This window comes from Mesocricetus auratus, unplaced genomic scaffold (genome assembly GCF_017639785.1).
Source record: "Mesocricetus auratus isolate SY011 unplaced genomic scaffold, BCM_Maur_2.0 Super-Scaffold_4256, whole genome shotgun sequence".
Lineage (NCBI taxonomy): Eukaryota > Metazoa > Chordata > Mammalia > Rodentia > Cricetidae > Mesocricetus > Mesocricetus auratus.
In genome coordinates this window covers 92262180-92326300 of record NW_024429182.1, presented here as the reverse complement: position 1 = coordinate 92326300, position 64121 = coordinate 92262180, and the positions used below count along the sequence as shown (strand labels likewise).

General features: G+C 39.6%; 1 protein-coding gene across 1 annotated transcript; it reads right to left on the bottom strand.

The window, feature by feature from the left end:
* Window positions 1-10868: 10868 nt before the first annotated feature.
* LOC101833568 (interferon-induced very large GTPase 1-like) lies at window positions 10869-32774 on the bottom strand. Its single transcript, XM_040756871.1, has 3 exons — window positions 32636-32774; window positions 28388-28458; window positions 10869-19048 (listed from the first exon to the last, which is right to left on the bottom strand). The coding sequence occupies exons 2-3, from the start codon at window positions 28435-28437 to the stop codon at window positions 11779-11781; spliced, it is 7320 nt and encodes a 2439-aa protein (XP_040612805.1). The 5' UTR covers window positions 28438-28458; window positions 32636-32774; the 3' UTR covers window positions 10869-11778.
* Window positions 32775-64121: the final 31347 nt, after the last annotated feature.

Below are 64121 nucleotides of genomic sequence, written 5' to 3'. Positions count from 1 at the left end.
AAATTAATGGAAGACACGATTCCTTAGAAAAATCTCCAGCTTTCTGACTTTTACAATATTTCTAATTTCTCTTCCACAGTGTTCCTTGAGATTCAGGTATGAAAGTGCTCTGAAGATGAATCAGTTAGGACATGGCTTCACTACTCTGTGTTGTGTTTTCTCTGTACTTATTTTGGTCTATTGCAAATAGATGTTTCCTTGATAAAGGGTGGGGACTACACTTATCTCTTGTTATAAAGACAAATGTATAAATTATTGCTAGGGATTATGTTGGTTTAGTAAAATAGTGGTTATTGGGTCTTCTCAAATAACCATGAATTCACTAACTCTGAGAGTCATTAGCTAGATTTCTAGTACCAGTTATGGTTTCCCTATTGTTGAAAAGGTATTAAGTCCACTTAGGGAGCTGTTGGCTATTACCGAGTTACAATTGCCACTACTGTACATATAGGGTTGTAAAGAGAAGCTTTTTCCTTGAGAGAAACCTTCCTGCCAGCCTGGTTCTAGAGCCACATCAGTCCCAAATAAACATACAGGTGGCTATATTAATTATGAAGCTGTTGGCCTTGCTTGTTTCTTACTGGCTAGCTCTGACTTAAGTAATTAGCCCATGATTGTTAATCTAAGTATTTCTCTTAGAGAATAGTTCCAGGCTTCCTATCCCATGGTTTACATCTTGACTCTCTTGTGTTTCTCCTTCCCAGAGTTCTCCTGAACTCCTAGTTCCACCTATCTAGATTCCTATTGGCCCAACAGTGCTTTATTGACATAATCACAGGACTTCCCACATCATCTCCTATTTTCTGTCTAAACAAAAAGAAAGGTCTTAACTTTAACATAGTCAAATTATATATAAAAGAACAGTTATCAAGTAAGAACATAGTTACAATACTTTGTCTATCAACATTTAGCAAGATTTATAGAAAATATCATCTATCTCATTCTTGTGAGTCCAAAGTCCTATATGCAGCTTATCTTTTATCATAACTAAGGAAAACTATAATTATAACTATCTGTCTTCAACTCCATCAAAGACCACAGAAGGATAATATATAAACACTAGGATTGACAGAGACATCTTACTGTCTGGACAGTCACCCAAGTTCCTCTGTAACGTTGGGGTATCCATATTCAGCCCATAGGCCACAATGTGTCCAGAAAATTTCTCAGCAAAGCAGGAAATTTCAAACTGTCCATCTGTGTTGGCAGTATGTCAGTCATTTTTCTTTGTCCTGCAGAAAGTCTCGAAGACTCTTCCATGAAGCAGGAACCCTATAAGACTGAGTTCAGAAGTCACTTTCCTGTGGGTCCTGCATGTCCAGATTATACAACAACAGTCAAGCAGTCCAGGCAAAAGCAGTTTCTTGCCCAAATGGCTAATCTTGCCATGTTGAAAGCAAACTCCATAACGAGTTTCTTCGATGCCCATCTTTCCCTCAGATGTAATTGGTGCTGCCAGGACATTTCTCATTGTCAAGAAAAACCCTAAACCATTTTAAATGCCATTTTCTGAAGGTCTTTGAAAGGTTCGAAGACTGTATATCAAAAAAAAAAAAAAGAGCCGGGCGGTGGTGGCACACGCCTTTAATCCCAGCACTCGGGAAGCAGAGGCAGGCGGATCTCTGTGAGTTCGAGGCCAGGCTGGACCGATAGCCTCCAAAACAATACAGAGAAACCCTGTCTCGTAAAAACCAAAAAAAAAAAAAAAAAAAAAGAATTTGCTCAACATTCTTAGCCAACAGGGAAATGTAATCCAAACAAATCTGAGATACTATCATATTCCTGTCAGAATGGTTAAAATCAAAATGACCTAAGAAAGTTTATGCAGGAGAGGTTGTGGAGAAAGGGGAACACTCCTTCATTACTGGTGAGGATGCAAACTTATACAAACACTTTAGAAACCAGTATGGCAGTTCTCAGGAAAATGGCATCTAGTTTACCTCAAGATCTAGCAATTGTAATCACATGCATATACCCAAAGGATGCACATTGATACCACAAGGATTTCTGTTCAACTATATTCATAGCAGGATTATTTGTAATAGCCAGAACTGGAAGCAACCTAGATGCCCCTCAATTGAAGATCTGATAAAGAAAATGTAGTGCATTTACACAACAAAATACTACTCATCAGGGGGAAAACATGAAAATTTGAAATTCCAAGGCAATTGGATGGAACTAAAACAAACCATTCTGAGTGAGGTAACCCAACGTAGAAAGAAAAATATTGTATTGATTCACCCTAAGTGGATATTAGACATATAACAAAGGATAGTCAGCCTATAATCCACAAACCCAGAGAAGCTAAGAAACAAAGAGAAACCTAAGTGAGACATACATGGACCTCCCAAGAAAAGGAAAATGAAAAGATCTCCTGAGTAAATTAGGAGCATAGGTGGGAGGGGATAGGAGGTATCAGAAAGAGGAGGGGAGAAGGAAAGGGGGAGGAGAACATGAGGAATCAGGAAGGTGAAGTTGGGGGAAGAACAGAGAAGGAGAAGAAGGAAAAAGATACCTTAGTAGAAGGAGTCATTATTGACTTAAAAAGAAATCTGGAACTAGGGAATTCTCCAGTGATCCACAAGCATGACCCTATCTAAGAAGCTAAGCAATGGTAGAGAGGCAGCCTTAAATGTCCTTCCCATATAAATAGATTAATGACTACCTCAAATGCCACCGTAGACCCCTCATCCTATAACTGATGGAAGCAGAAGCAGAGATTCACAGCTAGACACTGAGTCAAACTCTTGGAATCCAGTTGTGGAGAGGGAGGAGTGATGGGCAAAGGAATCAAGACCATGCTGGAGAAACCCACAGAAATAGCTGACCTGAGCAAGTTTGAGTTCACAGATCCCAGCTTAAGACTGAACCAGGCCCCTTGAATGTGCATGTCAGTCTATGGGGCCTCTGTCAGGGGAACCAGTGTTTATCCCTAGTTACTGAGGGGACTTTGGGAGCCCAGTCTCTATGGAGGAATAACCTCTCAGCCTAGATACATGAGGGAGGGCCTAGGACTTGCCCCAAATGATGTGACAGACTTTGGTGATCTCCCTTAGGAGGCCTCATCTCCCGTGAGGAATGGATGGGTGGTGGGATTGGGAAGACTGGAGGAAACAGGACCTGGGATTGGTATGTAAAATATAATAGTTTTAATTTAAACAAAAATTAATTAAAAAAGAAAAAAACATAAACAAAACAAAAAGTAAAAAAAAAACCCACAAAACACAATAAAGCTAATGATTTTCTAAATACTAAGAAAAGCCAAGAAAAAGTGTTTAACCAAAAGATATATGAAAAATGAATTATTAGGTAAGTACAAAAATTTGTTTTAAAAATAGAATTGAGCGATGAAAAATTGTATAAAATAGTCAACCAATTTTGGACAAAATGCAACTGCAGGAGACAGGCAAGAACCATCTCTCATGGTCACAGAACCTAATATTGATTTGGATTCTGAGAACATCTTTCTGGTGTGTTTAGAAAAGGAATGAAACACAGGATAAAACTATAGGGTAGGTAAGCTTCAAGTTCCATGACAGCAATAACAGCCTCAGGAGGCACAGATAACGCCTGCACCAACTGGACAAAGTTGTAAGTGATTGGTCTCCCAGCTGGACAGTCCCATTCTTGGGCCCTAGGCCCAGGGGGACACAACCCAGGCCCCCTTCCTGCCCATAGCAGCTGCACTAGCAGGTCAGCAGGCAAGACTCCAGCAAGCAGGCCATTCCATCTCTCCCCATTTGACCCTGGAATCTACAGCCCCAGGACAGCATTAGTGTCCCAAAATGCACAGGCACAGTCTGCACCAATTGGAGAAAGAGCAGCCCACAGAGGCAAAGGCACCACCTGCAGTACGTAAAGGAAAAGATTGGTAGACACTGGTATAAGAATACAGTCAGCACAATCCATATATATATATATATGTATATATATATATATATATATGGATTCTTGTAATGGCTTAGAGGTTATGGCTAGATGAGATTAGGAACTTTAAGAATTTTGTAGTTGCTCAGTTCCACAAAACTGGATGTCTCAGCTGGTATTCTGTATGTTCTGGAATCCCAAAGTAGTAGACTTCAATTGCAGTGGAAGTGCAAGTGGGAGGCAAGCAGGCAAAGAATAAGAGAACCTTTCTTTTTTCATGTCCTTAGATCGACTTCCAGCAGATGCTATGGTCCATATTAAATATATGTCTTCCTTCTTCAAGATATGGATTAAAGGCATATGTCTTCCTACCTCAAAAGTCTAGATTTGAAGTGGATTCACCCATTTCAAACCAAGTAAAAAATCTCTCAGAGGTGTACACTCCATTTCTGGAAGTAGTTGATTTCAGATATAGTCAAGTTGATAAATAGGAATAGCCATCAAAAGTCCACCCCTTGACAAGTTGACACACACACTCATTTCCCCTTATGTAATGATTAATTTTAAATTAAATCAATAAACATGTCATAACAATGCCTAAACAAAGCAAAACTATCCCATATCTAATCACAAGTACATTATATAGTTACCTTAGCCATAATTAGCCCAACGTGAATCCTTCAGACTATTGCAAACACATTGTAATTTTAGAGTAAATGGCAATGTCCTTTAGGGGATATCCTTTTAGTACATCAAACTGAAACATGATAATCATTGATAGTCTCTTATTTTATAACATATGATAAAGATATGAGAAGAAAACATGAATATTTGTGTTTTAGGGTTTCTATTTCTGTGAAGAAACCCTTGATGCAGGCAACTCTTATAGAAAAAAAATGTTTAATTGGAGTTGGTTTAAGTACCAGAGGTTTAGTCCATTATCATCATTGTAGCTAGCAGTCAGGCATGGTGCATGGGAGTTGGCTTAAGGTTCTACATCTGGATCAGCAGGCAGGAGAGAGAGAGAGAGAGAGAGAGAGAGAGAGAGAGAGAGAGAGAGAGAGAGAGAGAGAGAGACAGAGACAGAGACAGAGACAGAGACAGAGAGACAGAGAGAGACAGATACAGAGACAGAGAGACAGAGACAGAGAGACATAGAGAGACAGAGAGACAGAGAAAGACAGAGAGAGACAGAGAGAGAGAGATAGAGAGAGAGAGAGAAAGAGAGAGTGAGAGAGAGAGACTGGCTTGAGCATTTGAAACCTCAAAGCCACACTTTCCAACAATGTCACACCCACTCCAATTCAGCTATGCCCCTAATAGCCTAATAGTACCATTCCCTATGGGCCTATGTTGTCCATTTTCATTCAAACCATCAAATCTGTACAAATACAAGAACAAAATACATCAAAATCAATTATGTCAACTCAAGTCTTCATTTTTTTCAACTGGTTCTGAACCATAGCTGATATTTGAAACTACCTTCTTTGGCTACCCATTCTGTATTTCGTCTACTCTTAGCGAGCAACTTTGTAGGTCTTGGCTCTTTTTCTGGAGGAGTGATCAATATCTTAATTCCTGATGGTTCTGTGCCATTCCATTTGTCATCCTGCCTGGATTAGGTTGGTGTACTTTCCCATTGACTTTAGTCACAGGATGTGGTAGCACCAAGAGATGCCATAAAGCATCTTCTGGATTCCAACATAATCTTACTTACCTGCATTGTGAAGAAGCAATCCAATTTCCCTATGGTAAATTGGTTTAAAGGCATCAGAGGTTCAAAGTGACCAAGAAGAAGTCTGAGCTTCCAGTTCAATGGAATGTTGGTTGTGACTCCTCACAGGAGCCCCTCTGGAACCAAAACTTCTAGGCCCAAAGAACTTTGTGTCATGGCAACAGCAAGCAAAAATTTCCTAGTGGATCAATATGGGTGATAGTGAATAAAAATATGCCCTTAGATACCTCTTGATTTCTCGACCTGGGGATATAGGCTATGGAAGAAATTTTACCATATACTGGACACTAATTCAAATATACACTGTCTTTTGGAGAACCCTGAAACAGTCCTCTAAACTGATGCCACCTAATTGACATTGTATCTGTGTCCTCAAGAGGCCATTCCATCTTTCTATCAGGCCAACTGCTTCAGAATAGTAGGGAGTATGGTAAGACCAGCAGATTTCATGATTGTGGGCCCACTGTCACACTTCTCTGGCTGTGAGGCAAGTTCCTTGGTCAGAAGCAATACTGTGTGGAATACCAGGATGGTGGATATAGCACTTTGTAAGTTCTCAAATGGTTATTTAGACAGAATCATTATGTGCAGGAAAGGCAAATCCATAACCAGAACAAGTGTCAACTCCAGTAAGGAAAAGTGTTGTCCTTTCCATGGAGAAAGTGATCCAATATAATCAATCTGCTGCCGGGTTTTTGGCTATTCACCCATAGGAATGGTGCAATATCTATTGGTCCAAGTTTATCTCTGGTATTGTCAGAACTAGCACTCAGCAGCAGTTGTAGACAGGTCAGCCTTGGTGAGCATCAATCCATGTTGATGAGCCCATGCATACATTCCATCTCCTCTGTTATGGCCACTTGGTCATGGGCCCAATGGAAATGCAAGAAAGCCTGGGGAAAAGAGGCAGACTCTCTACAGACTGGGTCATCCTTTCTAATTCATTATTAAATTCCTCCTGAACTGCAGTCACTTTTGATGAGCATTGGCATGGGACACAAATATCTTTATATCCTTTGCCCATTTGGATAGATTTATCCACATACTTCTTCCCCAGATATGTTTCTCACCTATTTCTCAGTCATGTTACTTTCAAGTCCATGACCATCCTGCAAACCTGTTAGCTAATGCCCATGAATCAATGAATAATTGTGAATCTGGCCATTCCGCCTTCCAAACAAAATGTACGACTATGTGTACCACCTGAAGTTCTGCTCCCTGTGAAGGTTTTTCTTCTCTGATATTTTTCAGGGTTGTCCCAGAAATTGATTGTAATGTTGCAGATGCCTACTTCAAGGTGGTTGTCTTAGTGCTGTGATGAAACAACATAACCAAAAAACAAGTTGTCAAGGAAAGGGTTTAATTGGACTTACACTTCAGCATTGCTATTCATCACTGATGGAAGTAAGGACAGGAACTCAAACAGGCCAGATTCTTGGAGACAGGAGCTGGTGCAGAGACCACAGAGGGGAGTTGATCACTGTCTTGCTTCCTACGGCTTGCTCAGCCCACCTACTTATAGAACCCAGGGTCAGTAACCCTGTGATGGTACCATTCACCCTGGACTGAGCCCTCCTCCATTGGTCACTAAATGCTAAAATGCTGGGAGAGTGAGAACTTGTTTTCTCTAAAGATATGGACCTTGGTAGGCAGACCACGGTGCAATGGATAGCCACACACCTGTGACTACAGGGGTAACACAGATGCACAAATTTATAGAAGACACATGGGTCAGTCAATAGGGAAGGAATGCGTAACAGGAAACATTTGGTGGGAGTAGATAAATATGATCAAAATACATTATATGAAATTATCAAGAAAATCTAACATATATGTATAAAAACAAAATGAAACAAAAGTTCAAATGGAGTATGGATTTAAATATAAAACATAAAATTACAGTCTGTTCCAAAGAAAAATAGAAGTCTTAGATGAAATCTTGGTATGATTATATTATTTTAGACATAAAACAAATGGATTAAAGCACCAATTGGTCAGTGTAACAATTTTTTAAACTGCTACCCCAAAGTGACATGTTAAAGCAGCGCCTCTCCATGGCTTTTGCATAAAATCTATGTCTTAGTTTGGTTCTCTGTTACAGTGATAAAACACTGAATGAATCCAACTTGGAGAAGAACAAGGTTATTTGGCTTATAACTTCTGATCATTGTCCATCACTGAGCAAATTAAAGCAGTAATCTAGAGTCAGGAACTGAAGCAGAACCATGTAGGAGTGCTGCTTATTGGTTTGGTTCTCATGGCTACTCAGCTTATTTTCTTATACATCCTAGATTCACAAGGTCCAGTGGCATTGGCAATATTGGGATGTTTCCTACTGTATCAATCATTATTCAAGAAAATGCCTCATTGATACACAGTCACAGGCTAATTTGGTAGAGACAAGGATATTCATTCCTTCCATATATCCCTAGTTTTTGTTAAGTGAACAATATTTAACTAACAATCCCTGATACTCTGAGTCCAGTTGAGGGGAAAACAGGAAATACACTCTGACTTGTAGGCACAAGAGAGACTTTCTGATAGAACCAAACATGGCTGGCATAAAACAAAATAAAGTCAATGAAATCCTTTCTAATGATATTCTGATATACTCATAGATAGGTGCCTATCCCAATGATCATCAGAGAGGATTCACCCAGCAACTGGTTGAAACAGATGCAGAGATCCACAGCCAAGCATTAGGTGGAGCTAGGGTAATCCTACAGAAGAGGAGGGTAATGATTGTAGGAGCTAGGTGGGTTCAAGATACCACAAGAAAACCCACTGAATCAACTAATCTGGGCTCATAGGGGTTTAGAGAGACAACCTGCAACCAGGGAGCCTCCATGGGACTGACATAGGCCCCTGGCACATATATTGCCATTGTGTAGTTTGATCTTCTAGTGGGTAGAAGAGGAGGCACCTAATCTCACTGCAACTTGATATACCATGGCTGATTGATATTCATTGGAGATTTTCCCTGTGCTGCATAGAAATGGAGTAGGAGTGGATAGGGAAAGGGGAGGGGAAGAGAGGGGAACTGGGATTAGAGGAGGGAGGGAAATCTGTGGTCAAGAAATAACAAGCACACACACACACACACACACACACACACACACACACACACACTATAAAGAAAAAAAATCCAACAAAGGTAAAACCAGATGTCTGCACCTAGAATTACAGTCTTCCCAAATCCAGTTGCCCAGATAAGAGCTTGAAAACACAATAAAAAGAAAGGAAGAAAGAAGGATAGGAGAGGAGAAGGAGGAGGAGAGAGAGAAAGAAAAAGAGGAGAAGGAGAAGAAGAGAGTTCCAGCCAGATAGTCTTTCTACAACTCCAGTCAACAAGTGGAGAGCTGTGAACGCTCTGTGCTCAGGTAACTTTCTCTTTTTATACAGTCTAGCACTGCAGCTCAGGAAATGGGGCTGCAGTTAAATACTTCTCACCTTGTTTAAGGTCTTCCTACCTCCATGAACCTAATCCTTGTCATCTCTCCTAGGCATAGACTGATCTAATATAAAATCTGGTGACCTGGGGCCTTGTCTCTTGGGTGTTTCAAGACCCTGTCAAATTAGCAATCATTGCTAAACATCATAGTCCTTTTTTATATGATCACCAAATATAATTCTAGGAATAATTCCTTCTTGTACCTATATGCAACACCAGGATTTAATTTTTATGCTCATTTTATTGAAAAACTTCAAATACTATATTTTAATTGTTTTTTCCCTTCTTCAGTTATTTCTCAGGTCCTCTTCAACTCCATATGCACAAAACTCCATTATTTCTCTTTCTTTGAAAAAATACACTCACAATCAAACAAAATAAACCACCACCAACAAAAATAATATAACACCTCTCCAAATACCCAAAACAAATAAAATTAAAATAAACAAGCAAAAAACCCAGTAAAACAAAAAATGCCTAGATAAAACAAAATGAGGTAAAAATTCTACCTAAGTATCATTCAGTTTGGTTTATATTCATCAAATGATCCTGGGTATGAACCCTGCTTGCAGTGTAGATAATGCACCAAATGGGACTCCACTGGAGAAAAGTGATTTTCTTTAGTCAACAAGTATCAATTGCAGATAGCTTCTTCATTATGCTTGGGATACTGTGTTCACTTTTCCCTCTCAGTGCTGGGACCCTGTCAGGCTTGGACCTGTACCCTGTGTGTACTGCCAGAGTCTCTGTGAGTTTATAACTACATCAGTTCTGTTATGTTTCTCAGATACTTTTTTCCTTGGAGTTATACACCAACTCTGGCTTTTACCAACTCTGGTCTCAGCCTCCTCTTCAGCATAATTCTGAGTCTCAATGAGAACACATACCATTTGATGAATGTTAAGAGAAGCTTTCCTTGAGAGAAGCCGTCCTGCCAGCCTGGTTCCAGAGCCGCTTTCCCTCCAGCCTGGTTCTAGAGCCGTGTCAGTCCCAAATAAACACACAGGAGGCTATATGAATTATGAAGCTGTTGGCCTTGTTTGTCTCTTACTGGCTAGCTCTGCTTTAAGTAATTACCCCATAATTGTTAATCTAAGTATGTCTCTTACCGGAGAATAGTTCTGGGCTCCTACCCCAATGGCATTACATGTTGACTCTCAGTGTTTCTCCTTCCCAGAATCCTCCTGGACTCCTAGCCCCACCTATCTAGATTCCTATAGGCTCAACAGTACTTTATTGACAAATAACAGGCAAATAACAGGACTTCCCCAACAGATGAACATACACCATTTAGAACTGAGTGCTCCTAAGGTCTTTCACTCTCAATACATTGTCTACTTGTGGGTCTCTGTGTTAGCTCCCATATACTATAAGAGATTCTCTGCTGCAGATCAAGCAAATCACTGATATATGGGTGTAGCAATCGTTGTACTGCTATGTTGCTTTACCAAAACAATAATAATAGGTATTCCACTAGGCCTAAAACCAATCTAATATCAGATTAATGACCTTTTTATAACAATGTCAGAAGTGGATCCACTCATGGAAATGGTCTTAAATCCAATCAGAAGGTGTTTGGTTAATCCTACAACATTTGTGATACCATTGAAAGAATATAACTTGCAAGGCCTGTCACTGTTACAGGATGCAGTGTTTGTAGCTATGTAACACCAGGTTTGAATACTAATATTTGTGGTTTGTATGTGTTTTCAATGATTAACAGAAAAACACCAAGATATAATGGACAAAAGAGTAATAACATAATCTGAAAAATAGTATTTATTTATTTTTTGTTTGTTTATTTATTTTTCTTTATTTCCTTGAAAATATGTACTGACCAAGTCTGGTTTATTTGTTTTTCCAGAAGAGACATTACTAAAATTCTTTATTTTGGCATCATCAATAAACAATGAATGTTGATACAATGAAAGTCAGAAGTGTTTTTTCACGACTGGAGTGGGTGAAAACATCCATTTAAACTAATTTAAGGCAAATTGTAGCATTTCCCCAGATGTATACGTTGGTTGAACTTACCATTCATTTGCTGTAAAGGAATCAACAATAGCCAGAAATGACTCAACTTTCCCTCAGTCACTAAACATTTAAACAAATAGCTGGGAATCCAGCATGGGACTGTTCCAGACCCCCTGAATTTGGATGTCACTTTGGAGGTCTGGTTAATCTATGGGTCTGGTATGCGAATGAACTTTGGGTGTCCACTCCACATAAAGAGATACTCTCTCAACCTAGACACATGGGGAAGGGTCTAGGCCCTGTTCCAAATGGTATGATAGATTTTGAAGACCAGCCATGGAAGGCCTCACCCTCCCTGGGGAGCAGAAAAGGGATGGGATAGAGGGTTGTTGGGGGGCAGGGGAGGGGGGGAGGAGAGGGACAGGGAACTGGTATTGACACATAAAAGAAGGTTGTTTCTAATTTCAATTTCAAAAAAAGGAAAAAAAGAAATAATGAAGTTTGAAATAGGCTTGTGAATGGATACTAATTTTTACTATATATTCACATATTTAGTACATTATATTTAAGCAGAAGATCAAGAGAAAAAATCTTTCTAGAAGAAAATCTTCAAATACTGAAATATTAACTAATTTGATTTTACTTATTTCATTTATAAAGTATAATCTTGAAGGGGCTACCTAAATTGATATGACGTTTCCTATGTTAATTTGAAATTTTGTGGCAGTGCTAGTGTTGATTTTGGCAATCATTATTTTTTCAAGTCATCAAGAATTTCTTGCTTTCTTATTCTGTTCCAAGAATCTGGAATAGCACCTAAATTTGTAAATTTTCTTCCATATTTCTCTTCAAGCTTCGATCTGAAGTGACAGATAAACCATTTCCAATACGGCTGGGTAGATAAGTCTGGAGTGATGCTCCATGTGGCATAATCACCTCCTGCTTCTCGATATTTCTTGTATAGGAATGTACGGATATCATTTAAAATAAATGAACGATCACTTGCTACAGAAGTAGTACAGATGTCAGTGACAAAGTAGTCTGTTTTATGATAATGGACTCCACTGACAGCCTGAGGGCGGTGGAAAGGCACACTGTGGTCTCCTTCATGTGAGGGAATAGTGTTTGTACAAATTGCTTTACAAAAAGGACACTGTTTCCAGCAGCCACAGAGATGCTCAGAGAGAATTTTCTCAATGTCAGGAACTATTTCATCTATGGGCCTCCCTGAGCAGTCCTCTTCTACTTTCCTCATTGCAGGATCCAAAGCTGCACTCATGGCTTCTTTGAGAAACTCAGTATCCTTAATCTCCTGGTGCTCGATGCTTATCAGGTCTCTTCTTGGAAAGATCAAGTTGCTCCCTAGATGATCACAGAACAAATCCAACCAGCGAGAAGCGGTGCTGCTATTATCATAAGCGACTTCTGTGGTCTTGTGAATAGCAGTGAGGATGGCATTCTTGATGTCACCTAAACTTATTTTTAAAAAAGTTTTTACTTTTTCACCTTCTTTTTCTGAACAGTATGTTCTAATGTGGTCTCTAATGTAATCCCTGAAAAAGGAATGTGGCTGATGAATGTATTGCCAATACTTATCAAAGTTTTCTTCTTCTGCCAGAGAAATGAGAATATGATTCTCCAAGTTAGCCCTGTTTCCATTGAATTCAGGGCAGGTAGCTCTCATGTCCCCAGCTACTTTAAGACCTATTTTGTCCCATATGGTGGTAGAGATAGCAGGAGTGAGCTTGAGCCACAGGAAGTCAACAAAGGATGTAATGGAGGTAGCACCTTGGCAGGAGATCTTAAAACTCATGAAGAAATCATCTTTCTTGATCTCCAGATAGTTCACAGGGTCATTTGATCTCTTGAATGCCTCATGCATTTCTTTGAAACTCTTAGATGCTTTTTGGAATAAAAATAAGGCTAAGTCAATGGTGTAGTCTCTGGTAAATGTGTAATCTTCCTCAGGGGAAACAGACGTTTCTAATATCCTCAGGATTTTATGAAAATCGTTCTGATTGTAATCACGCTTTTGCTTCCAAATGCTTGTAATTGTATCATTAAATATTAAAAAAATGTTCTTAGTAGTTTTATTAATGGACTCTTTATGGCAAGTTTCTAAAGTCCTTGGAATTATATGATATTTTTTTTTCATTTGGACATGCTTCTCATAATCAATGTCAAATATTTCTCCATCCTTTCTTTTTAGTTTTTCTGCAATATTTCTTTCCTTTTTGAAATAACCTAGAAAAATGCTTTCAGCATCCCCATCTATGTTGGGCTCTGTAACAGGAGGTGCAGTAGAAGACACATTGTAAATCCAATTTGTCCAAACTTGATTGAATTTCTCACGCAACTCTTCATCATTCAATTCTTTACCTTTCAGACGTAAAGCCAACTTTCGACTCCTCTCTAACAATTCGTTTTCATATTGTGACTTTTGGTTATCTAGTGTTTCTTGGCTTTTTTTAAGACTGATGAGTTCATTGCCTTTGCTTCTGGTGTCTGAAATAAGTGCATCTTTAAGAATTAGTAGCTTATGTTCAAAATTTGCTTTCCATTGTATCAATGTATCACTCTCCGGGTCTTCTTCAAAATACTTGTCAAATTCTTGCTTGATAGTTTCATACTTGTTGTTAAGTGGACCTTCTAGTACATCGGTTGTGAGTGTCGGGATTTTTCCATTTTGAATCTGATTGTTCAACTGATTCTGTAATTCCAGCACATGATTCCTCAGTTCCCAGGTCCAGCGGTTATACATGGTTTCCAGTTTACTCATGGCTATGACCTCTTGTGTGTTCCTAAAACTGAAAATGAAATTCTCACTGACCAGGGCCTTCCACAAATCTTGAACTCTAAATTTGACATCTGAGATCTTCATGATTCTTCCCCTGGATTCCTGCTGGGCAATCCTAAGAATCCCACTCTTCAGTTCCTGGACATTATGACTATAGCGAGGATTAGGAGGAGCCATTGGTGGATTGCCATCCCAGAGGTGGGCAAAGTAGTAGACATGACTATTGACATCAAATTTAATTACATCATTAAAGTGGGTTATGTTTGAGCACTCTTCCTGTTCAGCTGCTAATGCGGTCATTTCATCCAGTCTCTGCTCCAGTCTCCTTCGTCCTTCCATAGTTTGGTCTTTTGCTGTTACTTCTCCTACATTCTGATGGACAAAGATGCAACTGGGGGAGATTTTCACTTGTTTCATTCTCAGAAAGGCCTGAACAACTATCTGGAGGATGTCCTGCATCTCTGATGGATTCTCCCCAAAAATATTGATCAGAGTCAAGTTCCCAAGGCCAATAACAAATGTAGCCAACTCATTGTCCCAATTCTGGGATTTATTGTTGAGTTCTGGAGCCCGGAGTCCTTCTGTGTCTACAACAAGCATAAAATCAAAGCCAACCTCTTCTGCAAATTTCTCATCCACCTCCAAGATCTGCATGTAGGCTCCCTTGGTACATCTGCCTGCACTAACTGTGAACTCTAACCCAAACAGTGCATTCAGTAGGGTAGACTTCCCTGAGCTCTGCAGACCAAGGATAGAGAGAACAAACAGTCTTTTATCTCCAAGTTTCTCTGAGACCTTGTCAAAAACAGCTGCCACCCACTTTAGAGGCACATATGAAGCATCCCCATCCATGAGCTCAATGGGAACACCAGCTACCAACAGATCTGCAGCTATTTGGGGGAGGCAGAGAAAAAGGCTATCTCTAGAGGAGGAAGTTTCTTCCAGAGCTTCATAGATCTGGCCAACTTCTCGGAGAAGGTGCTCAATTCCAAAAGTGCAGTTAAGAATCTCCGTAGAGATGGCTTCTATCTGTTTCTGCCACAGTGTAAGCAAGTTGCTTTTCTCTGCCTTTTTCTTTTCTACCTGTACCTGTGACCATAAAATTTGCTGATTTTCATGTAAAATCTCCAAATGTTCCTTGGTTAGGTTTTCCAAAACTACACTTAACCAGTATAAGAAGTAAAGTTTGAGATCATTTTCTGAGTCTTCTTTGAGAATTTTTAAGACAGATTGCATTAAATCATTGAGGGGGAAGGCCTTTTTAAACTGCTGCCATCGTATTTTTTGTTTTTCTGTCTCAATGTCATTCTTGTGTTGTTCAATGCTCCGATGCCCCTTTTCTTGCAGATGATAGAGTTCTTTGTCTTTCTTACACCAAAGGTGCCACAGTTGTCCCTGAAGAGGTACCAAATTTTCTTTTACCTGAGACAACTTGGTTTGTTTCAGGAGTTCCATATTTGTCTGGGCTTTTTCTTTGGCTTCCTTCAATTTTCTTTGGTCTTCATCAATCTTGAATCCTTGTTTTCGAGCCACCTGTGAACAGTCTTCTATACTGAGAGCAGTGCCAGAGATCTCCAGTAAATTTTTGATGGTGGTCATGAGTTCTTCTGTTAATTCTGCCTCGTTTCTATTCCTAATGCCAATTCTTACCTTTTTTCCAGAATTATTAGTCATTACTTTTTCTTTGTCATCAATTAAACAGACCAGAGATTTTGATGACTGCCACAGGTGTCTGACAAGTTTTTGGTTTTCTTTATTGTTATCAGAAGCTGACATGAGGATCACGATGAGAGAAGAGACATCCTGCAGGAAGCTGAGTTGTTGCCTATGTTCTTTGGCATCTCCATGAAGGTTTGTGAAAGCCACACACTTGTCAAATATGTCCTCACCTTGGCTTCCTGGGCAGAACCAGCATATCTCCACCACTCCCTCCATCAGGAGACAGTGTTTGCTGCTTCCTCTGCTGTGTCTGTGAAAAAACACATCATGTTTATGTCTGCTGAGGAGAGAGTTCATGATCTGAGATTTAGAAGCAGAAAGGATATTTCCAACTCTAATGAAGGACACAATGGGACTAGAGACACAGCACATCTGCTCTTTCTTGTGACTGTAACTTTTGTCCTGTGGTGATTTACTTGACTCTTGCCAACTTTTCCTAACTTGCCTGAGAGACCAGAGAGAAAATTCCATGTGAGAATTATTGGGATTTGGCACTACAAGGGGTAGTGCAAATTGACAAATGGAAAGTTTGGACAAAATATATTGCCTGGCAAGATCATCTGCACAATGAAAAATGGCCATCTGGATGTCCATTGGGTGAATGTGGTACTGGGACTCAGTGCCTAAAGATTTAGTGACTTCCTCTCTGTCATCAAACAACTCTTCATATGGATCAATAACATCATCTTCCTGGTCAGAGGCACCTTTAAAGTCTCCAGTTTCTGCATTTCCAGCTTTTTTGAAGATCAGATGTCTGAACCCACAATCTAGCATCAGTAGCTTTTGTAGGAAATAAAAGGGAAGTTCCTCTTCACATCTTGGCTGTGTGTTGTACACAGAAGTCTTGTAAATCATATGGAAGTCAGCTCTGCTCATGCTTTTTGGGTAGTAATGTTGTAGGCCTAGACGCTGGAGTAAGTCTAGGAAAGGTCCTTTTTCTATCACCTCTTTTTCTTCTTGTTCATAAGATTCTTTCTTTTTATTCAGGAGACTTTGCAATTGTTTTCTCACCTCATCCATCTGCAAAGAAGAGATGATGTCTTCATATTTCCCATCAATGAGTAATCTCAAATTACTCTCTAAATTTTCCCAATAATGATCTGTTCCAAATTTTGTGAGGGCATGCACAACTTTAGTAGACAATAAGTGCTCCATGTGTTGCCTTGTTAATGCCAAGCGTTGTGCTTTTTCTTCTGGAGAAATGGCTGAGACCCCAACAGTTGTCGTCAGAGCTTTGAGCACCAGGAATGCCTGTGCCCTGTCAATGCAGATAGTTTTGAGTTCCTGATATCTGTGTTGGACAGTTTGTATTTCATCAAGAAGGTAGGTTAACTCAGCGCACCCCAGGAGAGGCTGGAAAATCCTGCTTTCCAGCTGATAGCCTGCACCAGCTGCAATGGAGAGTAGTAGCAGCTGCATGTCTGGCTGCTCTGCTTCTCTGAGGTAGATCAAGAAGGAGTCAAGAGCTGTGGTGACATCACAGGTGGCCTTCCTTTGAGCCCCTTCCACTGTTTCTGGGAACTCAGATTTGATGTTTGCTTCTGTGAGAGATTTTTGGATTTCTTTCAAATGTCTAAGGAACTCAGACAATTCAGTGATTTTGACTTGCTGTTCCTCTGACTCTGTGTGGTAGATCCACTGAATGACTGACCTTACCTGAGGAAAGTTTTTCACTTTGTAGACATGAGGTTCTAGAAGGCTGCGGAACTGAGATTTAATAAACTGTGTTTTTTCGATGGATGAGGTCTTGCAAAAGTTGACAGTCCTCATGAGAAAATTTTGTAGATCCCAGTTTGTGAGGCATGTATTAATCCAAATGTCATACCCTTTTGTTTTGTGAGCCAATGCTTGCATGAATCCTATCATGTTGTTAAGCTGTTCTTCTGGGTCAGAGACCTCCCAGGATTTCACATCATCCAGGAATTTTCCTGCTTCCTTTATGGAACTCAGCATCTCTTCTCCAGCCTGGATGTGGGCAGCAAGGCCTGTCAGAGCAGAGTAGTTGTCTGCTAGGCAACTAGCCACCAGAAAGGGGTCCTTAAAATTGTTTCTGTGGTTAGACAGGATGATGTCCCAAATGGGCACCAGCTGAAGTTCTCGGTCAATGACAGACCACGTTTTATTGCTGGCAAGAAGTCCAGTTGTCCACTGAGAAATTCCATTAGCTTCTGGTGGTCCACCTATCTGAGCCACAGATAATTTCACTTTTAATTGAATCTGCTGGTTAGTTGAATTTTTGTAGGATCTTACTGAATGTGAGTCTGATGCTGTTATCTCTCCCCCAACTTTAATCCCAAAGCCACTGTAGCTTGCCCTTATGTAGGCATTCAAAGCTTCTGCTGTCTGCTGCTTCACCTGATCCAGATGGTCACTTATGAAACCCTCTGAAATGGCCTTCCAGCAATAGATTCCCCCAAGGTGTAGAGGGCCTTGATTAGCATGAGAGCCAAATCTGTTGAAGAAGTTTTCAGTCCTATTCCTCAGTGAGAGGAATCTGTCTGGTCCATCAGTGTGTTCCAGTTGCTCTTCAATGATTTTCAGTTCCTTGAGAGCAGCGGTGGAGAGCTGGAGCTGATCATTGCTGAAGTGGAAGGAGGCTAGTGGGTTGTAGCTGAACATTGATGAGCAGAAATAAGAGTGTTTAGAATGTGACTGGTGGGCATCTGTGGATTCTGAATGCTTGACTTTGTCCATCCCACCTTCTGAACTAAATCCCCAGCCTCCACCCTTTGCTGACAGTGTTAATCTGAAACCGAGTTTTTCCACAGTTTCTGTGAATTGGGATTCTTCTTTGGAAGATGCAAACTCTTTTGTTTCCATCTGTTTTCCTTGCTCAGATCCAAAGAGGATGAATTCCTGAGGGACCCTGAGTAGTTCTTCTCTCCTTGCTACCAGGTCCTTTTGGTGGGAGGCCTTATAAATTCCCTGCAGAGCCAGCCCTCCAGATGTGAATCTTAGCAGGTCTCTATCTGAGAAGTTTTCACTGTTTGCCAGTGTCTGTTCTATGTGACTGAGATGTCTCTCCATTGTTTCAGTGACGTCTTTTAGGGGCACTTCAAGTCCAGGCCAGCACTCTTCAGGGATCTCCATTGCCTGTCTCAGCTCTGCTTCTTTCCTCCTCACTGCCTCTTCCTGTCTGTGCTTCCCTTGTGACTGCAAGGCCCTCAGTTCCTGCAGTGCCTGTCCTGCCTGCCTTTGCCTGTTCTTTATCATCTGTCCTGGAGTCTCTTGGAAGTGTGCAACATTGTTTGGCTGTGAGAAGTCAATCAGCTTCTCTAGGGCCTTTTTCTCCCATGTGTGTTGTGTCTGGGACTTCAGCTTCTGGAGGTCTTTTTCTTCTAAGTGTTGTAAGGCCTGGGCACAGGTCACACCCAGGTCTTCCTGAAGCTTAGGCAGCCAGTAGTCAATAGACAGCCCCAATTCTGTCAGCACCTCCTGGAGATTTTGCTGTCTTCTGCTTCTGGACTGAGGCTCATCATGGATGCACTTTTCTGTTTCCATGGCTCTGTGAAGAAAAGGTACATATTCAGTCAGTTTCTCAAGTGTAAGAATTCTTGTCCACATTAATGTGTGAGGGTTCTTAAGAGCCTAGTCTGCAAATCTCTTCATGCCTTCATCTAATTATCTTAATTACAGTTGTTTAAAATGTTTCTTATATCCATTTCTATTTGCTGAATATAGTTTATGTGTCTGGCTATCATTAATAGCTATAATGTACCAGATTTCTCTTTAAATATATAATGGCTCCCTCTCTTAAGGTATATCTTTTCGTTATCTCTGTCTCTATTTTTCCCTCCACTAGATCTTTCTGATCCCTCATGTTCTCCTTCTCTATTCCCTTTCTACTACTTCCCTCTCCTCTACTCTCCCCCCTCCCATAAGTTTAAAGAGCAATATGGCACTAGGGAAATGTCCAGAGCTCCCCAAGGATAACCCCAACTAAGAATATAAGCCATAGTTGAAAGGCCACCTTAAATGCCCTTCCTATAATGAGAATGATAACTATCTTATATGCCATCCTAGAGCCTACATCCAGTTGGTGATAGAAGCAGAAGCAGAGATGTACAGCTCAGCACTGAGCCTGACTCTTGGAATCCAGTTGTAAAGAGGGAGGAGTGATGGGCAAAGGGATTGAGACCATGCTAGGGAAATTCACAGAAACAACTGACCTGAGCAAGTGGGAGCTCACAGACCCCAGTCTGACAGCTGGGAAACCAGCATAGGACAAAACCAGGCTCCCTGAATGTGGGTGTTAGCTGGAAGGCCAGGGCAGTCTATGGGGCCTCTGACAGTGTAATCAGTATTTATCCCTAGGGCATGAATGGACTTTGGGAGCCCATTACCCCATGGAGGGATATTCTCTCAGCCTAGATACATGGAGGAGGGCATAGGTCCTGCCCAAAATGATGTGACAAACTTTGATGATCCCGCAAAGGAGACCTCACCCTCCCTGGGGAGTGGATGCAGGGTGGGATGGGGTGGCTATTGGTGGACAACATGGGAGGACAGGAAGGAGAGGAAACTGGGATTGGTATGTAAAGTAAGATTGTTTTTAATTTTAATTTAAAAAATTAAAAAATGAGCTTCAATGTAATAAATTAGTTTTAAGCATTTCTTCCTACATTGACTCAACATCAGAACCATTAAATTAATGGTTAAGATTGAATACACAGTTAGGTGATAACCTAGTTCTTATCTTAAATAAAAGCTGATTAAATTTTCTATATTTGTTTCTATGAGACCTATGTTGACTGTTTCCCATGAAAATTTCTTGAATACACCTTAAGTTATGTAGTATTTATTTGACCTGCCATCATAAATAAATTCTACTTTGTGCATGTCTGTCACTCATTTCTAACTTTCAAATTTTGTCCTAGGATGCTGTCTTAGTGTCCTTTCTATTGTGATCATACATTGTGACTAAGGCATCTTATAAAAGAATTGGTTTCATTTGGGGCTTATGGTGTCAGATGTCTGTGACCATGATGTCTGGGGCATGGCAGGGGTTAGGCAGGAATGGTAATGAAGCAGTAACTGAGAGCTCACAATACAGACAGAAATTGAGAGAGTTGTATGTTTTTCTCTGTGTGTATGTGTTTGTGCGTGTGTGTGTGTGTGTGTGTGTGTGTGTGAGAGAGAGAGAGAGAGAGAGAGAGACAGACAGACAGACAGACAGACAGACAGTCAGACAGACAGAGACACAGACATGGAGACACAGAGAAAGACGGATATCGAGAGAGGGGAGGGAAATGTAAGGAGAGATTAGGAAGATAGATAATAGATAGATAGATAGATAGATAGATAGATAGATAGATAGATAGATAGACAGATATTGGGAATGTCTTGAATCTTTTGAATCTTCAAAACCCACCTCTGGTGACATATCTCCTCCAACATGGCCACACCTGTTAATCCTTCAAAAGGAGTTCCACCAACTGGGGACTAAGCACCCATATAAATGAGACTATGGATATTCGCATTTGAACCACCCCCCCAAATCCAAGAATGTTTAAGTGCACTTTGAAAACCTGTACTCCACAAAATCAGAAAATCTAAAAGAAATGGGTAAATTTCTCTTTATACCATTTACCAAAGTTAAATTAAGATTATAATAACAATTTAAATAGATCTATAATCCCTAAGGAAATAGAAGCAGCCATTAAAATCTCCCCAAATAACAACTACAAAAAAAAAGCCCAGTGCCAGATGGTTTTAGTGCAGAATTCTTCTAGACCTTGAAAGAAGAGCTAACATAAACACTACTCAAATTATTCCATCAAGTAGAAACAGAAGGAACATTGCCAAATTCATTTTATGAGGCCACAGTCATCCTGATATACAACCCATACAAATCACACAAAGATTCAATAGAGATAGAAAATTATAAAACCATTTACCTAATGAATATAAATGCAAAAATACTCAATAAAATATCCACAAACTGAATCACATATCATATATATCAAGTATCTTCATCCCATGAATGCATGGATGGTTCTCCATATGAAAATCAGTCACTATCAGTTTATGCTGGAAAGGATGTGGAGAAAGGGGAACACTCCTCTGCTTCTGGTGGGAGTGAAAACTCGTACAGCCTCTTTGGAAATCAGTATTCCTGGTTCCTCAGGAAAATGAGAATCAGTCTTCGATGCTTAGGTATATCCCCAAAAGACCCACGTTCATACAACAAGGACATGGGTTCAACCATGTTCAAAGCAGCATTATTTGTAGTAGCCAGAACCTGGAAGCAACCTAGATGTCCTTCAGCTGAAGAATGGATGAAGGAAATGTAGTACATTTACACAGTGGAGTACTATTCAGTGGGGGAAAAAAGCAACAAAATATAAACAATGGAATCTTGAAATTTGTAGACAAGTAAATGGAACTAGGGGAAACCATCCTGAGTGACATGTTCCAGTCACAAAAAGACAAACATCAATTTTAGACTAGAGCAAAGGATTACTAGCCTACAGTTCACACAGCCAGAGAATTTAGAAAGCAAGGAGTACCCTAAGAGAGACATACATGGTCCCAAAGAGAAGGGGAAAGGGACAACATTTCCTGAGCTAATTGGGAGAATAGGGGGAGGGGAGAGTAAGTTAGGAGAAAGAGAAAGGGAGAAGAGGGAAGAGGAGGACATGAGCGAGTAAGAAGATCGAGTCAAGGGAAAAATAGAGGAGAGCAAGACAAGAGATATCATAATAGAGGGAGCCATTATAGGTTTAAAGAGAAATCTGACTCTAGGGATATGTCCAGAGATCTACAATGTTGACCCCAAATAACAATCTAAGCAATAGTCGAGAGGCTACCTTAAATACCTTTCTCTGCTAGTGAGATTGATGACTACCTTATATGTCATCCTAGAGCCTTCATCCAGTAGCTGATGGAAGCAGAAGCAGACACTCACAGCTAAACACAGAGCTGAACTCTGGAACCCAGTTTCAGAGAGGGAGGAGTGATGAGCAAAGGGGTCAAAACCAGGCTGGAGAAACCCACAGAAACAGCTGGCCTGAAGAAGGGCGAGCTCATGGCTGGGAAACCAGAATAGGACTGTTCCAGAGCCCCTGAACATGGATGTCAGTTTGGATGTCTGGTTAATCTATGAGGCCTCTGGTAGTGAATCAGTATTTATTCCTAGTACATGAATGGACTTTGGGAGCCCACTCCACATAGAAGGACACTCTCTTAGCCTAGACACATGGGAGGGGTTCTAGGCACTGCTCCAAATGATATGACAGACTTTGAAGATCCCCCATGGAAGGCTTCACCCTCCTTGGGGAGCAGAAATGGGATGGGATAGGAGGTTGGTAGGGGGAAGAGGAGGATGGGAGGGAGAGGGAACAAGGATTGACATGTAAAATAAGCTTGTTTCTAATTTAAATAAAGAAAAGAAAAAAGAGAAAATCAGTCACTGTAATCAACCATGTGAGCAAACCGAAAGAAAAAAAATTCATGATTGTCTCACTAGGTGCTGAAAAGCCTTTGACAAAATCCAGTAAGTCTTCATAATAAAACTCTTGGAGAGATCAGGAATACAAGGAACAAAACTAAGCATAATAAAGGCAATTTACAGCGAGCAGACAGGGAACATCAAATTAAATGCAGAGAAACTCAAAGCAATTCTACCAAAATCAGGAATTAAAAAATCTGTCATCTCTTTCCGTATCTTTTTCACTATCATACCTGAAAGAGCAATAAGACAACTGGAAGAGATCAAGGAGATTCTGATATCAGTAGTATAGTGGTTATCACTTTTGCCTCACAAATTGGAAAGGAAGAAGTCAGAGTATAGTGGATTTGCAGATATTATGATAGAATACAAAAGAGACCCAAAAATTCTACCAGGGAACTCCTTTAGCTGATAAACTCCTTCAATAAAGTGGCTATAGATACAAGACTAACTAAAAAAAAAACAAAAAACAAAAACAAAAACAAAAAACAAACAAACAAAAACAGTAGCTCTCCTGTACACAAAAGACAAGGTGGTTGAGAAAGAAATTTGGAAAACAAAACCCTTTTCTGCTTTAATTTTGTGACTTTTTCTTTTTTATTTAAATTAGAAACAATTGTGTATCAATCCCAGTTCTCTCTCCCTTCCATCCTCCCATGCCATCCATTGATTGATTCCTCCATTCCACCCTTCCTATCCACTCCCCAGGAAGAGTGAGGGCATCATCAAAGTCTGTATATCATTTGAGACAGGGCCTAGCCCCTCTCCCCCACCATGTATCTAGGCTGAGACACTATCCCTCCACAGAGGAATGGGCTCCCAAAGTCCATTCATGCACTAGGGATAAATACTGTTTCCAGCCCCAGAGACCCCATAGACTGACCGCCAGGCCTCCTGACACCTACATTCATGGGGCCTAGTTCAGTCATGTGCTAGTTCACTAGCTGTCAGATTGGGGTCCGTGAGCTCTCACTTGCTCAGGTCAGCTGTTTCTGTGGGTTTCCTCATCATGGTTTTGATCCCTTTGCTCACCTCTCCTCCCTCTCTACAACTGGATTACAGAAGGGCTTGACTGGGGATCTCTGCTTTTGCTTACATCAGCTACTGGGTGAAGGCTCTAAGATGACATTTGAGGTAGTCATCAATCTTATTATAGGGGAAGGGCATTTAACGTGGCTTCTCCCTGTTGCTTAGATTCTTATTTGGGGTCATTTTTGTGGATCCCTGGACAATTCCTTAGTGCCAGATTTCTCTTTAAACCTATAATGGTTCCCTCTATTAAGGCATCTTTTTTCTTGCTCTCCTCTATTCTTCCCATGACCTTTTCAACAGCCACAAATTATATAAACTATCTTGAGGTAACTGTAAAAAAAACTGTATTATAAAACTTGAAGACTTTGAAGAAAGAAATTGAGGAAGATATCAGCAGATGAAAAGATCTCCCATGCTCATGAATTGGTAAGATTAACATAGTAAAAGCAGTCATCTTACCAAAAATAATCTACAAATTCAATTTACTTCCCATTGAAATTCTAATGCAATTCATTATACACCTTGAAACCACAATACTCAAGCAAACCCAGGGCAGCTAAAGCAATCCTGGAAAATAGAAAAACTGAAGATTTCAAGCTCTACTACAGAGTTATAGAAAGAAAAATTGCATGGTATTGACATAAAAACAGCCACATTGATTAATGGAATTGATTGAAGACACAGCCATATGTTTGTATGCTGAATGATACCTGATTTTTGATAATGAATATAAAAATACACAATGGAAAAAAGAAAGCATTTTCTATCAATGATACTGCTCTAACTGGTTGTCTGCATGTAGAAGACTGCAAAGAGATCCATATCTATGACTCTGCACAGACCTCAAGTCCAAGTGGATCAAAATTCAACATAATAAAACCAGATACACTGAACATTATAGAAGAGGCAGTGGAGAATATCCTCGAACTCCCTGGTACAGGATACAAGTTTGAGTACAGAATACTGATAGCACACGCACTAACATAAACCATCAATAAATGGGACCTAATGAAACTGAAAATCTTCTGTAAGGTGAAGGACACTGTCACTAGGACAAAAGAGCAGCCAAAAGAATGAGAAAAGATTTTCACCAGCTCTGTATCTGACAGAGAGCTAGTATCCAAAGTATGTAAAGAACTCAAGAAACTTGATATCAAAAATTCAAATTGAAACTGGGGTACAGATCTAAGCACTGAATCTGAAGAAAGAAAACTCCCATGGCTGAGAAACACTTAAAGAATGTTCAACATTCTTAGCCATCAGGGAAATGCAGATCAAAACTACTTTGAGATTCCATCTTAGAACTGTCAGAATAGCTACAGTGAAAAACACAAGAGAAAGTATGTACTTGAGAGGATGTGGAGCAAGGCGAACACTCCTCCATTACTGGTGGGAGGGAAAACTTGTACAGCCACTATGGAAATTCACATGACATTTCCTCAGAAAACTGTGAGTCAATCTACCTCAAAACATAGCATTTCCACTATTTTGCACCAAAGACATTCCATTCTACCTCAAGTACACTTGCTCAACTATGTTTGTAGTAGTTTTATTTACAGTATCAAGAAACTGGAAACAACCTAGGTGTCCCTAAACTGAAGAATGGAATATTACTTGGATAAAAAAGTGACATCATTAAACTTGCAGGCCAGAGGATGGAGCTAGAAAAAAAATCATCCAGAGTGAGGTAACGCAGGCCCAGGAAGACAAACATGGTATATACTCACTTATAAATGGACATTAGCATTTTAAAACTTCTTTATTGAATCTTTTGGGGTTTCACACCATGCACCCAAATTCTGTTTACCTCCAAGCTCCCACCATATCCCTCATCATCCCTGCTGTGACCCCCCCCATAAAGAAAATAAAACAAAGTAAGCGAGCAAACAAACAAACGAAATAATAACCCCAATGAACCAAAATAGAACAAAAACTACACCAGGAATATAAATATATCTGCTTATCCTTCTCTCCTGTCCTCTGTCACCTCTTCATCTGTCCTGGTGACATTGGAGGCTTCAGTGTGTCATATCATATGCCCTTTGCCCCATCAGCTTGACTGGCAAGTGCTCATTGCAATGTGTCATTGGTCTGATTCAAGGCCAATGGGTGTGGGTGTTAGCCAGGCATGTCAGATTGAGCCACTAGAGACACCCACCTCAGGTGTGGTGGTGGAGTCAGCTCCCCTATATGCATGCCCTCAGGGTGGGTTCATTCCTGCCTGTGGTGAGGGGTAGGGGCCCCTCTCTCCTGAGTGCAGGGGCCAGTTCACTCACTGTAGGGCCAGAGACAGGCAAGGCCAGCTTTCCTAGGGCAGTGAAGGGTGGGGCCAACTCAGCATAGCCCTCTGATTTAATCTTGCATGGTTCCTAAGGTCTCCTTTGTTAACACTAGCCACAGCATCAGCATAGACACCAGTCACAGGTGGACCATGGACCCAGACATGGTCCTTGGAAGTAGCCTGGACCCAGATGAATCCTAGCTCTGGGTAGGAGGAATGACCACTCAGGTGGAATGGTTCCGGCAGCTGTGTGTCCACTGGACATAATCAAGGCCTCAGGTACCGGCCCAAACTCTGGCCCTTTATGTAACCATGGATGACAATGCAGGATCTGGACTTCTGTTCAGACTCCAGCCATGGTAGGACCATCAACTCCAACATGGTCCTCAGAAGCAGTTGGTTATGGATGTCTCCACTGCCTCCAGTGGTAGTATAACTCTGAAACACTTACTTGGCCACTGATTTGGCCAGGGACATTGGTCCAAATAGACCATGGTTGCAGTAGGGCCACAGATCCTGACATGGCCCTCAGCTACAACTCGGGCCCAGACATAGCCATGTCATTGTATAGCAGCGCAGGCCATTCAGACGTGGTTGCATCCTGGTCTTCAGATTCCAATAGTGCATGTATATGCATATTATAAAAATGAATTGTTAGACTGACTTATGTGACAGAAGGTGGATAGTTCCCCATGGTCATCTGCATACTAGAAAAGTACAGACACTTATTTCTGATCTAGGAAGATGGATGCTTTCTTAGCAGTCAAATCAGTGCTGAAAGCCTGAAGGTCTCCTGGACTGTTTCTGGCATTGAGTACATTCTAAATGTATGAATAAACTGGAATCTGTGTCTTCGGAGAACAATGAAAGTGGGATTTTAGAGAGGAAATAGGAAGAAGAAAAAAATTAAATATCAGTAATGAAAAGATCAATAATTGTCCTTTAAATTTAGAGGAAACCATAAGAATTAGTGAATGACAAAATACTATATTAACCCTTATAGGGAAGATAGATGGAAAATTTGAAGCATACATTAATGGGGGAAGTCCTTTTGTGTACGTGCTTATCTTTTGAGTTGTTGAATAAAGCACTGTTGGTCAATAGGGAAACAAGATAGGTGGGACTAGGATTTGAGGAGGATTTTGGGAAAGAGAGGCACAGTCAATCACGATATAGGACACCAGAGGAGTAACAGATCCGGACCCTTTCTCTGGTAAGAGAAGACCACGTGGAAATACTTAGATTAGCAGTTATGGGTTAATAATTAAGTCAGAGTTAGCCAATAAGAAACCAAGCAAATGTCTAATAGCTTCATATTTAATATACTGTTTCATGTGTTATTTAGGGGCTGAGACTGCTGCAGGACCCAGGCAGCTGACGAGAAGAGCACACATTACTATACATGAACATATAAAAGACCACATCTGAGAAATATGTAGTCAACAGTATGGTAAAAGAGGACAAAATAAAAGTATTTGCTTTAAAATCAGGATTGAGACAAGTGTGTTCATTTTTCTACCTGTGTATCAATGTAGTCCCTGGAATCTTATCAGAGTAATAAGGCAAGATAAATTAAATCAGTGAACAGAAAGAAAGGAAGGAATTCATGTTGCGATATCTACAGATGATATGATCCTGTACTTCATAAACTCTAAAGCTTCCACCATAAAACTTTTAGCATTGACAAACAGTTTCAGCAGAGTATTATGGCAGTATATGAACATTAAAATCATCAGTAACTTTCCAAATACTAACAATGAACTTGAGGAGAATGAAATAAAGAAAAAATGTCTTATTCACAAAAAATGAATAGATAATAAAAATATGACATCTATATACAATATGGTTTTATTTGGTCATAAAGAATGAAATTATGTTGTTTTCTGGAAAATGAATAATGAAGGAAATCATATTCAGTAGAATGAGCTCATCAAAGGGAAAAAAACCTATATTTTCTTTATTAGGGTCAAGATTTTACATAGATAAATGAGATAATTTATATATGCATATATAATTTACATGATGTAAAAGTGGAAGCAAAACTGTGTGGAGGGGCACAGAGATTAATTAAGAGCACTTACTGTTCTTGCAGAGGACCTGGTTTCAGTTCCCAGCACCCACATGGCAGCATGCAATCATCTGTAATTCCATCCTGTGTGAAATTCCAGAGTCAAATGAGTCCATGGCATATGCCTGCACCTACAAATCTCTCAGAGGTTTTTAGTAGGATTCAGGTGTTCATACCCCACTTGTGTTGAAAAACCAGGATCCACTTCATAGGAATAAGAGGTGTCATTAAAAAAGCCAGCAAATGGTTCCCCCAACCCCCCACTCCTAGCAAAAACTGGTGCCAGCATGTTATTTTGCTGACAGCTGTGATGTCTGTTCCCTCTGCACATGTCCTCCTGCACAGGGATGATTTGGTATGTGATAATGCCAACTTGCCTCCAGTATGACCCGAGTAGGCAAATTAGGTAATTTCCCCTGTTTCTTTGTCTTCAAGCTATATATAAACTAGCTTGTTACCCCAATAAACAAGCTACCCTGGACATAGACTGACAAGCCTTTCTTTGTTCCTATGTACTTAAAGCCATGGATATCCTAGCTTCTGTTCTTCCCTGGGTCCTAAGACCATGGTGATGTTTAAAGGGAGGAGACATGCAACACATTGATCTAAAATGATTCAAAGATAGTGGAGTCGGGGGGCATGTATGGTGGGAAATGAGAGGGAAGGGTAGAGAAGAGAATATATGGAGGGATAACTAACATTGAAGACCTTTTAAAAATGTCATTAGGAGACCTACTACTGTAGATGCTTTCTCAAATGTATACGTGTACATATTTAAAAAGAATTAAAATGGAGTTATCTTACAAATGGGTGATCATTGTCCTACTAGACACTACAGGCTGATAGAAAATTGAACAGTGAAAACGCTGCATTGCCCTTTTTGCAGCTGTTGACTAGTTGTTAGCAAACATTACAAATTATGGTCAATTCTCCTGTTTTTAATCTAGAAATTGATAGTAAGACCTTATTGCTGAAGACACTCCATACTGGAGTCTGGGAACACGGGTAGATCCAGCTGGTACTTGCTTGGGAGCTTCATCTCTACTGGCTAGCTTCACAGTGCTGTGATGGGGGAAGTCCTGTGTATTTGTCAATAAAGCGCTGTTGAGCCAATAGGGAGCAAAGATAGGAGGGACTAGGAGTCCAGGAGGACTCTGGGAAGGGAAAACACAGTAGAGTCAAGATGTAACGCCATGGGGTAGGAAGCCTGGAAACTTCTCCGGTAAGAGATATACTTAGATTAACAATTATGGGGTAATTACTTAAGTCAGAGATAGCCAGTAAGAAACAAGCAAGGCCAACAGCTTCATAATGAATATAGCCTCCTGTGTGTTTATTTGGGACTGATGCGGCTCTGGAACCAGGATGGTGGGAAGGCTTCCCTTTACAGTGCTGGAAGGTGCAATAAAGCTGCTTGACTCTGTGCTTTGTGTGGCTTCAGTACCTAAATAAGCTGACCACTGTAAAGAGAAGCTTTTTCCTTTGAGGGCAGCCTTCCCGCTATTTAAAATTAAAATAAAAAAGTTTTCCTCCTTTAAGTTGATTTTCTCAGATATTTAGTCACAGTGTTAGAAAACTAATACCATTCTTTCAATATAAAAAATCTCTGCTCTATAAGAAACAAAATGAAGACAACAGAAGCTGTTTCTTGAGAAAATATCTAATAAAGTACTATCAATCAGAACACAACCTTTAAAAACCAATAGCATGAAATTGAACAACACAATAAAAGACTGGGTCAAATACTTTAGCAAGCTACTCACAAAGAAGATTTACAGATTATTTATAGGTTTAGGAAACATTTATTTTTACATGATATATCATTTTGGAAATGCAAGTGAAAGCAATCATGAACTATTACTCAATGTTTTTGTTGAGTGGGAGTGGACCAAGTCATGTGAATTCAAATAGGCGAACATCAATTATGAAGACTGTTTGGGTTTTTGCAAAACTTAACATTAATCATAGAATGAAGCAATCATATCCCTTGGTATTTTCACAAAGAAGTTGAGAACTTATGTTCACAGAAACATCTGCATACAGATGTCATTGAAGCTTTATTTATAGTTGCTAACTAAGATGGAGGTAGCCAAGGTGCCTATTGTGTGCTTGAATCTGAAATGTCCTTAATGGGCTCATGTGTTGAACACTTGTGTCCTAGTTGGTGGCGCTGGTGGATGTAGAAATAGGACATAGACTCATTAGTTTCACCTACAGTCTCTGAAGCAGGATTAAAGCCTGACATCTCTGCCTTCATTGTGTGTCTGTATTAGGGCTAAAGACACAGAGATAAATTACTGTCCTTAACATTTCCTCTTGAGGGACACTGACTCCCAGAAGAGGAAAAGTTAGAGGAATAATATATCTCTTAGATGAGATTTTTTTTCATTAGGGCTGGGCTCTGCTCTCTGTGGCAAGTGAATAGATGAACAGTTTAACAATTATGGGACCACCTTGCAGGAGTGACCACCTTCTAATTGCTGAGGCATTGATAGATTCATGATGTATAGAACCACAACCAAACCAGGACTGCTCAATTGGGCATACATTTCTCTCTTTAAATCTAAATCTCCCATGCCAATACGCTGATGATAGATTTAGGGACCACTGATTCCCCTGTATGTGTTCATCCCAGAACGGCTAAATAGAATAAATACTCTGTATCATTTTTACCAGTATATGTTTATTTAACTAGATGCCAAGCCAAGATTTTTGGAATTATTGCACTCATGATTTCATCCTAAAAGCTTTGATAAGATTCTTAGTGTAAAGTTTTATTCTAGACAGAATGACCTTCCTTCCTAAATGAATTAAAAATATAAAAGATTAGACAAAGAATTATGCAAGAGTTAGATGAGACATGTGTCTGTTCTACTACATTTTTACTGAAGTCAGGCCAGACATAGCCCATTAAAATTCAGTTCATTGTCTCAGAAAAGAGTAGTGTAAATATTTACTCATTATGATTTGTTAAAAACCAAATACTAAATGAAAGTTTTTCCTGCTTCACAGCTCCTGATCTCTATCTGACCCTCTACCAAAGACAGACTATAACTAACTCTTCTTTCTCTATCCTAGATCATTTAAGGGAAAGCAACCTCTAATTGATTGGCTCACATTAGCCTCTTCCTAGTCATGTTCATCTTCCCATAAAAGAAAGATCCTGTTCTGGGCCAGCCATATGGTTCAGAAAGTATTTGCCACATAAACCTGACAACCTGATTTGATTCCTAGGACCCACATAAATGTTAAATAGAGAAGACAGTCCACAGAGGAGTCCTCTGTTTTCCACTTGTATGTTTGGCAAGTATGCTTTCCCCATCATGCAAAAACCACACAATAACAGCAAAACATTAAAAACATAAGAAAATATCTCTTTCTCCATGGCTTTTGAGATGTTTATATTATAGACCTTACAATGTAGTTTTCCTGATGGAAACGTTCCATTCCATTGTCTGCAATAAAATTTTAAACGGTCTCTCTCCTTATTTACAGTCTTTGATTTATTTGCTCATAAAAATAATCAAGGTATTTTTGGTTTCTGTTATTCTCCCATAATTTTAGACTTATTACTAGTATATAAAATTTAAGACTATTCAGAAATTTGGACTTAATTTGTCTCATTAATGTTTGCAAGCTTTCTGAAATTGAGAAGTCATTGGGATAGTCCTCACCTTCCCTGTCCTCCAAATGAAACCACTGTGTGTCTGCTTTGTCAAACCTTGACAGAAGGAGTAGAAATATTGCTTTGCCTTCTATCTCAAGTTATTTCCCCCAACTTTTATGGTGTGTTAAGGTATAAAGAGAGGCATGTGTATCACACCCTTCACTTCAGCTTGCCTTGTCACTTGGAAAATTGCAATGTTTGTCTGAAAAGAAAATGCAACTTCAAGAGGAAAAGGTCTTAGGTCCAACTTGTGAGAAAACAAGAAACTCTGCTTGAAGAGGAAGACTGCCCAGTGAGAGGTTTTCTTGTTTATCCTAGGGTTACACAATAAGTATGACACTAATTCTTGAAAGATGGGGCAGTGAAGTCTGTTTTTCTCAGAGTTGGCTTCATTTCATGTTTTCAGTGGAACAGCTTGCAATGTGAACTTTAGGTTCACTGCCAAATAATGTTTCTGGTGTCAGTATGTCATAATCGCTGTGTCTCCAATGGCTCTCTTGAGTTTTCTATAAATTCCTATTTTGCATCGTCTATTCTGTTTATTCTATTTACACTTATATGTCCACCCCTCTTCCCTCCTACTTTTCCACTTACTTGTCTCCTTGAGGTCAGGTTCTGCACTGGAGAGACATGCAGGCAGAGTGTGATCCTTCCTGGAGGAGGCAAGACTGCAGTCTGTCATTTACAGTACAGACAGGGTGCCTTATCGGAGGGTAGAGTCTGAATTTACTTTAACCAGGGCAAACCTCCAAATTCTTCTTCTGGAAGGTGTTTCATGTTACTCCTCTTTATATAATTAGTTGTGTCATTAAGGAGTGCAGAGTCCAGTTTATAAGTAACTAATCTAAAATAAAGAGATTAAGAATCCAGTTTTATTGTGATCTGAGAGAAAAGGTAACAAGGGCATGCAAGCTGGAGATATTATTAGTAGCTGTGAGGAGGAGGGGGTTAGATGAGAAAAGAAAGTCATACTCTTTGAATCAGAGAGCAGATAATTAGACAGGTGCCGGGGGAATGACTCACTGGATAAAGTGCTAACTATACAAGAATTAGGACTAGAGTACACACCTCCAGAACAAACATAAATGCTTTGCAAGCACAGTGGATATCTCTGATACCAGCACTCAGGGACAGAGATAGGAGCAAGCTAGCTAGATAAATTAGCCAGAATTAGTTAGCACCAGCTTCAGTGAGAAACCCTTCTTACCTAGCCACACTCTATCAGAAGGAAGTTTCCTGTTGTATTGGGCTTCAACAAAGCCTTGCCTCCTCACCTGTCCCCTCTGTCACGATGTTCTACAGCTAAGGGGAGGCAGGTGTGTGGGGCTTCCTCCCTCCTTTAGCACATTTCAATTCTAAGGAGGGGCAGGGGTGTACTAATTCTTTACATCAGTGCTGTCAGGGACATGGGAGGGTACCAAGCTGATCACAGCAGTGTAGTCCATCCTAAATGACATCTCAGCCTGCCAATGTCTGACTGACCACCTAACAGTTACAGAGAATGCACATGAGCTATATGGATATTCAAGAGTTCTGTGACAGTCAGACAGGAAGTGAGCTTATCTGGCTTACTCAAGTGTATGTTCTAATGGTGACAGTTATGTTTGGGAATGTTAGAACAAATGAATAAGATAAAAATGCCTATATTTTGAGTTCATTTTTAAGAAAAGAAGATGTAGGCATTTTAGACCAGAATGGTCTACTACTACTACTACTGCTGCTGCATTTAATTAGGGCTCTTTGCAGGACTATTGGTGTGGGTTATTTCTAAGACTAAAGGCAATTGTCTGTCTAGTGGCTATACCACTGAAGAAATATGACTCTCTTTTCCTAAGGTACAGGTAGGTACTCATGAGCCCTATTTTGTGCAACTAAACAGTTCTGTAGTTGAGTTCATGAGTTCAACTGCAGTGTCATATCAGGAACTCTTTCCTAACTTCTAGCTCTAATATTTTTTTTCTTTTCTTACCTTGGTACTGCTTTCCTCCTGGTATTTATTTTTTGAGATTTATATAAATATAAATACATACATATGCTTTTGAGAATATAGACACACACACATATGCGTATATATTCTACATGTATATTTAGAATCCTGACCACAATATCTCCACCTTTCTCTCCTTCCAGTGCCCCCACATCTTCCATCTCTACCAAATCCACTCCTTCTTGATTTCTCTTCAGAAAAGTACAGGCCTTTAATGGATAGCAACCAAACATGGCAGATGCAACCGGGCTCCCCAATTGTCAGTTCAGTTGCTATAAACCCCCGTGAACCCTGCTTATGTGATTTTGTAGGCTATTTTCTTGTGTCATTGAACCCTCTGACAGTCCTTCCTCTCCTCTTCCACAGGATTCTCTGAACTCCTCTAAATGTTTGGCTGTGGGTCTAGGCATTTGCTCCCATTAGTTACTGGATAGAGTCTCTGTGATAACAACTGGTCTAGGCACCAGTATATAAGTGAAGCAGATTATTCTTAGGAATCATTTCACACACTTTTTAAAATTTTAATTGTATTCTATTCATTTGCTTGTTATTTGTTGGGGGAAGTCCTGTTATTTGTCAATAAAGTCCTGTTGAGCCAATAGGGAACAAAGATAGGAGGGACTAGGAGTCCCGAAGGACTCTGGGAAGGAGAAACACAGTAGAGTCGACATGTAACGCCATGGGGGTAGGAAGCCCAGAACTTCTCCGGTAAGAAACATACTTAGATTAACAATTATGGGGTAATTACTTACGTCAGAGCTAGCCAGTAAGAAACAAGCAAGGCCAACAGCTTCATAATGAATATAGCCTCCTGTGTGTTTATTTGGGCCTGATGCGGCTCTAGAACCAGGCTGGCGGGAAGGCATCCTCACTCAAGGAAAAAGCCTCTCTTAACAGAATGGTGTCAGAGCGGGATTGAATTTCCACGTATAATGACAAAAGCTTTAAAGGAATTTTAGAAACAGAAGAACGGAGAGAAGCACAGATTTTTGGTAGCAGCATTTTTCTCAGGTGGGCTCTGTTTTGCTAGCGACAAGCTGAGATTTACGCAGCTAGCTTACCGGAGTCTTCCTGACTCTGCATAAAAAGAAAAAAAAACTAGCAAGGTTCTTTTAAGAGACTCTGCTAACAATTGAAAAGTTATACGTACAGCTGGAAGTGGCAGTGACCACATCTCTGAGCTGGCAGCTTTTGCTGGATGTCAGACTGAGACAGTAAGCTGGAGTCACACTTACGCCTGCCATCTTGAAAAAAAACATCAGTTTAAAACAGCCGCGGTTTTACAGATAAGACATGTGGCCAGAAAAACGTAATGATTTACAAGTCAGACTTGGATGAACAAAACCTCTAAAGGTTTACAGTGTGTTTAAAAATATACGTAAGATTGAGAGACAATATGAAATGGCAAAGTGTTACATAAGTAGAGAAGCCAGCTGTTGTGGCACACGCTGGTAGGATTTGCTTCAGAGGCAGAGGCAAGCAGATTTCCAAACAGAAACCCTGTCTCAGAGAAAAATAAATAAAAGTAAAAGAAACAAAGTAATAATAGATAAATAAATAAGCCACGTAAAGATGGAAAATACACAGAGAGTCTGGATATGTTATTATGTTTTTCAGTTTTTTGATTGCTCAGGAAGGAACAGCTACTAAAGTACACTTGATTATAAATGCTGCTGAATTAATCCAACTTCTATCTTTTAAAAATGCCTTGACTTCAAAATTTAAGTAAAAGGAATTAATCCAACTTCTATCTTTTAAAAATGCCTTGACTTCAAAATTTAAGTACAAGGATATGTTACTTGGGAAAGGAGATTTTGCTTATGTTTCTACAGAAAATGAAAAGCTGAGGATTCCTTCCAGGCTTCTGTGGTTTGACGGACCAAGACCCCTGGAAGCAGTGGACCAGGTGTACCAACAATTGAAACAGCTAAGATGATGGAGCTTTACAGACCCTAAAAGTAAGGACTTATACAGGTTTCTGAGTTTTGTCATGATCCCCATGGTATGAACAGCGCCCCCTTCCAGTATGAAGCAGTTTGGAATGAGCAACGTCCTAATTCCCATCTTGTTTATAAATCTTTGTTTTCATTTAAATGGGATTGTTTATAATTGGTTAATGATCACAATCAATCTCTTTCTAATGGTAAAAAGGGGAATTATGGTATGGGTATGGTTTTTCGTTTATTGAGACAAATTCAAGGTCAATTTTGTGATGTGTATATTTCTCTTCTTGATTAAGTATTGTGCTTATACTGATCTTTTACAACGTAATGCATAATTGAATACAGATTATAGATAGTTACTTATAATAGTCAGAATTTATAGTTAGGTGAGTTAGGTTTTTTAGATATACAGAAATACATTTGAGATAGATAAACAGTCTTCAAACCTCTCAAAGACCTTCAGAAAATGGCATTTAAAATGGTTTTGGGTTTTTCTTGACAATGAGAAATGTCTGCTCCTGGCAGCACCAATTACGTCTTAGAGGAAGATGGGCATCGAAGAAACTTGTTATGGAGTTTGCTTTCAACATGGTAAGATTAGCCATTTGGGCAAGAAACTGCTCTTGACTGTACTACTTGACTGTTGTTGTATAATCTGGGTATGCAGGACCCACAGGGAAGTGACTGCTTAACTCAAATAGTCCTTCAGGGTTCCTGCTTCATGAAAGAGTCTACCAGACTTTCTGCAGGACACAGAAAAATGACTGACAGACTGCCAATGCAGATGGACAGTTTGAAATTTCCTGCTCTGCTGAGAAATCTTCTGGATACGTTGTGGCTTATGGGCTGAAGATGGATGCCCCAACGTTACAGAGGTACTTTGGGTGACTGTCCAGGTAGCAAGATGTCTCTGTCATTTCTAGTGTTTATATATTATCCTTCTGTGGTCTTTGATGGAGTTGAAGACAGATAGTTATAATTATAGTTTTCCTTAGTTATGATAAAAGATAAGCTACATATAGGACTTTGGACTCACAAGGATGGGATGGGTGATATTTTCTTTAAATCTTGCTAAAATACTGTAACTATGTTCTTACTTGATAACTGTTCTGTTATATACAATTTGACTATGTTAAAGTTAAGACTTTCCTTTTTGTTTAAACAGAAAAGAGATGTTGGGGGAAGTGCTGTTATTTGTCAATAAAGTACTGTTGAGCCAATAGAGAACCAAGATAGGAGGGACTAGGAGTCCAGAAAGACTCTGGGAAGGAGAAACACAGGAGAGTCAACATGTAATGCCATGGGGGTAGGAAGCCCAGAACTTCTCCGGTAAGAAACATACTTAGATTAACAATTATGGGGTAATTACTTACGTCAGAGCTAGCCAGTAAGAAACAAGCAAGGCCAACAGCTTCATAATGAATATAGCCTCCTGCGTGTTTATTTGGGCCTGATGCGGCTCTAGAACCAGGCTGGCGGGAAGGCATCCTCACTCAAGGAAAAAGCCTCTCTTAACAGTTATTTTATTTATTTATGCAAGTCTTGTTTGATTTTATCCTTTGTCTCTGGGTTATCCAACCTCTTTTTACTGACTCTCTAGGCAGTGTCAGACTTGGGCTCCCTCACAAGGCAGGAGTCTCAAGTTGTACCACTCATTGGTACATCCAAAAGTTGTACCTGAAATTTCTGTACTACCATTACCTGTGATCATTTTGCAGGCAGGACAATGTGTAGGGTGAAGGCTTTGTGCTTGGGTCAGTGTCCCATGATCAGGCTCCTTATGTATCATTACTAGGAGTTTTCAATAAAGCCACCCTCATAGATTCCTGGGCATTTCCTTTGCAGTGGGTTTCTATCTTGTCCCTGAAATGCACCCCAATTCCAATTGTCTCTTCCTGTACTTTCTCCTACTATTTCCTCCAACATTTTCTTTCTTCCAACCTTTTCCCTCTGTTTCCTTTCCAACAAGCCTCAAGTCTGCACATAAAATCTTTTCTATTTTCCCTTCCCAGGGAGATACATGCCTTCCACCTAGAGTCCCCCTGGGTTACATAGCCTCTCTGGATCTGTAGATTGTAGCATGATTAAATTTTACAGCTAATATCCAGTTATAAATGAGTATATACCATGCTTGTCTATCTGGGTCTCAGTTACCTCACTAGGCATGAGTTTTTTTCCCTAGTCCTACCCACTTGCCTGCAAATCTCATGATTTTTTGACAGCTAAGTGATAGTCCTTTGTGTAAATGTACCACATATTTTCCCCGTATTTTCCCTTTTTAAAAATTTAAAAACAATCTTATTTTACATATCAATCCCCTATTCCCTCTCCATCCCGTCATCCCATGCCCCCAACCGACCCCCCAACCCACCCCTTGTCCCACTCCCCAAGGATAGTGAGACCTTCCATGGGGGATAATCAAAGTCTGTCATTATTTTGGTGAAGTTTTTCCAGTTTCTGGCTATTATGATGAATAAAGCTACTATGATCATAGTTGAGCAAGTGTCTTTGTGGTAGGGTGGAACATTATTTGAGTATATACCCAAAATTGGTGCAGCTGGGTCTTGATATTTTCTGAGAAATAACCATATAGATTTCCATAGTGGCTGTACAAGTTTGCACTCCCACCAGAAATGGAGGAGTGTCCTCTACCACACATCCTCACCAGCTTAGCTCTCCTTATGTTTTTGATCTTAGCCATTCTGACAAGAATAAAATGGAATCTCAAGTCCTTTTGATTTGCATTACCCTGGTAGTTAAGGATGTTGTACATTTCTTTATGTCATTCTCAGTCATTTTCGATTCCTCTGTTAATAATTTTTGGTTAGCTCTATACCCCATTTTAAAAATTAGATTGTTTGATTTGCTGATGTCCAATTTCTTTATATATTTTGGTATGAGCCCTTGTCAGATGGGGAGTTGGGGAAAATCTTTCCCCATTCTGTGGGTTTCTGTTTTGTTCTATCAATTGTGTCCTGTGTCATACAGGAGATTTTCAGTTTCACAAGGTCCCATTTATTCATTATAAACTTTAGGGCCTATGTTATCAGGGTTCTGGTCTGAAAGTTGTCTCCCATGACAATGAGTTCAAGAATATTACTCACTTTCTTTTCTACTGGGTTCACTGTATCTGTTTTTATGTTGCGGTTTTTGATCCAATTGGACTTGAGTTTTGTGTAGGGTGATAGATATGGATCTATTTACATTCTTCTACACTCTGACATCCAGCTCTACCAGCACCATTTGTTAACGATGCTTTTATTTCCATTGTGTATTTCTGGGTTTATTGTCAAAAGTCAGGTTAACGTGGGATTGAGGATTTATGACTGGGTCTTTAGTTCAATTCCATTGATCAATATGGCTATTTTCAAGCCAATACCATGCAGTTTTTATTACTATGATAGCCTGGTAGTAGAGATAAAATTCAGGCATTGTGATACCTCCAAAATTTCCTTTATTGTAAAGGATTGTTTTAGCTATCTTTGGTTTACTGTTTTTCCAAATGAAGTTAAGTATTGTTATTTCAAGGTCTGTAAAGAATTGTGCTGGAATTTTGTTGGGGACTTCATTGAATCTGTAGATTACTTTTTGGTAAAATGGCCATTTTTGCTAGGTTAAACTGGTTAATACATAAGAATTGGCAATTTTTCTACCTTCTGATATCTTTTTAAGTTTCTTTCAATGTGGCTGTATGAGTTGGCACTCCCACCAGCAGTGGAGGAGGGTTCCCAATTCTTCACATACTCTCCAGCATAGTCATTGGTGTTTTTGACTTTAGCCATTCTGACAGGTACAAGATGATATCTCAGAGTTGTATTTCCCTGATGGCTAAGGTATTTGAGCACTTTCTTAAGTGTCTTTCAGCCATTTTAGATTCCTCTGTTGAGAATTCTCTGTTTAGTTCTGTACCCCATTTTTTAGTGAATTATTTGGTGTTTTGGTGAGTAGCTTTTTGAGTTCTTTGTATATTTTGGAAATCAAAACTCTGTCTGTTATGAGGTTGGTGAAGATCTTTTCTCATTCTGTGGGCTACAGTTTAGTCTTGTTGACTGTGTCATTTGCCTTACAGAAGCTTCTCAGTTTCAGGATGTTACATTTATTAATTGTCAATCCCAGTGTCTGTGCTACTAGTGTTATGTTCAGCAAGTAGTCTCCTGTGCCTGTTCATTCAAGGGTACCTCCCTCTTTCTCTTCTAAGAAGTTCAGTGTAGCTTATTTCATGCTGAGGTATTTGATCCATTTGGACTTAAGTTTTGTATGTGACATTAGATATGGATCTATCTACAATCTTCTACATGTCATCATCCAACTATGCAAGCACCATTTGTTGAAGATGTTTTCCTTTTTCCATTGTATAACTCTGGCATCTTTGTCAAAAATCAGGTGTTTGTAGGTATGTGGGTTAATATCTAAATCTTCGATTGGATTCCATTGGTCTATTTGTCTGTTTTTGTGCCAATACCAAGCTGTTTTCATTACTATAGCTCTATAGAAGAATTTGAAGTTAGGGATGGTGATGCCTCCAGAAGTTCCTTTATGCACAGGGTTATTTCATCTATCCTACATTTTTTTGTTTTTCCATATAAAGTTGAGAATTGCCCTTTTAAGGCCTGTGAAGAATTGTGTTTGAATTTTGATAGGAATTGCTTTGAATCTGTCAATTTACTATGTTGATCCTATCTATCTAAGATCATGGGAGATCTTTCCATTTTCTGGTGTCATCTTCAATTTCTTTCTTTAATGACTCAAAGTTCTTGTCATATAGTTCTTTCACCTGTTTGCTTAGATCATAAGATCACAAGATATCTTATGTTGTTTGTGACTATTGTAAAGGGTGATGTTTCTCTGATTTCTTGCTCAGCCCCCTTTTTGTTTATATATAGTATAGTTACTGATTTTTTAGCTAATCTTGTATCCCACCATTTTGCTGAAGGTGTTTATCAGGTGTAGGAGTTCTTTGGTAGAATTTTGCTGATCACTTTTGTAAACTATCATGTCATTTGCAAATAGTGAATGTTTGACTTCTTCCTTTCCAATTTGCATCCCCTTGATCTCCTTTTGTTGTCTTATTCTCTAGCAAGAACTTCAAGTACAATATTGAAAAGATGTGGAGATAATGGACAGCCTTGTCTTGTTCCTAATTTTAGAGTTTCTCTCTACTTAGTTTGATGTTGGCTGTCAGTTCGCTGTATATTGCTTTTATTATGTTTAGGTATGCTCCTCTTATCCCTGATCTCTCCAAGACCTTTATCATGAAGGGGTATTGAATTTTGTCAAAGGCTTTTTCAACATCTAGTGAGATGATCATGTGGGTTTTCTTTTTCCCAGAGCCTTCATCTAGTGGTTGATGGAAGCAGAGGCAGACACTCACAGCTAAACACTGAAATAAACTCCTGGAAACCAGTTTTAGAGAGGGAGGAGTGATGAGCAAAGGGGTCAAAATCTGGCAGGTAAAACAAACAGAAACAGTTGACTTGAACAAGGGAGAGCTCATGGATCCCAGATTGATGGCTGAGAGTCCAGCATGGGACTGATCCAGACCCCCTAAATGTAGGTGTCAGTGAGGAGGCCTTGACAATCCTTGGGGCCTCGGGTACTAGATCGGTATTTATTCCTGGCACCAGAATGGACTATGGGAGCTCATTCCACATGGACAGATGCTCTTTCATTCTGTATACATGGGGGAAGTCCTAGGACCTGCTCTAGATGATATGACAGACTTTGGAGATTCCCCATGAGGCGCCTCACCCTCCCTGGATAGTGGATTGGGGGTTGGTTGGTGGGTTACAGGGACTGGCGAGGGTCAGGGGAGGAGGGGAGGGAGAGGGAGCTGGAATTGACATTTGAAGCAAGCTTGCTTGTAATTTAAATTAAAAAATAAAAAAATCAAATTGCTTACCTGTTCTTGATTTAATTTTGGTAAGTGATATCTATCCTGAATGCCATCCATTTCCTTTAAGTTTTTGAATTTTGTGGAGTATAGGTTTTCAAAGTATGACCTGATGATTTTCTGGATTTCACCAGTGTCTGTTGTTATGTATTCCTTTCATTTCTGATTTTGTTAATTTGCTTTTTCTCTCTCACCCCTTTGGTTAGTTTGGATAAAGGCTTGACAATCTTGTTGAATTTCTCAAAAAACCAGCTCTTTCTTTCATTGATTCTTTGTATTATACAGTTTTCCTTGTTTCAACTTGATTTTGTTTTTCTTGGCTTTCCTTGCTTTCTTTAAGAGATTTGTTGAGTTCTTGCAGTTTTGGGGGGTGTTTTTCTTCCATTTCTTTAATAGATTTTCTCATAGCCTCTTTGAGGGCCTCTATTATTTTCATGAAGTTTTAATCTGCATTGGGATGTTCACGTCTTGGTGGTGTAGAGTCCATAGACTCTGGTATTGTCACATAAGTCTTTCTGCTGTTGGATATGTTCTTATACTGTCATCTTCCCATTTCTTCTTCCAGTGTGTATAGATGGGGTCTCTCCCTCTCATGATGGGTATGTGTTCAAGCATCTATACTCTCCTCTTTCCCGGATGGTGCAGGGGCAAGACAGGAATGCAGCCAATATTTTGTTCTGCCTCCACGTCTCTCTCTCTCTCTCTCTTTATCTCTCTCTCTTTCTCTTTCTCTCTCTCTTTCTCTTTCTCTTTCTTTTTCTCTTTCTCTTTCTCTCTCTCCTCTCTCTACTAGAGGGTGAAGGGGCAAGACAGGAATGGCAGCTGATGATGCTGGCTTTCTTCTGCTTCCATGTCCCTCTGTGGGATTCAGTGGCAGGAAGGGTCTAGAAGCAGAAGGTCAGGGGATTTGAAGAGAGAGAGGTGGGCTAGAAGAGCCCCTGGAACTCACCTTTCTCTTTACCAGAGGGTGGAGTGGCAAGGCAGGAATAGCCACCTTTTTTCTTTTTTCAAGTTGGGGTTTCTCTCTATAATGGCCCTACCTGTCTTGGAAGTTGCTTTGTAGACCAGGATGCCCTCGAACTCATGGATATCTGACTGCCTCTGCCTTCTAAGTGCTGGGAATAAATCCATACGCCACCACACATTGCTTTCAATTTATTTTTTCAGACTTGAAGTTATTGTCATGCAGGTCTTTCACTTGCTTGATTGGAGTTGCTCCAAGATATTTTCTATTATTTATAGCAGTTTTAAAGGGTACTATTTCCCAGATTTCTTTCTCAGCCCATTTCTCATTTGTGTATAGAAGGCCCAATGATTTTTTTGTAACTTAATTTTTTTTTGGTTTTTTTCCAGACAGGGTTTCTCTGTGGCTTTGGAGGCTGTCCTGGAACTCACTCTGTAGACCAGGCTGGCCTCAAACTCACAGAGATCCACCTGCCTCTGCCTCCCAAGTGCTGGGATTAAAGGCGTGCGCCACCAACGCCCGGCCGTAACTTAATTTTATATCCAGCCACTTCACTGAAGATATTTATCAGTTTAACAAGTTCCTGGTAGAGCTTTTGCGGTAGCTTGTGTATATTATCTTAACATCTGTGAATTGTGATACTTTAATTTCTTCCTTTCCAGTTACTAACCCCTTGATTTCCTGTAGTTTTCTAATTAGTCTAGCTAGTACTTTGAGTACTATATTAAAAGATAAGGAAACTATGGAGAGCCTTGTCTTGTTTCAGATTTTAAAGAAATTGCCTTGAGTTTCTCTCAAATTAAATTAATGCTCACTATAGCCTTAATGCAAATTGCCTTTGTTACGTTTGGTGTGTCACTTGCATCTTTGATCTCTTGAATTTTGACAAAGACTTTTTCAGGACCAAATGAGATGATGATGTATTTAATTTTCTTTAAGTTTGTTTATATGGTAGATTTCATTGACAGAGTTTGGTATGTTGACCCATCCCTGCATCTCTGTGATGAAGTCTACTTGAATATGGTAGATGATGTTTTTGATGTCTTGGATTAGTTTTGAGGTTTTTTTTTTGTTTTGTTTTGTTTTTGAGGACAGTGTTTCTTTGTGGTAGCCTTGCCTGCCTTGGAACTAACTCTTTAGACCAGAATGGTTTTGAACTGCGAGATCTTCCTGCCTCAGTTTCCTGAGTGCTGGAGTTAAAGGCATGTGTCATCACTACCCAGAGACAACAAGTGCTTTGCTGAGCATTTTTGCATGAGTTTTCCTAAGGGATATGAGCCTGTAATTCTCTTTGTTGAAACTTTGTGTTGTTTGGGTATCAGGGTGAATTTGATGATCTTCCTTCTGCTTTTATTTTGTGGTGAAACAACCTCAATACACCCTCCCCCCCTTTTTGAGACTCAGAAGGTCGCCTCAGTGGAAAATTTCCCAAGGTCCTTTCCCCTAGGCAGGGAACCAGATCTGATTAGAAAGAACATCAGGTCCAGAGTGCTAACGAAGGAAACCAGCAGGCTGTAGAGATAGGTGTACATCTGACTTCGTATTTCTCCAGGAAGGATGAGTTATGCCCGCACTTCTGACAGTCCTCTATTGCTTGCCCAGATCTGCACTTGCAGTAGCTCCACTCCTTACAATACCCCTATTACTTTGCTTGCCAACATTAAGTATATAAAAAGAAAGCTGTCCTAGGGCCTGGAGCATTCAGTTAGCCAAGCTGCTGAATTGCCCACAGACTCCTGTGTAAAAAATTAAACCTCTTGCGGTTGCATCCAACTGTCTGGTTATTGAGCTTGGGATGTCACCGGGGTATTCAGCCTGAAGCCCGCTTACTTCAGGTCTTTCAGTGGAATAATTTGAGGAGTATTGGTATTAGCTCTTCTTTGAAAGTCAGGTATAATTTTCTACTAAAATCATCTGGTACTGGGTCTATTTGGTTGGGAGGTTTTTAATGATTGCATCTCTTTCCCTGAGGGTTAAAGTCCTATTTAACTTGTTTATCTGATCTTGATTTAACATTGATATATGGTACCTATCAAGAAAATTATCCACTTATTTTAGATTTTCCAATTTGGTTGAGTATAGATTTTTGAAATATGACAAAATGATTCATTAGATTTCTTGATGTCTATTGTTATGTCTCCCCTTTGTTTTTCTTAATTTGTGTGGTCTCTCTTTCTCTGCCTTTTACTTAGTTTGGGTAAGAGCTTTCCTATCTGTTGATTTCTCAAGGAACCAACTCTCTGTTTCATTGATTCTTTGTATTGTTCTCTTTGTTTCTATTTTATTGGTTTCAACACTGTCTAATTATTTCCTGCAGTCTACTTCTTTAGGGTGTGCTTGTTCTTTTTCAGGTATGCTGCTAAGTCACTAGGATGAGATCTTTCTAATTTCTTTATGAAGGCACTTAGTGCTATGAACTTTCCTCTTAGTACAGCTTTCATTGTGTCCAATAAACCTGGGACTTAATGCATCATATGGAAACTGGGGACATGGTTCCTCTCTCTTAGTTTTTGGAAGTTGCATTATCAAGGTGCTGTGACCATGCTCCACAATTCCTTGTCCTTGAGGATTATAAGGAATGCCTGTTTTGTGATCGATTTTCCATTGGGCACAAAATTGCTGAGATGCTTTACTAGTATATCCAGACCCATTGTCTGCTTTTATCACTTTTGGAACCCCATGTAAGCAAAACATTTAAACAGTGAATTATAACATGTTAAGTGGCTTCTCCTGTTTGTGTGGTGGCCATTAAGAAGTCTGAATAGATACCAACTGCCACCTGCATACATTTTAACTTGCTAAGTGCTCCTCACTTAACTGCAATTTTGTGCCTAACTCCTCTTTATGCTGTGACTATTTCTGGCTTGAGCTTACATAAGACATATTTATCCCAACTCCTGAAGATGCTTATTCTTATCATAAGTAAATCAGGGTTTGCTTGACTATTGAATTTCCTTGTAAACCTTTTTCCCTAGGCGTTTTTGTTTCTTGTATGTATTTAATTTTACTTTCACTTTCCAACCTTAAAACTCTGGGATTTCTTAGATACACTGAAGTTTAACAAAGTTCTCCCAAATATCTTCAAGGAGCCTTAGATTTTCCAGCTGCCATCCATGTTTAGCAGCAGGATGAGGCTATAGAAATATTAGATCTCCAAAACAGCAGTGCAACGGCTATATCTTAGGGTAATGACTCAGGTCTCACCAGGTTCTGGCCTTGTTTTGTCAAAAAATAAAAACCAAAGCATTTTTTAGAAAGCCCTTAAATGAGGCAGTCATACCTCAATGCCTCTGACCATGACTGACCTGCCTCTTCTGAATGACTTTGTTCCCATGTTAACAAAACTGGCTATTAATTTCAGCATCATAACTCAGTGGGCATGCAAAAATATGTTAAGTGAGGTAGCACAAATTCATGGGAGAGAAAACCAATATTCTCTCTGTCACATACAGATCTTGACCTACAAAATATGTATGTATACATGTAAACAAGCATAAGTTGAGGTAAAGTAAAAAGAAAGGACCATTTGATAAAAACTTGGATTAATATAGGAAATACCCTGAAAAACTTCAAATGAGATCACAAGAAATTAAGTGTTTTTCATCTTGAAGGAAAATAAACACTGTAAATGAAAGACAACCCACAGAACAGGAGAAAAAAATGTTTGTCATATATACTACATATAGTTGATTCATGTAGAGTATATGTGTAACAATAACAAATTTAAATAATAGGTTTGTGGCTGCCTTGGTGTTTATGTTTTTCATTTGGTAGAACTCAGAGTGATATTTCACCAAAGACACTAGTGATGAAGGCACTATGTAGGAAACAGCTCAATTTTCCATGTTCAGTGAACTGTGTGTGAATTTTCTTCTTCGACTGGGCCTCGTCATCATTTTGTAAAGATAAATCTCTAGTCTTGACAACAGCCTGCATAGTTTGGGGATAACCCTGGAACCCCTTTGGCCAACAACTCAATTAGATGTAATCTAAACCTGGTACTTCAAGCTTCTTTTGGTGACAGTGCAGGAACAGTTGCTTCTTTATCTCCCTATGATTTGCTGATTTTTTTAGGTCACCTTCAAATATGTGTATAGTTTAGGAGACTAGTAGTATATTAGGTTTCCATACTACCCCTCCAATGGCCTTTAATTTTGACTGTTTCTGCTCATATTATTTCCCACACTTCCTCTTTCCTCATCCTCCTGACTCGGTCTTCCTGTTTCAGACCCAACAATCTATTCATAACTATCTAATCAATCCCTCTTTCCTAATGAGATCTACCTCTGTTCCCCAGTCCCTTACACTATACTTAATCACTAATATTTACATATATGTCAACACATAACATTTTTGCTTTTCTGAGTCGGTATTACCTCACTCAAGATGACTTTTTTCTAATTCCATGTATTTACCTGTGAATTTTATATTTGTTTAACAGCTGAGTAGTAGTCCATTGTGTACATGTGCTACCTGGTTTTTAATCCATTTATCTGTTGAAGAACATCTAGTTTTTTTCCAATCTGGATGTTATGAATAAAGCAGCAATGAATATGATTGAGCAGTTGTCTCTGCAGAAAGACGAAGCATCTTTTGAGTAAATGTTCATGAGTGGTATAGCTGGACTTTGGAGTAGATTGATTTCCATGTTCATGAGGAAGTGCTACACTTATTTTCATAGTGACTTATTTTCATATTAGTTTGCACTCCCAATATCAATGGATGAGCACTTCCCTTACTCCATATCTTTACCAGCATGAGTTACCACATCTTCAGTTGATGGTAGTAATTCTGATACACATAAGATGAAGTCTCAAAGTAGATTTGAAATGCAAATCACTAACATCTAAGGATGCCAATTGTTTGTTTAAGTATTTTGTAGCCATGTATTTCCTCTTTTGAGAATTCTGTTTACTTCTGTACCCCAGTTTTTAATTGGGATATTCATTTCCTTCATATCTAGTTCTTTGTATTTTTTGGATACTAGCCCTCAATTAGATGTATACTTGGTAAATATGTTTTCCAATTCTGTAGACCGTTGATTTATGTGAATGATGGTGCCTTTTGTGTTGGTGAGGCCTTTAAGTTTTATGAGGTCCATTTATTAGTACTTGATGTTACTGGCTGTGTTAATGGTGTTCTGCTCATATAGTCTTTTCCTGTGCCAATGAGGTCTTAGATATTCCTCATTTTCTCCCCTCTCATATTCAGTGTTTCTGATTTTATGCTAAGATCTTCAATATATTGGAGTTGGGTTTTGTTCGGAGTGATAAGTATAAATCTATTGGATTCTTCTACATGCAGCCATCTAGTTTGACAAGTACCAGTTGTGGAAGATGCTGACTTTATTTTTCAGTGTGTGTTTTTGCATCTTTATGAAAATTCAGTTGTTTGTAGGTATGTGAATTATGTGGGGGCTTTCAGTTTGATTTCATAGATCAATGTGTCAGTTTTTGTGCCAGTACCATGCTGCTTCCATTATTATAGCTGTGTAGTATACCTTGAAATCAGTAATAGTGTTACCTCCATCAGTTCTTGTAGTGATATATTATTTATGTTTTATTAAAGTTTGCCTGAGGTTAGCAATATCAGCCACCAGCTACAGAGGTCAGGAAGTGGGGGCACACACCTTTAATCCCAACAGCCAGAGGCTAGCAGGTGGGGGTACACACCTTTAATCCTAGGACTCAGGATTAAAAGGTAGATGTATCTCTGTGAATCCAAGGTCACCCATCTACACAAGATTGAATCAGTGTAAAAGAGAATAATAGCTCACACCTTTAATTCCAGGACTCATGAGAGGTATATAAGACAGGAGCAAGGTTTCATTATGAGACATTCATTCTCCAGCCATGTTGAGACTAGGAATGCTCCAGTCATGTTAAAAGTTGGCTGCTTTGCTTTCCTGATAAACTAATAGACCCCAGTATCTGTTTCTGGGTCTTTTATGTTTTGTGTTACAAGTTCTTTTATCATTCAGGATTGTTTTAGCTATCCTATGTGTTCATGTTTCTGTATGAAGCTGACACTTGTCTTTTTAAGAGACTCTTTAAACTATAACCTATTCAAAAACCTTCAATGTGAGAAGATTGAATTGCCCTACAGAGATTTCTTATCACATCTCCAGGAAGGACACTTCAGAAAAAATAGGTACAAAGGCAGCCAGTCATTCCAAAGTCTAGTCCTGTCAGGTGGCCAGCCTTATCTTTGAGATTGGTAATGTTGGTGCCCCTGTCACTACCATCTTCTGGACTTTGCCTAAACTACTATTTCTGTGCATCTGAATTTGCTAATTCCTGTGACTGCTTAACCTTGTATTTCTTCTGTCTATATCATCTGCTCTAGGTGATACACAACTCATAATAAAGAAAAACATTTAGTAGCATGTCCTAATGGACTTTTTCATAATGTGTAGCTGCACATTCCTTTTTACAACATGAACCACAATGTAGCCTTATACTATAGAAGATAATTGTGTTTCTTTCCATTCATCAATTCTCCATCTGTATATCCTGTAATTTTACCATGAAATGGATATCTTTTGCCAGATAAATGAAAGGCAAAGTCTCTTGCTGGACATAAACATTTATGTTTTAATATAATAATGACAGCCTTATTAAAGGTCAAAATTAACATATTCAGAATTAACATATTAACTACATTTGGAAAGAAAACTACAGCAATAATCCAATAAAAAGATTTTTTAAATGTTTGTTATTTTAGTGCTTTGTTGATTAAAGGCTCCAATCTCTAAGGCAATAGCATGTAGTAAGCAGAAAAAGAGTTTACATAAAATCAACATTTATAGATAATTGTTGCCCCACTAAAATACTTGCTTTAAAACATTAGAGCTCTTTCTGTTCCCATAGACCCAATCACTCAGTTATCCCTAGCACTGCAACAGATTGCCAGCAGAAGCCTCCCTTCTCCCTTGGCCACATCTCCTTGGCTCCTACAGACTGTCCCCTCCTAACCTCATCACTGCTTGTTGTGGTATCCCATCCCCCAATTACAGCAAGCAACTCCTGTTCAACCATAGGCCAGAGGAAGAACTGTGGTTGGAAGGTAAAACAATTTTTTTAGATTTTATTTAAATTAGAAACAATCTTATTTTACATATCAATCCCAGTTCCCTCTCCCTCTCATCTACCCATGCCCTCCACCTACCACCCATTCCATCCCCATCCATTCCCCAGGAATGGTGAGGTATTCCATGAGGGATCATCAAAATCTGTTGAGTCATTTGGGTCAGGGCCTAGGCCCTCCCCTGTTTATCCAGACTAAGAAAGTATTCCTCCATGGGGAAATGGGCTCCCAAAATCTGTTCATGTACTATGGATACATCCTGGTTCCACCGCCAGAGGCCCCACAGATTGCCCAGTGCTCCTAACTGACACCCCCATTCAGGGGGGCCTGGTTTGGTCTCATGTTGGTTCCCCAGCTGTCAGACTGGGGTCTATGAGTTCCTACTTGCTCAGGTCAGGTGCTTCTGTTGGTTTTCTCAGCTTGTTCTTTGCCGGGCCCACTGTGCAGCCTGTATCCAAGAATGTGGCGAGGGTGTCGGGATTGATGACACAGAGACCAGTCGGTTGCTTAAGAAAACTTTATGCTCCCCAAGAAGGCTCAAGAGAACTTCCCAAGAAACACTTCCCTCCAGAAAACCTTCTGCCACACACACACACATTTACTCCTCCTGGCTGGTGGTTATATCCCTGACACCAGAATCAGCAGCAGCAGCAAGGTGCAGAAAGAGGTGGCTAGCCATTGGAACGATCAAAATCAGGGTGTTTCAGTGAGCAAGCCCTTATCAGGAACTTATAGCTCTGGTAAACAATTCTAGGGCACTGGATTGTTTTCAGTAAACATTGTCTCACAGCTGCCTGCTCCCAGGCTGATGGGGAAGTGGGTCTCTGGCCAAGGTCTGTTGTTCCCACAGGTCTTGACCACTTTGTTCATCACTCCTCCCTCTCTGAAACCAGATTCCAGGAGTTTGGCTCAGTGCTTGGCTGTGGATCCCTGCTTCTGCTTCCATCAGCTGCTGAATGAAGGCTCTGGAATGGCATTTAAGGTAGTCATCATTCTCATTATGGGGCATTAAAGGAAGCCTCTCCCCTATTGTTTAGGGTCCTAGTTGGAGTCATCCTTGTGGATCTCTGTATAATTCCCTAGTGCCAGATTTCTCTTTCAACTTATAGTGACTCCCTCTATTGATGTGTCTCTTTTCTTGTTCTCCTCTAATCCTCTCCCTACTCAATCTTCCTGATCACTAATGTTCTCCTCCTCCCTTCTCTTCTCACCTCTTCTTTCTCCTATCTTCCACCCCCTCTCCCTATACCCCCCCCCCTTTGTTCAGGGGTTCTTGTCCCTTTCTGCTTCACTGGGGAACCATGTATGTCTCTCTTGTTTCCTAGCTTCTCTGAAGGTGTGGATTGTAGGCTGATAATCCTTTTCACTATGTCTAGAATCCACATATGAGTGGGTACATATCATATTTGTTTTTCTGTGACTGAGTTACCTTCCTTTGGATGGTTTCTTCTAGTTCCATTCATTTGTCTGCAAATTTCAAGATTCCATTGTTTCTTAACTCTGAGTAGTACTCAATTGTGTAAATGTAACACATTTTCTCCATCTGTTCTTCAGTTGAGGGGCATCTAGGTTACTTTCAGGTTATGGTTATTACAAAGAATGCTGCTATGAACATAGTTAAACAGACATCCTTGTTGTATGAATGTGCATGTCTTAGGTATATGCCTAAGAGTGGAATTGCTGGATCTTGAGATAAACTAGTTCCCATTTTCTGGAGAAACTGCCATACTGATTTCCAAAATGGTTGCACAAGTTTGTACTCCTACCAGCAATGGAGAAGTGTTCTCCTTTCTCACATCCTCTCCAGCATTGACTGTCATTGGTATTTTTTATTTTAGCCATTCTGATATCTATAAGATGATATCTCAGAATTGTTTTGATTTGCATTTCCCTGATAGCTAAGAATGTTGAACAATTTCTTAAGTGTCTTTCAGCCATTTTAGATTCCTCTATTGTGAATTCTCTGTTTAGTTCTGTACCCCACTTTTTAGGAAAGTAAAATAAAATTATTTTTTTAAAGAAGACAGTCAAGAAATTACAAACCAACAATTGAAGAACATGAATAATACTGTTCAATACCTGAAAATGGAAATAGAAGCAATAAAAAAACACAAGCTGGGGGAATCCTGGAAATGAAAAATTAATGAACTCAAACAGTAACTACAGAGGCAAGTTTCACCAACAGAATACAAGATATGGAAGAGAAAATGTCTCTTAGGTATTGAAAATACAACAGAAGAAATGGATACATCAGTCAAATAAAATGTTAAGTATAAAAAATTCCTACTATAAGATATAGAGGAAATCTCAGACACTATGAAAAAAGCAATCGAAAGAATAATAGGAATAGAAGGAGAATAATCCCAGTTCAAAATCCCAGATAATATTTTCAAGAAAATCATAGAACAAATTTTTTCTAACATAATAAATGAGGTGCCTATCAAAGTATAGGAGACATACAGAACACCCAATAGAGTGGATCAGAAAAGAAAGGCCCCTCATTACATAATAATTGAAACAGTAAAAATATAGAACAAAGAAAGAATTCTAAAAGTTGCAAGGGGAAAATACCAAGTAGCATATAAAGCAAACCTATCAGGATTAAACCTGACTTCTCAATGGAGACTCAAAAAACCAGAAAGGCCTGGACAGATGTTCTACAAACTCTAAGAGACCATAAATACCAGCCAAAACTACTATATCCAGCAAAACCTACAAACACCATAGTTGGAGAAAATAACCCACTAAAGTCATATTTAACCTATATCTATCTACAAATATACATAAAAGGTGCTAGAAAGAAAAGTGTAACCTAAGGAAGTAAACTACACCCATGACAGCTCAGAAAATAATCTCACATCAGCAAAACCAAAAGAAGGAACACACGCACAGACATATACCACTTACACCACAACCACCAATAATAACAACAAAATAGCAGGTATATTGGTTTCCTATTGCTGATGTTATAAATTATTATGAAGTGTAGCTTAAAACAATAAAAATTATTCTCAGGTGCACCTAGAACTATAAAAATCATATTTTATTATTTTTTGAGAATTTAAAACAATGTATTTTTTTTGTCTACCATCTCCATCCTTATCTCCCTTTTCATAGAACTTTGGGTTGTTGTTATCCCTTCCCCATGCTCCCCCCTTTTTTACTCCTCCTTTCCCTGCTCTTTCTGCTCCTCCTGCTCATCTTCCTTCTTCTATTTCCCTCAGTAGCCTAGGTTGGGTTGTCTCTGGGAGGGGGGCCTGGCAGGGAGTGTGGCCACATTGCTCCCTCTCCTAAAAGCTATCAGATGACAATGGTGCCTCAGCTGGCAGTGGGGTTTTGTGTCCAACTCTTCCTGTATACTGTAATTTTGTCTGACTTGAGCTTGTGTAAGACTCAAGTCAGTTCCAGGACAGGTTCCAAAGCAATATAGAGAAACTTTGTCTGGAAAAACCAAAAAAAATCATATTTATCCAGATTCATGGAAATGCCTATTCTTACCAAAGTGAGTCAGATATTTATTTGATTAAATGTTCTTGTAAACTGCTTTCTCCTTAGGCATTATTGTTTCTTGTTTATATTTTATTTAATTTTACCTTCACTTTTCGATCTTAAAAATCTTTCCTTGCCTTGATACATTGAAGTAAAGAAACTCCCAAATCTCTTTAAGATTGTTTAAATGATCCAGCTCCCATCCAGGTTTAGCAATAGCATGAGACAATAGAGATGTTAGATCTCTAAAACAGGCCTCCAAAATCTCAGTGATGATGGAAATATTTTATGGTGTTTGTATGGTACTCACCAGGCCTGGCCTTCTTAGGAGACTTGCTTTTGTGAAGAAACAGAAACTGAATCATTTCTCAGAAAACACTTAGGTGCTGTGTGAGTACTCAGAACAACATCCACATCTGAATGTTCCTGACCTCAACTGACCTGTCACCTCTGTCTGACAAGTTCCCACACTAACCCATGTTGTGATTTCAGCATCTGACTGTTACCTGAGCAAGCACAAGTTCAGAATGAGGAAACAATATTTTTTTTTCTCAAATGCAGATCCTGGCCTACAATATATACATGTATAGATGCAAGCAGGTGTAAGTGTAGGTAATGTCTAAAGGAAGTACATTTTGAAAAGCACTTAGATTAACCTAGGAAATAACCTGAAAAACTGATAAATGATATAACATGAAATTAAAAAGTTTTGCCTTGCAAGAAAAAAATAAACATACTGAAAGGCAACTTACAGAATAGGAGAACATCTGGAGTACTGATGCCTTCAGGGCTGCTATCAGAAGCAGCTGAACAGCCTCTGGTCTGACCCTGAGTGGGGGGTGTGTGGATATAGGGAAGCTAAATACCCAATGGTGATAAAGATGAGACAAAGACATCTGGTCATAACAGGAGGGCTCTGAGGAAATACTGAAAGGCCAGCATTTATTATTTTATCATCTTAACTAACCATTCAAAGGTGGGGGCAATGGCAGAAGACATCTATTATCATGTATATAGGGATGATAGCAAATATTTCCCTTACTCCTAGAGATACTTCTTTGTAGCACATACTCAAGCCCTCAGGTATCTCACACCAGCACATCTCATCAGGGTGGGTGTAGACTTGCCTTGGCCCAAGTCTTCTGTTTTTTAGAATAGGATCGATTCCTCAGCAAGGCCAGGGCATCTGGTGATTTACAGCTGACATGTAAAAGACAATAGAAGTTCTGAGCTCTCAGAATTTCTGGCCAGGTGGAATATATTTGCATAATATTATGTGGGGCCTTGCAAATACCCTTCTTCAAAACAGGACAGATGGATGTGCCTGTCTTAGGTGGCCCTCTTCAACCCACCAGTGTTTACCTGTACTCGAATCATGCATTCAGTCATGCATGAATTGTCTTTGGTCACCTGGAGGGTGTTTTACCCATGCCTGGTGAACAGCACCTCTGTAACAAAGAACAATTGGGGAATGGAGCACAGCCTGATGCCACACATCTCTAAGCCAATTTTTCAGTGAGAGCTCACCAGCAAGATTGATAACACCAAATAACGTTTGTGCTTTCAGGACTGCAAAAATCTCCTGAAAAAGGAGTGGATGAATCAAGTTAAAATGGTCTTTTGAAATTGGTGTGGGAATGTCTTGAGTGCTTTTGGCTATATTAAAGTCTAATTCTGCCTTTCTAATCACATTGTTCCCAAAGAACTCATAAGCAAACATTACATTCCTGCCAGAATGAGCTCTGACCTCTTACTTCCATAAACACTTGAATAGCATAGCAAAGGTTCCAAACATTGACAGTTCCAGTATGAGTAGAGACAATGGACATACAAAATGGCTGGATTACAAGTCTCACTATTTCAATTCAATCAAAGGACAATAAAATGTTCTCATGACAGGTGGAGTACAAATGACTTTTTCCTTTTCCCTCTCTAAAGTCCAATGCTCTGCAGCTTGTAAAGTTTAAAAAAAATAATCACAGTCCTTGAATGTTAATGGCAAAACTTTTTGTCCATGTCCTGTTCAGACAGTGAGGAGGGGCTTTTGCCGCTCATCCAGATTGTAATAGTGTCCAATTGTTCTAAGTGGGTCCTTTTATTTTTTTCCCAAAGGGAAAAACTGGCAAAAACCAGTTCTGTTTTTCCAGGTTTAGTGTAGACAAAGTGCTAGTCATCCAGTTCTTTGTCTGTTCTGGGATGAAAACTCACAGGTCTGGGAAGTCCATGTAGCAGATCTATTGAGAAACTGGAAATCTCGAGCTGTCTCCTTCCTTTCTCAAACTATAGATTTGATGGCATCAAGGGTCAGGAACACAGGTTCAGCCAGTGTCACTCAACTGGCTTGGGCGGGCTCCCAGAGTTCCAGGAGCCTAAATCTAAGCCTAACCCTAACATCCACGCACCTCACCAAACATTCTGGCAGCTACTGAGCTTCATTCTCTTCCTGCAAGAAAGCACAAACATGGCCTCAACCCCAAATTAGGACAAGGTTGGGGCCTTTCCATTGTCTGTTGCATGGATCTCTCCATTTGACCTGAGCGAAAGTCCCTCCATCTCTATCATGTCAGAATCTGTCTGTGGCAGATTTCTCAGTGGCTTCCACATTCATAAAATTTAAAATAAAGAGTGCATGGCTTAATGCATCATGTAGAGACTGGGGACATGGTTCCTCTCTCTTAATTTTTGGAAGTTGCATTTTCAAGGTGCTGTGAGCATGCTCCACAATTCCTTGTCCTTGAGGATTACAAGGAATGCCTGTTTCGTGATCAATTTTCCATTGAGCACAAAATTGATGAAATGTTTTCCTAGTATATCCAGACCTATTGTCTATTTTTATCACTTTTGGAACCCCCATATAAGAAAAATATTTTAAACAGTGAATTATCATGTTAAGTGACTTCTCCAGTTTGTGTGGTGTCCTTTAAGAAGTCTGAATAGGTATCAACCGCCACATGCATATATTTTAACTTGCCAAATTCTGTACTATGAGTAACATCCATTTGCCACAAATGATTAGGGAGTAGGCCTCAAGCGTTTACTCCTAAATTAGTTACAGGTAAATATTGTGCGCATACATCACACTGACAATAAGCCAAGCAGTTTCTCTAGTTAAACCAAATTGTTTTCTTAGACTTCTGTTATTCTGATGAAGAACATTATGCAGCTGCTGAACTCTTTATACCTGAGACAAATCAACCAGTTTTGTTAATCTACCAACTGACTTGCTCCCTTCAGCCAGTGGGCCAGGAAGGCACAAAACATGGCAATTTTCTTAGATGAACTACATTTTAATTGCTCAAACAATATTCTAACCTTATCATTATAAGTTACAGTGCATGGAACTGTTTCTATTACTTGAAGAGCTTTAAAAACATAATGACTGTCAGTATACAAATTAAATGATTCATTTACTAGAAGCTGGAAAACCACCCTAAAAGCTTGTTACTTGACTATCTGAGTTGAAGCTGGAGCTGTTTGTTCTACATATTCTTTGCCATCTATAACATAAGCTGGTCTTCCATTAGAAGAACCATCAGTAAAATCTACCATAGCATTTTTCACAGTATTACTGCTTACCATTTTGGGGAATACAAAAGAATGCATTATTCAGTGCAGAATTTTATCAGAAATTCAAAGAACAGCTTATACCAATTCTCCTCAGAGTATTCCATGCATTAAAGCAGAAGGGTCTTTGCCAAACTCTATTTACAAGGCTTCAATAACCTTCATACCCAAGCCACACAAAGACACAACTAAGAAAGAGAACTTCAGGCCAATTTCCCTCATGAACATCGATGCAAAAATACTCAATAAAATACTGGCAAATCAGATCCAAGAACGCATCAGAAGACTCATCCACCATGATCAAGTAGGTTTCATTCCAGGGATCCAGGGATGGTTAAACATATGAAAATCTATCAATGTAATCCACCATATAAACAATCTGAGAAACAAAAATCACATGATCATCTCACTAGATGCAGAAACAGCCTTAATCCAAAACCCATTCATGATAAAGGTCTTGTAGAGTTCTGGGATAACAGGAACATACCTAAACATAATAAAAGCTATATATATAGCAAACTAACAGCCAACATCAAAGTGAATGGAGAGAAACCCAAGGCAATTCCTCTAAAATCAGGAACAAGGCAAGGCTGCCCCCTTTCCCCATACGTCTTCACAATTGTACTCGAAGTTCTAGCTAGAGCAATAAGACAACAAAAAGATACCAAGGGGATACAAATTGGAAAGGAAGAGGTAAAACTTTCACTATTTACAGGTGATATGAAACGGCAAAGTGGTAAATAAATAGAAAAGCCAGCATTGTAGTGGCGCACGCCGGTAGGATTACTCCAGAGGCAGAGGCAGGCAGATTTCCAAAGAGAAACCCTGTCTCAAAGAAAAATAAATAAAAGTAAAAGAAATAAAGTAATAATAGATAAATAAATAAGCCACGTAAAGATGGAAAATACACAGAGAGTCTGGATACTGTACACTATTGTGTTTTTCACTTGATTATAAATGCTGCTGAATTAATCCAACTTCTATCTTTTAAAAATGTCTTGACTTCAAAATTTAAGTATAAGGATATGTTACTTGGAAAAGGAGATTTTACTTATGTTTCCACAGAAAATGAAAAACTGAGGAGTCCTTCCAGGCTTCTGTGGTTTGACGAACCAAGACCCCCGGAAGCAGTGGACCAGTTGTTCCAACAACTGAAACAGCTAAGATGATGGAGCTTTACAGATGCTAAAAATAAGGACTTATACAGGTTTCTGAGTTTTGTCATGATCCCCATGGTATGAGCAGCGCCCCCTTCCAGCACGAAGCAGTTTGGAATGAGCGACGTCCAAATTCCCATCTTGTTTATAAATCTTTGTTTTCATTTAAATGGGGTTGTTTATAATTGGCTAATGATCACAGCCGATCTCTTGTTAATGGTAAAAAGGGGAATTATGGTATGGGTATTGTTTTTCATTTATTGATACAAATTCAAAGTCAATTTTGTGATATGTATATATTTTTCCTCTTGAATAAGTATTGTGCTTATACTGATCTTTTAAAACATAATGCATAATTGAATACAGACTATAGATAATTACTTATAATAGAATTTATAGTTAGGTAAGTTAGATTTTCTAGATATACAGAAATATATTTGGGATAGATAAACAGTCTTCAAACCTCTCAAAGACCTTCAGAAAATGGCATTTAAAATGGTTTAGGATTTTTCTTGACAATGAGAAATGTCTGCTCCTGGCAGCACCAATTACGTCTGAGAAAAAGATGGGCATCAAAGAAACTTTTTATGGAGTTTGCTTTCAACATGGCAAGATTAGCCATTTGGGCAAGAAACTTCTCTTGCCTATACTGCTTGACTATTGTTGTATAATCTGGACATGCAGGACCCACAGGAAAGTGACTGCTGAACTCAGTCTTACAGGGTTCCTGCTTCATGGAAGAGAATTTCTGCAGGACACAGAGAAATGACTGACAGACTGCCAATGCAGATGGACAGTTTTGAAATTTCCTGCATTGCTGAGAAATCTTCTGGACACATTGTGGCCTATGGGCTAAAGATGGATGCCCCAACGTTACAGAGGAACTTCGGGTGACTGTCCAGGCAGTAAGATATCTCTGTCAATCCTAGTGTTTATATATTATCCTTCTGGGGTCTTTGATGGAGTTGAAGATAGATAGTTATAATTATAGTTTTCCTTAGTTATGATAAAAGATAAGCTACATATAGGACTTTGGACTCACAAGGATGGGATGGATGATATTTTCTTTAGATCTTGCTAAATGTTAATAGACAAAATGTTGTAACTGTGTTCTTACTTGATAACTGTTCTGTCATATACAATTTGACTATGTTAAAGTTAAGACCTTTCTTTTGTTTAAACAGAAAAGAGGAGATGTTGGGGAAGTCCTGTGTATATGTCAATAAAGTACTGTCTGGCCAATAGGAATCTAGATAGGTGGAGCTAGGAGTCCAGGAGGATTCTGGTAAGGAGAAACACAGGAGAGTTCGAGATGTAACGCCATAGGGTAGGAAGCCCGGAACTATTCTCTGGTAAGAGACATACTTAGATTAACAATTATGGGGTAATTACTTAAGTCAGAGCTAGCCAGTAAGAAACAAGCAAGGCCAACAGCTTCATAATTAATACAGCATCTTGTGTGTTATTTGGGGACTACAATGTGGCAGAGCCCAGGCGACTGGCGGGTGATAAACAAAAGTGGCTAACAAAGCAAAGAAGCTTCTGTTAACAGGTTCCCCAAACAGTGCATCAGGCATGTTGACCCTGATATTGCTCCTGATACTAGGAATGCTCGCTATGATAAAGATGGTACAACCATTGCTGAACACTCAGGTAAGGAAAGTATGGGCGTTGGTGAGGAACCACCCCCCCATCGTTTTGATGCCAGTTAGTCATTCCAGCTCCCTGTTCATCGCTTTTTATAGTACCAATAATGCATTGCGAGTGGCTGATGCCAATGAGAGATTAAAAAGTCAAAAACTAAACATACAGAAACATGAACACATAGGATAGCTAAAACAATTCTGAGTTTCCCCCTCCTAAAGGGGAATCATTGTTTTATTAAAAATATTTAATATCTCCATGATTAAAACTCCAGGCCTTCACCTGACACCAAGGTCAGGAAAGAAAGGGGAACCTGAGAGGTCGCCCTCAGTTGGAGGGTGGATTGAATAAATCTCCAGGCTTTTGCCTGAGGTATCATCCTCAGTTGGAGGATGGATTGAAAATGGGTGAATTGAAAAAATTGATAACAGTTAGTAAACGAGGTACTGGTATTAAGTAGAGAAAAAGGAAAGGCAAAGGTATATGGAATAAAAAATGTTTCTTTGCATTTACACAGGGTTGGTTATTGATACAAATTTAAGGTCAATTTTGTGAGTCATCTCTAAAAACTTTTGGCCAAAATCCTGGCCTCTCCACCTTGCATCTACAGAATTACAAGGAGTGGGTACGGCTGTAGGCCCTGACTGTAGCTCAAATGGAGGAATGATGAGGGACATACAGGATTTTTAACCTTTTGTTTTAGTTCAAGGATTGGCTGGAGTTGTTCTGTTACAGAGATTTCAATTAAGGAAGTCTCATTTCAACAAACTAATCATGACCTAGGGAAAAAGGATGACTGAAAAATGTATGTATGTTCTAAATGTATGGTGTGGCCATACTGGTATCTATGAAATGTGATTGTGAATGCGTGTGTGAACTGCTTAAATTGCCTTGGATATGATTAAAAGGATACTTAAATCCCTTCAAATCTAGTTAAAAAGCTACCTAAATTGCTTTAGATATAACCAAAGGGAACATCCAGCCAGTCGGTTAATGTCTAAACAGAAAAGTTAAAAGATTTAAGCCTTAAGTTTTTTCAGGGAACTGCCACTTGGTCAGGCCTCACCCCCAAAAGTGTCTGTGTAGATGCAAATTAGGCCTTGTCAGCTAGTCAGAGCGCTAATGGTTAGATTGGAAAAGACTGTTCACAGACTTCAAATAATTTTCCAAAGTTATTTGGGACATAGTATAGTTTACAATCCTTAAATGATTCTCACATGTTTTTGAAAAATACTTAATGGTTATGTCCTTTTTAAAGGGCATCTACTAGTAATTTAGATAGTGATCCTAATTCATCTAGATAATAAACTAAGGAGGGTAGACAAATCCTTCTACTGCTATAGTCCAGCATCAACAGATGTTAGCAACAGTTCAAACAAAATTTTCAAAAAATAAAAAAGGGGGAGTGATATCCCTAGTCCCCATATGATCCATTAGATAATCCACTCCTCATTTAAAATTTTTTAAAATGTGGATGCCAGTGAGCAATCTGCTACAGACAGATTCTGGCATGATGGAACTTGAGCGATTTTTTTTTTCAGGTCAAATGGAGACATCCATACACTAGATAGTGGAGAAGACCCGATTCTGCCCTAATTTGGGGTCGAGGGCATGTTTGTGTTTTCTTGCAGGAAAAGAATAAAGCTCAGCTGCTGTCAGAACATTTGGTGAGATACATGGAGAAGAGAAACACTGGACCTAAGACCATGGGAGCCTGCCCAAGCCAGTTCGAGATCTCCTCAATCAGTGTTCCTGACTCTTGGTGTCATCGAATCTACAGCCCAAGAAAGAAAGAAAACACTTAGAGATTTCCAGTTTCTCAACAGGTCTGCTTCATCAACCTCCCAGACCCATGAGTTTTCCTCCTGAAGCCAAGAAAGAACTGGAAGATTAGCAGTTTGCCCTTGACACACCTTGAAACAACAGAATTCATTTTGCCAGTTTTCCCTTTGGGGAATAAAAAGGACCCATTTAAAACAATTGGACACCAGTATGGACCATGCACATTGATGCTCTGTGTATAGTGCAACAAGTCTCTTGTTCACATTTTTATCATGAGTGTATCTAATATATCTGTACAAGTGTGCCTTCTAAATGCTTTCCTGAGTGGATCTTGGAATGATATCTTTGTGAACTTTATCACTAGTTTGGCCATCAAATTGTAACTGTAAATCATAAGCGGGTTACCCTTGTGACAGAGGAAGGCTGGTAAAATTCTATGGCCCAGATCGGGGGATGGGTACGGCAATGGGGAGGTGCTATGTCAATGGGGGTCTTGGGAGTGGTGATAGTGGTGGGCAGTAGGCATTCTGGCTTTATGCCATGTTCAAAATGTGCCTTGTTCCATAGGCAACAGATCCATCACCAAGTATTGCTCAGCTTAGCCCATGGCAATCCTGGTAGCCATGAAGTCTGGCTACAGATGATTCAAGGATGAGGTTCTCTGACGATGGGCAACCTGTGAGGAAGAGACCTCCTGCTTAAGACAGGGGTCAAGACCGTGCTGGTGAAACCCACAAAGACAGCTGACTGGACAAGGGGGAGCTCCTGAACACCAGACTGATGGCTAAGAGGCCAACAGGGCACTGGTCCAGACTCCATGAATGTAGTGTCAGTGAGGTGGCCTCAGAAATCTCTGGGGCCTTGGGTAGTAGTATTGGAACAACAGACCTTGATGGGAGGCCCACTTGCCCATCAGCCTGGGAGCAGGCAGCTATGAGACAATGTTTACTAAAAACATGTTTACTGTAAACAATCTAGTGTCCTAAGAAATGTTTACCTGAGCAATAAGTTCCAGATAAGGGCTCTCTCACACCCTGACTTTGATCTTTCCAATGGCTAGCCACCTCTTCCTGCCCCCTGCAGCAGACTCTGGAGTCAGGGACATATAACCACCAGCCAGAGGGAGGGAAAGCATGCGCAGAAGCTTTTCTGGAGGGGAGTTTTTCTTGGGAAGTTCTCTTGAACCTTCTTGGGGCCCACATAAAGTTTTCTTTACACCACCGACTGGTCTCTGTGTCATCAATCCTGACACCCTCACCACTTTCTCAGATACAGGCTGCGCAGTGGGTGTGGCATAGTAGATTAGTGTTCACCATGGCATACAAATGAACTTTGGGAGCCCGTTCCACTTGGAGGGATGCTCTCTCAGCCTGGATACATCGGTAAGGACCTAGGTCCTGGCCTGGATGAAATGACAGACTCTGGAGATCCCCTCAAGGAGGGCCTCACCCTCCCTGGGGAATGAAGTGGCAAGTGGGCTGGGGTTGTGGGGTGGAGGTGGGGCTGGTGGAGGAACAAGGGGGGATTGACATTTGAAGCATGCATGTTTTTAATTTAAAGAAAAAAGGAAAAGCAAGCAAGCAAACAAACAAAAAGAATGCATTAGCCTAAATTGTAACAGTCTATTAGCTGGAAACTGATTATCAGTTTTTCCTGAAAATTGAGCAAAAGCCATTGCCCATGAATCACTGTTTTGAAACAACCAGTCAACTTGCTGTTTGGTATAAGGAACATGCATTTCACTTGGTTCTCTGCCAAAATAACTCCTAGATTCCGTACGACACTTCTGCAGCATACATGCTACTGCTTCAAAACAAAGATTTAACACTTTGCCTGGGGAAACAGGTAGGTTTAACCATAGCAACAGTCTCTCCTGCCACAAGACAGAAGTCCTATGTTGCATGGGGATCACATAAGCTTCCCATGGTTTTGCATAGTCAACATAACATATCTCCCGATGCTGGATTGCATTCTTCAACTGTAGGAGAACTTGTCTACCCTCTTCAGTTAACTGCCTAGGTGAACTGAGATCACTATCTCATTTTAGAATATCACTTTGAAGGCATCAATCACTGGTAGGTGTTCTTTTAAAAACAACATAACCATTGGCTATTTCCCAACAACTTCTGGAAATCATTTAAAAATCGAAAGCTATCTTTTCTAATTTCTAATTTTTGAGGCTTAATTTCGTGAAGATATAACATATGTCCCAAATATTGAAAAGGCAGCTGTTTCTGCACCTTTTCAGGAGCACATACTCATTTTTCTGTGTCAAGGCTCTGCTGCAGCCATTCATATGTCGCAAGCAAAACCTCTTCACATTTATGGTCATGCAGTAACCTCGTCTGGTTCGATATAGGTAACCAAACATCTTTTTTCTTCAAACAACTCAGGACTTACCCATCTGACTTCCCCTCAGCATCATCTTTGACTGGCTAGTGTGCCCTACGCCTCTCTATCAATACTGAGAGTTTGGCTGGATTAATTTTTGTCTAAGACTGGCACATATAGTCCTAGTTATTGAGACTTCCTGGGTGCAAATGCACTGTTGTATCCAATAAATACTGTGTCACC

Bases quoted from the DNA above. Each gene is read 5' to 3' on its own strand.
- LOC101833568 (XM_040756871.1), bottom strand. From the start codon at position 28,437: ATGCTGCCATGTGGGTGCTGGGAACTGAAACCAGGTCCTCTGCAAGAA. The intron at 19,049-28,387 runs GTAAGTGCTCTT...TTTTCTTCACAG, and splicing joins CCAGGTCCTCTGCAAGAACA to AGCCATGGAAACAGAAAAGT.